Source organism: Alnus glutinosa, chromosome 8 (assembly GCF_958979055.1).
Source record: "Alnus glutinosa chromosome 8, dhAlnGlut1.1, whole genome shotgun sequence".
Lineage (NCBI taxonomy): Eukaryota > Viridiplantae > Streptophyta > Magnoliopsida > Fagales > Betulaceae > Alnus > Alnus glutinosa.
Window position 1 is genome coordinate 10,582,240 of NC_084893.1, and position 72,089 is coordinate 10,654,328.

General features: G+C 37.1%; 2 protein-coding genes, 1 long non-coding RNA gene and 3 other non-coding genes across 6 annotated transcripts; 1 reads left to right on the plus strand and 5 right to left on the minus strand.

The window, feature by feature from the left end:
• The first annotated feature begins 12,087 nt into the window (after positions 1-12,087).
• On the plus strand, positions 12,088-13,314 carry LOC133876111 (heavy metal-associated isoprenylated plant protein 8). The gene is made up of 5 exons (XM_062314396.1): positions 12,088-12,096; positions 12,177-12,402; positions 12,540-12,721; positions 12,824-12,911; positions 13,022-13,314. The coding sequence occupies exons 1-5, from the start codon at positions 12,088-12,090 to the stop codon at positions 13,312-13,314; spliced, it is 798 nt and encodes a 265-aa protein (XP_062170380.1).
• A 3,082-nt stretch (positions 13,315-16,396) lies between these two features.
• LOC133876612 (small nucleolar RNA snoR69Y) lies at positions 16,397-16,493 on the minus strand. The gene has a single exon (XR_009901599.1). It is a non-coding gene; the product is annotated as a small nucleolar RNA snoR69Y (small nucleolar RNA).
• Positions 16,494-17,814: 1,321 nt separating this feature from the next.
• LOC133876616 (small nucleolar RNA snoR117) lies at positions 17,815-17,907 on the minus strand. Its single transcript, XR_009901603.1, has one exon. It is a non-coding gene; the product is annotated as a small nucleolar RNA snoR117 (small nucleolar RNA).
• A 206-nt stretch (positions 17,908-18,113) lies between these two features.
• Positions 18,114-19,113, minus strand: LOC133874761 (uncharacterized). The gene is made up of 2 exons (XR_009901371.1): positions 18,908-19,113; positions 18,114-18,601 (listed from the first exon to the last, which is right to left on the minus strand). It is a non-coding gene; the product is annotated as an uncharacterized LOC133874761 (long non-coding RNA).
• On the minus strand, positions 18,709-18,797 carry LOC133876615 (small nucleolar RNA snoR116). The gene has a single exon (XR_009901602.1). It is a non-coding gene; the product is annotated as a small nucleolar RNA snoR116 (small nucleolar RNA).
• A 38,981-nt stretch (positions 19,114-58,094) lies between the features above and the next one.
• LOC133875889 (metal tolerance protein 9-like) lies at positions 58,095-64,248 on the minus strand. The gene is made up of 6 exons (XM_062314153.1): positions 63,940-64,248; positions 61,633-61,745; positions 60,886-61,131; positions 60,243-60,323; positions 58,871-59,101; positions 58,095-58,607 (listed from the first exon to the last, which is right to left on the minus strand). The coding sequence occupies exons 1-6, from the start codon at positions 64,145-64,147 to the stop codon at positions 58,263-58,265; spliced, it is 1,224 nt and encodes a 407-aa protein (XP_062170137.1). The 5' UTR covers positions 64,148-64,248; the 3' UTR covers positions 58,095-58,262.
• Between the last annotated feature and the right edge of the window lie 7,841 nt (positions 64,249-72,089).

A 72,089-nucleotide genomic window follows, 5' to 3' on the forward strand; every position in this document is an offset into this window, starting at 1 on the left:
GTATGAAATATCCCGAGATCTCCTAGTCTTATCGGAGCGAACATATCTCGGATATTTATGCCTCGGAGATTTGATAGAAGCTACGAGACCATTCGGGAAGTTGAATCACAACCCGATATACAAAGATTGCCTTGGTATGATAACACCTCGGATAAGACGGACTCGGTATGATAACACCTCAGATAAGATGGCCTCGGTATGATAACACCTCGGATCTTCCACAACCCTGTTACGGTGTGGCAATATTCTGAGATCTCCTAATCCTTTCAGAGCGAACATATCTCGGATATTATCACCTCGGGGGTTGGTCGAAGTGTGTTACAATTGTCTTAGAATGAGATAAGGCCAGTATCCCAGAAGATCAGGGATAATCCAAGATCAGGGATAAGCCTCTACCCCATTATTAACGGGATAAGATGGCTAGTAACGTGGAAATTAAGATTAAAGAGGTGATTAAAGAGGTACGAATGCAATTCAATTTGGACTCTATGGTCTTATTCAAATTCCCTGAAGATAAAGTTAAGGTTCAACCAGACTAGGACTCAAACTCCTAGTTCAACTGGGTTTTAAGAATTCCGGTAGGACTGCGACTACCAGCCTATAAATAAGACCATCACACCAGGTATTACATAGATTATCTCTGAGCTTTTGAGATTACAGATACTTTCTAGGAAATTGATTTGCACTGACTTAGGCATCGGAGTGGGCGTAGTCGGCACCCGACTAGTTGTTTGTTGTTTTACAGGAATCAAGGTTGTGCGTTTGTGAGAAGTAGCGAATCAATTGGAGACACGTCACCATACCGGAAACTGTACCAACAAAACCCAACACTCTAAAAGTGGTAATGCTCTATAAAATTCTTTAACTTTGGGGAAACCAAATTACTTCTGAGGTCTTATATTCGAATTACCATTTTAGGATATTGTTAAGATCAATTGTTTCATTAACGAGTTAATTGGAATTATCAACTCTATAATTGGAATACATTAATTTTTCAAAGATTAATGTGCAATGTAAAATTAGGACCATGCAAATTAAGTTTCGGTATCGCATCTACTAATGCAATTATTATAATGAAAATAAAAAAGAGATAATGTGTAAATTAAAGCTGAGAATTTACTTTTCTTAAAGCTATATATGTTCTTGTAACTGAACATTTATTCCTTACCAAAGTTATTACAAATAAATCTAACGCACTAAGAGTGGTAATGCTCTCTAAATTTCTTTAACTTTGAGGAAGCCAAATTACTTCTAAGGTCTTATATTCGAATTACATTTTTAGGATATTGTTAAGATCAATTGTTTCATGAATGAGTTAATTGGAATTATCAACTCCATAGTTGGAATAAATTAATTTGTCGAAGATTAATGTCCAACGTAAAATTAGGACCCGGCAAATTAAGTTTCGGAATCACATTTACAAGTGCAATTATTACAATGAAAATAAAAAATAGATAATGTGTAAATTAAAGCTGAGAATTTACTTTTCTTAAAGCTATATAAGTTCTTGTAACTGAACATTTATTCCTTAAAAAAGTTATTACGAATAAATCCAACGCTCTAATAGTGGCAATGCTCTCTAAATTTCTTTAACTTTTGGAAAGCCAAATTACTTCTGAGGTCTTATATTCGAATTACCATTTTAGGAAATTGTTAAAATCAAGTGTTTCATGAACGAGTTAATTGGAATTATCAACTCCATAGTGGGAATACATTAATTTGTCAAAGATTAATGTGCAATGTAATATTAAGACTTGGTAAATTGAGTTTCAGTATCGCATTTACAAGTGCAATTATTGTAATGAAAATAAAAAAGATATAGTGTGTAAATTAAAGCTGACAATTTACCATTCTTAAAGGTATATATGTTCTTGTTACTGAACATATTCATTCCTTAACAAAGTTTTTACCAATAAATCTAACGCTTTAAAAGTGGAAATACTCTCTAAATTTCTTTAACTTTGGGGATTCCAAATTACTTCTGAGGTCTTATATTCGAATTTCCATTTTGGGATATTGTTAAGATCAATTGTTTCATGAACGAGTTAATTGGAACTATCAACTCCATAGTTGGAATACATTAATTTGTCAAAGATTAATGTGGAATGTAGTATTAGGACTTGGCAAATTAAGTTTCGGTATCGCATTTACACGTGCAATTAATATAATGAAAATAAAAAAGAGATAATGTGTAAATTAAAGATGAGAATTTACCATTCTTAAAGCTATATATGTTCTTCTAACTGAACATTTATTCCATAACAAAGTTATTACCAGTAAATCCAACACTCTAAAAGTGGTAATGCTCTCAAAATCTCTTGAACTTAGGGGAAGCCAAATTACTTATGAGGTCTTATATTCGAATTACCACTTTGGGATGTTGTTAAGATCAATTGTTTCTTGAACGAGTTAATTGGAATTATCAACTCCATAGTTGGAATACATTAATTTGTCAAAGATTAATGTGCAATGTAAAGTTAGGACCTGGCAAATTATGTTTCGGTGTCACATTTACTAGTGCAATTACTAATAAAAAAAAAATAGATAATGTGTAAATTAAAACTAAGAATTTACTTTCCTTAAACCTATATATGTTCTTGTAACTGAACATTTATTCCTTAAGAAAGTTATTATTAATAAATCCAACGTTCTAAAAGTGGTAATGCTCTCTAAATTTCTTTAACTTTGGGGAAGCCAAATTACTTCTGAGGTCTTATATTCGATTTACCATTTTAGGATATTGTTAAAATCAATTGTTTTATGAACGAGTTAATTAGAATTATCAACTCCATAGTTAGAATACATTAATTTGTCAAAGATTAATGTGCTATGTAAAATTAGGACCTAGCAAATTACGTTTTGGTATCGAATTTACAAGTTCAATTATTATAGTGAAAATAAAAAAGAGATCATGTGTAAATTAAAAATGAGAATTTACTTTTCTTAAAGCTATATATGCTCTTGTAACTGAACATTTATTCCTTAAGAAAGTTATTATCAATAAATCCAACGTTCTAAAAGTGGTGATGCTCTCTAAATTTCTTTAACTTTGGGGAAGCCAAATTACTTCTGAGCTCTTATATTCAAATTTCCATTTTAGGATATTGTTAAGATCAATTGTTTCATGAACGAATTAATTGGAATTATCAAAGCTATATAAGTTTTTGTAACTGAACATTTATTCCTTAATAAAATTATTACCGATAAATTCAACGCTCTAAAAGTGGTAATACTTTCTAAATATCTTTAACTTTGGGAAGCCAAATTACTTCTGAGGTCTTATATTCGAATTACCATTTTAGCATATTGCTAAGATCAATTATTTCATGAACGAGTTAATTGGAATTATCAACTCCGTAGTTGGAATACATTAATTTGTAAAAAAGATTAATGTGCTATGTAAAATTAGGACCAGGCAAATTAAGTTTACGTATCGCATTTACAGGTGCAATTTTTATATTGAAAATAAAAAAGATATAATTTTTAAATTAAAACTGAGAATTTTCTTTTCTTAAACCTATATATGTTCTTGTAACTGAACATTTATTCCTTAACAAAGTTATTATAAATAAATACAACGTTTTAAAAGTGGTAATGCTCTCTAAATTTCTTTAACTTTGGGGAAGCCAAATTACTTCTGAGGTCTTATATTCAAATTACCATTTTATGATATTGTTAAGATCAATTGTTTCATGTACGAGTTAATTGGAATTATCAACTCCGTAGTTAGAATACATTAATTTGTCAAAGATTAATGTGCTATGTAAAATTAGGACCTGGCAAATTAAGTTTCGGTATCGCATTTACAAGTGCAATTATTATCGTAAAAATAAAAATGATGTAATGCATGTGTAAATTAAAACTGAGAATTTACTTTTCTTAAAGCTATATATGCTCTTGTAATTGAACATTTATTCCTTAAGAAAGTTATTATCAATAAATCCAACATTCTAAAAGTGGTGATGCTCTCTAAATTTTTTTAACTTTGGGGAAGCCAAATTACTTCTGAGCTCTTATATTCAAATTTCTATATTCGGATATTGTTAAGATCAATTGTTTCATGAACGAATTAATTGGAATTATCATAGTTATATAAGTTCTTGTAACTGAACATTTATTCCTTGACAAAGTTATTATCAATAAATCCAACGTTCTAAACGTAGTAATGCTCTCTAAATTTCTTTAACTTTGGGGAAGCCAAATTACTTCTAATGTCTTATATTCGAATCACCATTTTAGGATATTGTTAAGATCAATTGTTTCATGAACGAGTTAATTGGAATTATCAACTCCATAGTTGGAATACATTAATTTGTCAAAAATTAATGTGCTATGTAAAATTTGGACCGAGCAAATTAAGTTTCGGTATCGCATTTACAGGTGTAATTATTATAGTGAATTTAAAAAAGATATAATGTGTAAATTAAAACTAAGAATTTAATTCGTTCATGAAACAATTGATCTTAAATTAAAACTGAGAATTTACTTTTCTTAAAGCTATATATGTTCTTGTAACTGAACATTTATTCCTTAAGAAAGTTATTATCAATATATCCAACGTTCTAAAAGTGGTGATGCTCTCTAAATTTCTTTAACTTTGGGGAAGCCAAATTACTTCTGAGGTCTTATATTCGAATTACCATTTCAGGATATTGTTAAGATCAATTGTTTTATTAACGAGTTAATTGGAATTATCAACTTCGTAGTTGGAATACATTAATTTGTAAAAAAGATTAATGTGCTATGTAAAATTAGGACAAGGCAAATTAAGTTTAGGTATCGCATTTACTGGTGCAATTTTTATAGTGAATATAAAAAAGATATAATTTGTAAATTAAAATTGAGAATTTACTTTTCTTAAAGCTATATATGTTCTTGTAACTGAACATTTATTCCTTAACAAAGTTATTATCAATAAATACAACGTTCTAAAAGTGGTAATGCTAACTAAATTTCTTTAACTTTGGGGAAGCCAAATTATTTCTAAGGACTTATATTCGAATTACCATTTTAGGATATTGTTAAGATCAATTGTTTTATGAACGAGTTAATTGGAATTATCAACTCCATAGTTGGAATACATTAATTTGTCAAAGATTAATGTGGAATGTAATATTAGGAGTCTGCAAATTAAGTTTCGGTATCACTTTTACAAGTGCAATTATTATAATGAAAATAAAAAAGAGATAATGTTTGAATATAAGCTGAAAATTTTCCTTTCTTAAAGCTATATATGTTCCTGTAACTGAACATTTATTCCTTAATAAAATTATTACCGATAAATCCAACGCTTTAAAAGTGGTATTGCTTTCCAAATTTGTTTAACTTTGGGGAAGCCAAATTACTTCTGAGGTCTTATATTTGAATTACCATTTTAGGATATTGTTAAGATCAATTGTTTCGTGAATGAATTAAATGGAATTATCACCTCCATAGTTGAAATACTTTAATTTGTCAAAGATTTATGTGCAATGAAAAATTAGGACCTGGTAAATTAAGTTACGGTAATGAATTTACATGTGCAATTATTATAATGAAAATAAAAAATAGATAATATGTAAATTAAAACTGCGAATTTACTTTTCTTAAAGTTATATATGTTCTTGTAACTAAACATTTATTCCTTAACAAAGTTATTACCAATAAATTCAACACTCTAAAAGTGGCAATGCTCTCCAAATTTCTTGAACTTTTTGGAAGCCAAATTACTTCTGAGGTCTTATATTCGAATTACCATTTTAGGATATTGCTAAGATCTTTTGTTTCATGAACGAGTTAATTGGAATTATCAACTCCGTAGTTGGAATACATTAATTTGCCAAAGATTAATGTGTTATGTAAAATTAGGACCTGGCAAATTAAGTTTCGGTATCGCATTTACAAGTGCCATTATTATAGTGAAAATAAAAAGAGATAATGTGTAAATTAAAACCGAGAATTTACTTTTCTTAAAGCAATATATGTTCTTGTAACTGAACATATATTCCTTAACAAAGTTTTTATCAATAAATACAACGTTCTAAATGTGGTAATGCTATCTAAATTTCTTTAACTTTGGGGAAGCCAAATTACTTCTGAGGTCTTATATTCGAATTACCATTTTAGAATATTGTAAAGTTCAATTGTTTCATTAACGAGTTAATTGGAATTATCAACTCCGTAGTTGGAATACATTAATTTGTCAAAGATTAATGTGCTATGTAAAATTAGGACCATGCAAATTAAGTTTCGGTATCGCATTTACTGGTGCAATTATTATAGTGAATATAAAAAAGATATAATTTGTAAATTAAAACTGAGAATTTACTTTTCTTAAAGTTATATATGTTATTGTAACTGAACATTTATTCCTTAACAAATTTATTATCAATAAATACAACGTTCTAAAAGTGGTAATGCTATCTAAATTTCTTTAACTTTGGGGAAGCCAAATTACTTCTGAGGACTTATATTTGAATTACCATTTTAGGATATTGTTAAGATCAATTGTTTCATGAGCGAGTTAATTGGAATTATCAACTCTATAATTGGAATACATTAATTTGTCAAAGATTAATGTGGAATGTAATATTAGGAGTTTGCAAATTAAGTTTCGGTATCGCATTTACAAGTGCAATTATTATAATGAAAATAAAAAAGAGATAATGTCTGAATTAAAGCTGAAAATTTACGTTTCTTAAAGCTATATATGTTCCTGTAACTAAACATTTATCAATTTCGTAGTTGGAATACATTAATTTGTCAAAGATTAATGTGGAGTTTAATATTAGGACTTGGCAAATTAAGTTTCGGTAACGCATTTACAAGTGCAATTATTATAATAAAATTGAAAAAGTGAAAATGTGTAAATTGAAGCTGAGAATTTACTTTTCTTTAAGTTATATATGTCCTTCTAATTGAACATTTATTCCATAACTGAACATTTATTCCATAACAAAGTCATTACCAATAAATACAATGCTCTAAAAGTGGTAATGATCTCTAAATTTCTTTAACTTTTGGGAAGCCAAATTACTTCTGATGTCTTATATTTGAAGTACCATTTTAGAATATTGTTAAAATCAATTGTTTCATGAACGAGTTAATTGGAACTATCAACTCCATAATTGGAATACATTAATTTGTCAAAGATTAATGTGGAATGTAATATTAGGGCTTGGCAAATTAAGTTTCGGTAACGCATTTACAAGTGCAATTTTTATAATGTAAATGAAAAAGAGATAATGTGTAAATCGAAGCTAAGAATTTACTTTTCTTAAAGTTATATATGTTCTTCTAACTGAACATTTATTCCTTAACAAACTATTTGCCAATAAATCCAACGCTCTAAAAGTGGTAAAGCTCTCTAAATTTCTTTAACTTTGGGGAAGCCAAATTACTTCTGGGGTCTTATATTCAAATTAACATTTTAGGATATTGTTAAGATCAACTGTTGCATGAACAAGTTAATTGGAATTATCAACTCCGTAGTTGGAATACATTAATTTGTCAAAGATTAAAGTGCTATGTAAAATTTGGACCGGGCAAATTAAGTTTCGGTATCGCATTTACAGGTACAATTATTATAGTGAATATAAAAAAGATATAATTTGTAAATTAAAACTGAGAATTTACTTTTCCTAAACCTATATATGTTCTTGAAACTGACATTTATTCCTTAACAAAGTTATTATCAATAAATACAACGTTTAAAAGTGGTAATGCTATCTAAATTTCTTTAACTTTGGGGAAGCCAAATTACTTCTGAGGTCTTATATTCGAATTACCATTTTAAGATATTGTTAAGATCAATTGTTTCATGAGCGAGTTAATTGGAATTATCAACTTCGTAGTTGGAATACATTAATTTGTCAAAGATTAATGTGCTATGTAAAATTAGGACCTGGCAAATTAAGTTTCGGTATCGCATTTACAGGTGCAATTATTATAGTGAAAATAAAAAAGAGATAATGTGTAAATTAAAACAGAGAATTTACTTTTCTTAAAGCTATATATGTTCTAGTAACTGAACATATATTCCTTGACAAAGTTTTTATCAATAAATCCACCATTCTAAAAGTGGTCATGCTCTCTAAATTTATTTAACTTTGGGGAAGCCAAATTACTTCTGAGGTCTTATAATCGAATTACCATTTTAGGATATTGTTAAGATCAATAGTTTCATGAACTAGTTAATTGGAACTATCAACTCCTTAGTTGGAATACATTAATTTGTCAAAGATTAATGTGTAAATGAATATTAGGACTTGGCAAATTAACTTTCGGTAACGCATTTATAAGTGCAATTATTATAATGGAAATGAAAAAGAGATAATGTGTAAATTTAAGCTGAGAATTTACTTATCTTAACCTATATATGTTCTTGTAACTGAACAAATATTCCTTAACAAAGTTATTATCAATAAATCTAACGTTCTAAAAGTGGTAATACTCTCTAAATTTCTTTAACTTTAGGGAAGCTAAATTACTTCTGAGGTCTTATATTCGAATTACCATTTTAGGATATTGTTAAGATCAATTGTTTCATGAACGAGTTAATTGGAATTATCAATTTCGTAGTTAGAATACATTAATTTGTCGAAGATTAATGTGCTATATAAAATTAGGACCTGGCAAATTAAGTTTCGGTATCGCATTTACAGGTGCAATTATTATAAGGAAAATAAAAAAGAGATAATGTGTAAATTAAAACTGAGAATTTACTTTTCTTAAAGCTATATATGTTCTTGTAACTGAACATTTATTCCTTAACAAAATTATTGTCAATAAATCCGACGTTCTAAACGTGATAATGCTCTCTAAATTTCTTTAACTTTGGGGAAGCCAAATTACTTCTGAGTTGTCATATTCGAATTACCATTTTAGGATTTTGTTAAGATCAATTATTTCATGAACGAGTTAATTGGAATTATCAACTCCATAGTTGGATTAAATTAATTTGTCAAAGATTAATGTGGAATGTAATATTAGTACTTGGCAAATTAAGTTTCGGTATCGCATTTACAAGTGTAATCATTATAATGAAAATAAAAAAGAGATATTGCGTAAATTAAAGATGAGAATTTACCTTTCTTAAAGTTATATATGTTCCTGTAACTGAACATTTATTCCTTAACAAAGTTATTATCATTAAATCTAACGTTCTAAGGGGAAGCCAAATTACTTCTTAGGTCTTATACTTGATTTACCGTTTTCGGATATTGTTAAGATCAATTGTTTCACGAACGAGCTAATTGGAACTATCAACTCTATAGTTGGAATACATTAATTTGTCAAAGATTAAAGTGGAATTTAATATTAGGACTTGGCAAATTAAGTTTCGGTAACGCATTTACAAGTGCAATTATTATAATGAAAATGAAAAGAGATAATGTGGAAATTGAAGCTGAAAATTTACTTTTCTTAAAGTTATATATGTTCTTCTAACTGAACATTCATTCCTTAACAAAGTCATTACCAATAAATCCAACGCTCTAAAGGTGGTAATGCTCTCTAAATTTCTTTAACTTTGGGGAAGCCAAATTACTTCTGAGGTCTTATATTCGAATTTCCATTTTAGGATATTGTTAAGATCAATTGTTTCATGAATGAGTTAGTTGGAATTATCAATTCCGTAGTTGGAATACTTTAATTTATCAAAGATTAATGTGGAATGTAATATTAGGACTTGGAAATAAAGTTTCGGTACCACATTTACAAGTGCAATTATTATAATGAAAATAAAAAAAGTGATAATGTGTAAATTAAAGATGAGAATTTACTTTTCTTAGAGCTATATATGTTCTTGTAACGGAACATTTATTCCTTAACAAAGCTATTACCAGTAAATCCAGCACTCTAAAAGGAGCAATGATCTTTAAATTTCTTTAACTCTGGGGAAGCCAAATTACTTCTGAGGTCTTATATTCGAATTACCATTTTAGGATATTGTTAAGATCAATTGTTTCATGGACGAGTTAATTGGAATTATCAACTTCGTAGTTGGAATACATTAATTTGTCAAGGATTAATGGGCTATGTAAAATTAGGACCTCGCATTTACAAGTGCAATTATTATAATGAAAATAAAAAAGAGATAATGTGTAAAGTAAAACTGAGAATTTACTTTTCTTAAAGCTATATATGTTCTTGTAACTGAACATTTATTCCTTAACAAAGTTATTATCAATAAATCCAACGTTCTAAAAGTGGTAATGCTCTCTAAATTTCTTTAACTTTGGGGAAGCCAAATTATTTCTGAGGTCTTATATTCGAATTACCATTTTAGGATATTGTTATAATCAATTGTTTTATGAACGAGTTAATTGGAATTATCAACTCCATAGTTGGAATACATTAATTTGTCAAAGATTAATGTGGAATGTAATATTAGGACTTGGCAAATTAAGTTTCGGTATCGCATTTACAAGTGCAATTATAATAATGAAAATAAAAAAGAGATAATGTGTAAATTAAATCTTAGAATTTACTTTTCGTCAAGCTATATATGTTCTTGTAACTGAACGTTTATTCCTTAACAAAGTTATTATCAATAAATCCAACGTTCTAAAAGTGGTAATACTCTCTAAATTTTTTTAACTTTGGGGAAGCCAAATTACTTCTGAGGTCTTATATTCGAATTACCATTTTAGGATATTGTTAAGATCAATTGTTTCATGAACGAGTTAATTGGAATTATCAATTTCGTAGTTAGAATACATTAATTTGTCGAAGATTAATGTGCTATATAAAATTAGGACCTGGCAAATTAAGTTTCGGTATCGCATTTACAGGTGCAATTATTATCGTAAAAATAAAAATGATGTAATGCATGTGTAAATTAAAACTAAGAATTTACTTTTCTTAAAGCTATATATGTTCTTGTAACTGAACATTTATTCCTTAACAAAGTTATTATCAATAAATCCAACGGTCTAAAAGTGGTAATGGTCTCTAAATTTCTATAACTTTGGGGAAGCTAAATTACTTCTAAGGTCTTATATTCGAATTACCATTTTAGGATATTGTTAAGATCAATTGCTTTATGAACGAGTTAATTGGAATTATCAACTCCATAGTTGGAATACATTAATTTGTCAAAGATTAATGTGGAATGTAATATTAGGACTTGCCAAATTAAGTTTCGGTATCGCATTTCCATGTGCAATTATTATAATGAAAATAAAAAAAGAGAATGTGTAAATTAAAGCTGAGAATTTACCTTTCTTAAAGCTATATGTGTTCATGTAACTGAACATATATTCCTTAATATAGTTATTACCGATAAATCCAATGCTCTAAAAGTGATAATGCTCTCTAAATTTCTTTAACTTTGTGAAAGCCAAATTACTTCTGAGGTCTTATATTCAAATTACCATTTTAGGTTATTATTAAGATCAATTGTTTCATGAACGAGTTAATTGGAATTATCAACTCCATAGTTGGAATACATTAATTTGTCAAAGATTATTGTGCAATGTAGTATTAGGACTTGGCAAATTAAGTTTCGGTATTGCATTTACAAGTGCAATTATTATAATGAAAGTAAAAAGAGATAATGTGTAAATTAAAGCTGAGAATTTACTTTTCTTAACGTTATTTATGTTTTTGTAACTGAACATTTATTTCTTAACAAAGTTATTTCCAATAAATCCAACGCTCTAAAAGTGGTAATGCTCTAGAAATTTCCTTAACTTTGGGCAAGCCAAATTACTTCTGATGTCTTATATTTTAGAGACCATTTTAGGATATTGTTAAAATTAATTGTTTCATGTACGAGTTAATTGGGATTATCAACTCTATAGTTTTTTTTTTTTTTTTTGACATGTCCACACAAGAGGTGAGATGATGATTCGAAATAGTGACTTATGTTTCTTGAAACGTGGTCCCCAGCCGACTGAGCTACCTTTTAGGGACCATCAAAGATTAATGAGAATTTAAAAACCACAACAATATGTATATATATAAACCATCTTGGTTAATTAAGTAACATAGTAGCCCCATCCAAATCCAATGCAATTATAGAGTTGATGAAAATAAATAGAACGAGAGAGAGAGAGCTCAGAGACCCAATTGTTCATCAACCCAACCTGACCTAGAAGAGAAGCCATGGGAAAGGTGCTGCAACCCCTTATCAATATTGCCTCAAACCATAATTATTTTATGGTATTAATTAAATCATTTATTCTTTTCGGTAGGGAAAAAACAAGCAAAATACACAAAATGGAGCACAAGAATTGCAAAATACACCAAATAACCAGCTGGGTGATGGAGAGAAGAAGCAAGAGAAGGCGGAGACAAAAAATGAGGAACAAAAGGAAGAGAAAAACACAGATAAGTCGAGCAAAGATATTGTGTTGAAAGCATACATGCATTGCCAAGGATGCTGTAAAACAGTTTCCAAATGCTTGAAAAGTCTTGACGGTAATGCTTGAAGATATCCTCTCTCTTTTTTTTTTTCTTTTTTGTAATAATAATTCTAATTATTTTCTGCTGTCTATATACATTTGTCAGTTTATTTGTTTTGATAAATAAAATATGTGCATACGAATTATGAGTAGGCGTTGAAGATGTCACCGTAGATATTGCAAATCACAGGGTGGTTGTGAAGGGCAAAAGAGCCGATCCAGTGAAAGCCTTGAAAAGGCTTCGGAACAAGTACAGTAGAAACGTTGAGCTTATCTCTCCGCTTCCAAAATCCGATAATGAAAAGAAAAAAGAACCCGAAAAGAAGAAAGAGGAGGTCAATTGCAAATAGCATCAAAATTTTGTTTCTTTTTTTTTTTTTTTTTTTTTTCTGAGTAAGACTAAAATCCTTATGTTGTTCTTGATTTTCTTTTTGCAGGTCCAAGTGAAAGTTGTGGCCCTCAAAATGTACATGCACTGTGAAGGTTGTGCAAATGATATAAAGAAAAATATAGAGAGAATGAAAGGTAAAAAAATCTATATTTGATTCAATTCTTCATTGGAATTAATATCATACAGTGAAAAGTAGTTTTTTAAAAAATTTCGATGAAGTATATATTAATTATTTGCAAATTAGGAATCCTAACCGTGGAACCAAACATGGAAGCCTCGCGAGTGACGGTGAGGGGAGTCTTCGACCCACCAAAACTCGTCGAAAACATCAAGAAGCGACTGGGAAAGCACGTAGAGATTGTGAAGCAAGAACATGCAGAGAAAGGACAAGACAAGAGCAACAAAAAAGATACAGAAGAGGAAAAAGGGGAAAAAGGGGGAAATATTTTCCAATATCCTCCCCAATACTCAACCCAACATATTTATCCCAACCAAATGTTTAGTGATGAAAACGTTTTTTCATGCTCAATAATGTAAAAAAAAAAAAAAAAAAAAAAAAAAAAAAAAAAAAAAAAACAGGGTGTGAAAGGCAAAAAAAACTTGTCTAGCTATCATTTCCTTTTCATTTGTTTTCGTGGATGAACTCACAATTTTTTCATTTATTATTTTATTCTACATATATTGAAAGAATTACAGAATTACTTTCCATTGCAAAGTTACAATTTTTGGAACAGAAAATGTTAGGCAATTAGTGGTTGATTTTTGCGAACAAAGTTTTTCTAAAATTGCTCAAATTCAATATATTAAACTGAGATATATTTTTAGAATACGGTAAAAATGCTCGTGAGAATTACATTAGAATAGATTGGAGGAACTCTCCTCCCCCCCATTTTGAAGAAAAATGTTATGTATTAATTTTCTCCTAACATGATGAATTAAACTTCATTTTCATGAACATTTCTTGGATAATTCTTTGAAAAAGAGAAGTCCAATAAAAAAAACCATTGCAATCACGTCCCATTAAACTAGACTTACACTTTCTATATATCACCAAATCCAAATCCATGAAGTGAGAGGGACATGGCAAGACTTTTTTTTTTTTTTTTTTACATGTCCACATAAGAGGGGATATGAGGGATTCGAACTAGTAACCTCCACTTTATGAGCAAGACTTGAATGTTATATTAACAACCAACTTTGGAGATTTTATGCGATCTTATATATATAGAGTAATTCTTTGGTAACGATAATTATGAATTTTTCCCCAAAAATATAAAAGTTTTTTCTCCCAATAAAAATAAAATAAACTTTTGACCCTTAAATAACTCAAATGAGACAATCATCTGAATAGAATAATGTCATAATTTTCCCGGGTTTCTATTCTCCAATAGCTACAATAATTAATCATTAATGAAACAAAAACAATACGACGTCGTCGCATGGGCTTACTAACACCTTCTTAAGTTAAGGTTTTATACACAAAATAACTATTTCATTAAAAAAAAAAAAAAAAAAAAATCTTTTATAAAGAATAAAAAATAAAATAAAACATCCTTGGTAGTAAAATATATAATAACGATCTAACACTTAAAATTATATTGCCCAAGAGAGAATGCCTATTTGGATCCAACTTCTTTAACTACAGTACAACTCCTGTAAAAATTAAGGGTTGAGATTTAAACACGTCACTCAATTTTATATTTTTCGCTTGTGTTAAAAACACATTGTATTCGTGAATGGTGTTTGGTAGGTGTCAATGGCGGAGCTGAATAGCCATTGCTCTTTCTCTCTCTGAAAGCTATGTGTAAGTGTTGTCAATGGCAGATTTGAATACCCATTTGAGAAAAAAAAAATTTATTAAACAATCAAATATACCCATTTATCCACAAAAAAAAAAAAAAAAAAAAAAAAAAAAAAAATTATTATGGAGCAGCCCAAAAACGTTGGATTCAGATCAAATGTTTAATAGACATTGGATTCCACCACTTCCATGAGAAAGTTTCTGTTAATAAAGAGAAGAAACTAGCTTTCGGAGAAAAATAAAGAAAATAAAACTCAATAAGGACAGAAGAGATATTATATAAAATCAAACACGACTACCCACCCATTTGAAAATGTTGAGTGGACCTGGCCAACACATTTTTTTGAGCTTTTTTCTGTCTGTTTGGTTCCTCAAAAACGGTGGGAAAAAGAAAGGAGAAATGCAGTTTCTGGCCGTGCGTTTGGCAAAGTGTTTTGAAACACAAATACAATTGAAAACAAAAATATTTGAAACCCGAAAAATGAAAACAACTCCAACCTGTTTCCAAAAACAAGCGGAAACAACCAAAGGCACGTTTCAGTATAAGTGCACGGTAACTAAACAGTGTATGAGGTCTCCAGTTCGATTCTTGGGAACAAAGGATGAGGTTAGTTTCCATATCTTTTCTCTAACATTATTTGTTTTTCTCCACCACTTGATCGTTGCTCCAACCCTTTACCATGTGGCTCCGCCCCCTTAGTATCAGAACCCTAACACGGCCCGGCATTTCTGGTCAGAGAAGGAGGTCATCAGCCAATGCAATTTGTAGAGGATCAACGGTGGTTTCTTATTCAGTTAGAGTATTCGTTAGCAAAATCCTTTCGTTGCTACAATAGTTTTCTCCTCCTTATGAACCCAAAGAGAACCAGTAAGAGCATAAGCAGAAATTTTCCACGAATAGATGCATTTTGGGTTGCACGAGCTTTCATCTTGGGTTGAAAAAGGTGAATGCTTAGAACTTCTTTGTGTTATCGGGTAGCAAATATTCTCGGACTAGAGTTACAATGCATCTTATGTGTTTGTAAAAAGTCCTACAACACAACTAATAATTGATGTATTTATGGGCATTTAAATGCACGTGTTTATTAACCTTATTTATTCGTTATGTTTGGCGGGAACCTCTTCTTTTAAATACATTGGTAATGCCTTGCCTTCTCCGCCATCACCGCCTTTCTTCACTAAATTTTTTTTTTTTTTTTTTAAAGGTTTAGGGTTTAGACTGATCAGGAAGTTTTATGGTATATATATATATATATATATATATATATATATATATATACATATTGTGCAGTTCAACATTTTTCAAATGAGTATTCATCTTTTGATTGATTAATAAAGTTCTTTTTTTTTTTCTGAAATGGATATTCAGATCTGTCATTGAAATATTGAATACACCTGCTAATAGCTTTTCAGAGAGAGTTTAAGAATACAAGTGTCTTGAACTTGAACGAAAAATTGTAAAATAGGGCGAGTGTAGTTTAAATCTAGACCCTCGGTTTATTTTTACAGAAGAAATACAGTAGAAGCCAGATGCGCCAAAACCTCATACCTGAATCAAATCACCTGTTAATAATTAATTACAATAAATACATTCGAAAATACAGAAATTATAGACCAAATAATTACAACTAATTGCATTTATCCTTGCTACCACCATTTTCCGCCACAAATAATACACAAAAAATGGAAAATGGGAAAAGGGAAAACATTTTTCAAAAAACAATTTACACAAAAACAAACAAAATCTATAATAAATACTGTGGTAATAAAAACCTATAAACCTTTAAAAAAAATAAAAACTAAATTAGATAAATATAGTTTGTGAATCAGATACATGTTCATGGTTCCATTCCCAGACCTTGAAAAAGGTCTCATAATGAGCTGGGATTAAACATTTATCATCATCTCCTAAATAAGCACAATTAAATTACCATTAAATCTCTAAACTGTAACCAAACAATGACACTGATAATGATCACAATAATAACAATAGAATTATAATATAAAAGTCAATAAAATGCCAAAGAAGTTTTAATTATACAATCACAGAAGTTTTCATTGTTTGATATCATATACATGAAAATAAGATAAATAAAATCAAACGCATGTCTTCCCAGATATCAAAAGAACACAGACTACCATCAGCTATAGTAATGAGCCTCTTTACTCAAGCCCCGAGAAGCTCATTACAAACCTCTCACAAAGAGCACAACTTGCATAAGGATATATGAAATTTGATAATTAAAGATATCTACAAATGCCATTTGTATAAACGAATCGTAATCAATGACATCCATCACAATCAGAATCACAAAACTTAATATATTTCTCAATAAATATAAATAAGATTAAACAGCTGTAGGAACATCTGAAAGCATGAGCCTTATTGGAAAAAAAGAAGGCAAATGCAAGAATCTCAACTCCCAAATCACTATTGGCAACGTATAGCACTGAAAACACTATCAAAAAGCGCATCAGAGACTCTAATTTGTTGCCTTTCATATTTGGCCCCGTTTGAAATTTCCTTTCTCCTCCCCTCTCCTCCCCTCCCCTTATTTTTTCATTTCTCCCAAAAAATATCAACTTCAAGGCCCTGTTTAAAATCCCATTCCCCTCTCCTCCCCTTCTTTTCACTTCTTCCAAAAATACATCAATTTCAAAATATTCTTAATTTTTAACTTTTTATATTACATCAACACTTTTTTATTACTTTTTAAATAAAAAACTCACTACAATACAAACTTTTCTCACTTTTCCATATAAATTATTTCAATTTTATCACATCAATCTTATTTTTCAATCATTAAAAAAAATTTCAAAAGGGAGGGAAGGAGAAAGAAAATTTCAAACGGGGCCTTTAAACATTCTTTAATTTTTCACCTTTTATTTCACATGAACACTTTTTTATTACTTTTTAAACAAAAAATTCACTCCAATACAATTTTTTTTTTTTCACTTTTCTATATAAATTATTTCAATTTTACATCACATTAATCATGTTTTTCAATCTTTCAAAAATAAATTCCAAAAAAGGAGGTGAGGGAGAATTTCAAACGAGGTCAAATCACACATATCAGCCATCATAATACATTTGCTAACAAAGCAAAAAGCTAAAACAAAATACCAACGAAAAGAACTGAATCAAATTCATTTTAAGGGATAAAAATCAGATAGCAATAACTGAGACAAAAGAAAAAAAACAAACTCTCAAATAGAAGTCTTCAAAAAGAAGAGAAAGGCCTCAGAAAAGGCGAAAGATTGTCACATCAATGATGATCTCGTGAAAGAGTATCTCAGATGGTACGGACAAATTCAATGCATCATAGGCCACTAAAAAGAAAATTATACAAAAGAAAAATGATGAAACTGTCAAATATAAGAGGGAGCCAAAGTTACGAATTTCAAAAACAGAGCAAATGGAGCAACGTGAAAGTAACCACATGACACAAATAACAATGGGCTACAACCAATGCTTCATTTTCTTTAACCTCTAAATATTAATCAGAATAACCACTAATCAACCAATTACACTACATTTGTTTACCAATAAAGCAATTGCACTACTTTCATTCTTTTTTTTCGCACAAAACATGTTAGCATTGCAACGACCAAACAACTTCCTCGGATACTCCATTGCAACACGTTAAGCTCCATAAAATCTTTTGTTTGCAGAGGAATGCTGCAACCAAAAAGATCTACCATAAGAAATAACATGTGACGCAAAGAAACCAGTCCAACACAAATTCCAATGGATATACCATTGCAACCACCACCTCTAGTAACAACCCTACAACTGCTGTGAGTTGATTGGATTAAGCGTCACAAATAAAATTGACCCACTAACCTATAAATTGTGAAGGATAATACAAATGATTGTAGGAGCATCTGAATGCAAAAACCTTACGAAAAATGCGAGGCAAACGCCAGAATCTCAGCTCCCAGATTGATATCGGCAACGTACAGCACTGAAAACGCTACCAAAAGAGCGCATCAGAGACTCTAATTTGTTGCCTTTCACATTTTCTAATACCAAAAACAAAATAACCACATTAAAAAAAATCTCAAATCGAAATTCAACAATTAACACTAAAAACACTAAGATGCTAAAAATACTCCGTATAAGAGAAAACAGGCTCAGAGAGTAATGATTTATAGTGACATCAACAAGCTCAAGAGAGCTTTCATAGTTTGATGGTATAAAATTTAGTCATCACGGCCTCCATATCACAGAAAAATGACTTAAACATACAAGAAAAAAAAAAAAAAAAAAAAAAAAAAAAAAAAAAGAACAAGAAAAAAACTAGAACAAAGATCAGATAGAAAACTTACAAGAAAAAAAAAAGGGGGGGGTAAAACATCAAAGATCGAAGAAAGCGGATTGATACATTAAAGAGAAAATTCCCAGATACGACAGACAAAAAGTGCAACCAACGGAGAGAAAGAAGTCATAAACGTGAGACAGTGAAGACAGAGAGAGGCTGGAAACTTTGGATGGGTTGGAAGAGACTTCGGTTTTTGAGATGCGTTGGGAAGGGTTGGGGTTTTGAGGGGCTTAAATAGCAGAGTGACGGAGGTGAAACCCTAATCGTACTCGATCGTGATCGAAAGTTACAAAACTACCCTTAGACTATTATTCTTTCTCCTTTTAGGGGAAAAAAAAAATTTTCTTTTTTATGAAATAAAAAATTGGTTCATGTATTTTTACGAGCTCCACAATAATAGCACAAATAAAATTGTATTTAAGCGGAATCAAGTTTGGACTAAAAAAAATACTACATGTACTTAAATTTTTATAAAAAAAGTTTTATTAATATGATGTAGAGTTTATTCATTAGTTTTCTTTTTATTAATTATTTTAATCATCTTCGATAAATAAGCTTCACGTCACTTAGTAAAGTTCTTTTTGTAAAACTTGTTTGGGAGATCAAATTCAGCTCGAGCTGGTGACTAATTTTAAAAGGGTGTTGTAACTTGGGTCGTGAAGAGTCGAGCTTTCAATCGAGTTCAAGCTATTCGAGTTTGATTAGAATTTTGGTAAAATTATAAGTTTAAAATGAAAAAATAAAAAAAAAAAAAAGCTTGTGAAGTGGTGGACTAGTGACAAACAACATTTTTCCACTTAATGAAATTGTTCAGGAACGCCTCCAACCTGTATTGTGTACCATTGAAAGACAAACAACGTTGTTCCCTGTTTGTCTTTCAAAGCTTCTTCATTGGTGCTCGGCGTACTAACATAATTTCTTGTTTCGCAACTGCTAGAAGACGAATCAAGTTGCTTGAAAGAGAGCCGCAACATAGGAGGGGGAGTTCAACCTAGATTCCTTCTTCAATGTTACGGATCTGGTAAAATGAGAGTTGCGAAGGTGAAGAGTGATTCAAGCAGTGAAGTAAACATTAAAGAAGTCATCAAATAATGAATTAAACATTGAAGAGGTTATTAGTTGTATGAAGTGTATACTTCGTTTGTTTCGACGTAAAATGTTTTTCGTAAAATATTTTTAACTAAATTATTTTTCAAAAAAATAATTTTCCAAAAAATATTTTTTGATGTTTGGCTCTTACAAAAAAATCACCAACTGCGAAAAACTACCGGTGACGAGATTTCGTCATTGGCCGGTAGGATTCTAGCCACTTTCACTGGATTTGGGCTACTATTGCCGGATTTCGGCGATGGAGATCAGAATCCGGCAGCAATGGCCAGATTCCGGCCAGTTTTGCCAGAATTTGGCCTAGCATGGCTGAACTGGCCAGATTCCGACCAATTTGGCCGGAATCTGGTCCACTGTACTAGCTGAATTTCGGTCGGACCAAATTCCAGCGTAGGCAGTCAAAATCTGGCACAAATGGCCAGATTATGGTCCGCTAGAATATCAAAATTCAGGGACCTTTGGTAGTAGATTCGGGCTACCAACAAACTCCATTGCCTAGCAGTGGCAAATTCCTACAAACATTCGTGCAAGAATGAAGAGTTTAAATCCAGAAAACGATTTACAGTTTTTAGTAAATTGTTTTCCAAAAATTAAAGAGGCTTTTACAGTTAAACTGAAAATGATTTTCGTTGACCGTCATTTTCGGTTGTACCAAACACAAAAAAATACATAAAATATTTTGCGTGCAAACAAACGGAGCAGTTAAGAGGCGTAATGCAGTGTATTTATTAAATTGCTTTTAGAAGAGATGAGGAGTGATGGCGTCGAGAGATTAGCGTCAGAATTGCTTAACTAAAGAAAAAGGTTAGTGGAGAAGTCTCGAGAAAGAATGAGGTTTGTGTGTGTGATTTCAACATGAAAGACATCCGACAACAGCTAATAACAATTAAGACATTTGTAGAAAATGAGGAGAGCTATGTTTTACTTGTAAACTTGTGTTGGGTAATTATCCTGCCCCATCTGTAGATGGGGCCTCTAAAGTGGCCCAGCCAAGTCGTGCCCACCCATTTCTTTTAACCTCCTCAGAACGATGGGATTCTTGGTCGGACAAGGAAGCACCTCTCTGTATGAAAATAAATGTTAAGCATCCGCTTAACTCAGTGTTCAGAACCTCGTAGTTATGCCGAGCACGCCCAGTGAACAACCACGAATCATCTGAGGAAGGAGCTCCCCGTTGGGCATTTATTAGGCATGGGATCAGATGGTCAAATCAAGTCAGATCACAAGGTGAATAGCAGAGTCACGCGCCGCTCCATAGGTCGGCTCATCATGCCAAAGGGTCAGAATATCATAAATGGTCGTCGATTATGTCACATCCCACTACTATTCATTCACGCCGGTAGATTAGTAGGAAGGAGATTTGGGAAGTTCACACGTGCGAGCTTATAAAAGAGAGTAGTATAAATAGAGGCCATAAATTTGGTAACACCTAACTTCTCCAGTGGCATTTATTATCCTTTTTCACAAAACCCTCACTAACTTTATCATCAGAGGAGGCGTCCCCGGCCAAACCTCAGCAAGCCTTTATTGTTTTGCAAATTCTCTCTTGCAAGGACTGACAACATTGCTCGGGTACTCAATTAATAGAAGACTATTCGATTGTTGACACGTCACCATTCAGAAATTGTACAAACAGTTTGGCGCTGCCTGTGGGAATCTATTGTCTTCCGTTCTTGCAAACATATATCTGTGATGGTGACTACGTGATCAGGAACCCAGAGGGTTTCAAAAAATGATCATCGCCAAAGTAATCGAGATGATGAGGGAAACACGCCCCAACCCCCTGTTACAATGGCTCTCCTCCATGAGAGAATGGTTCAGATAAAGAAGGAGATGCGAGAGTTGGCGGGTAAACACACCGTCACACAACCACATGTATCCGAAGATTCTCTGCCAACAACGGCACCTTCAAAGTGCAAGGAAGAGAAGACACCTGAGAGGAATAAGGAGGGTTCGGGAGAAAATGAAGATGATCAAGATGCAGAGTCTCAGAAAGCCCCCCTTCCTGAAGAGGCAAAAGAGGGAGAAAAGAAGCTAAAAGACCAGATTGCAAAGTTGGAGCAGCGATACGATTTCTTGTCGGAAGCGGTCCAGTAGCAGAATAAGGGCAACACTTCTAGGGCGGCTAACTTGTTGCAGAAAATAACTTCCCCCTTCACGAAAGAGGTAGCAGCCTTTCGGCTCCCTGAAAGATTTAAAATTCCGGATATCCCGGTTTACACGGGACAGGAGATCTAGTTGAGCACTTGGACAACTTCCGGGCTCACTTGGATTTGCACGAAACACCCGATGAAGTAGCATGCCGAGCCTTTCCCCTCACAATGGCGGGGAACGCCCGAGACTGGTTTAGGAAACTTCCACCAAGGTCTATCAGTATTCTTGATGACCTCGGGAGGATGTTCCTAACGCAGTTTATGGAAGGAATCATGTGGAAGAAGCCTACAGGATCCTTGATGTCTATCCGAAAGGGTCCTAAAGAATCACTAAAAGACTATCTCGTGCGTTTCAACCAAGAGAAGCTGGCTATTGAGAGTTGTACCGAGGAATTTATTTTTTGTGCCCTATTTTAGGGCATCAGGAAAGATAGACCTTTGATGGCAGATCTAGCCCGAAGGCCCCCATTGAATCTCCAAGAATTCATGGATAAAGTCGACGAATTCGTGAATCAATAAGAGACGCTTCGAGGACTTTTGGGGTGGAAACTTCTCGAGCGTTAGGTTCGGGAGAGAAGAAGGATTAGAAGGGGACCTAGAAAGCGGTTGAACAAGAGCCGCGCAAGAAGTTCTAGGACTACGATTGGACCCCTCTCAATGCACCTGTTAAGGAAGTCCTTATGGAAATCGAGAAGGACCCAATGTACTAAAAGCCTTTCTCGATACTAGGAAAACTACCAGCCAAGAATACGCATAAGTACTGCGCTTATCATGATACTAATGGCCATGGCATATATACTTGTATAACTTTGAGAAAGCTGATTGAACAATTCATAGCCAAGGGAAAGTTGACCCGATTTCTTGATGGGCAAAGAGATCGACCAAATGTGCCCCTGACACATCAGCCTAGAGAGGAGCGAGATCGGATGATCCTCCCAAGTACCGATCGGACCATCGTCGCAAGGAGACAAGAGCTCGCTCTTGAGAAGATGACCGCCAAGAACGTGACCGAGATTGATGGGATAGGATTTAGAGCCGAGCCCGACCCATAAACAATAGAGGCTTTCTCGAAATCTGAAACATCGCTGGAGGTTTTGCAGGGAGAGGTGAATCCCGAACGACCAGGAAATCATATGCTAGGCAGATGAAGAGTTTGGAAGTCTTTGCAATACAAAAACCCTCCAAGATGAGGAGGTATGAGAAGATTGTCATAGGCTTCTCTAACAATGATTATGCGGGTGTCTTGCTCCCACATACTGATGCCTTGGTAGTAATGCTGGCTATAGCCAACCACAGGATACACCGCATCTTGGTTGACACAGGGAGTGCTGCTGACATTTTAAATAGATCAACTTTTGATTTAATGAAGATTGATCAGGGAAAGATGGTCCCCGCTAGATGCCCCTTGGTGGGATTTGCTGGAGAACAGGTTATGCTGATCGAATCTATCGAGCTCCAGGTTACAGCTGGAACTCCGCGGAAGCAGAAGATCATTATGGTAAAATTCTTGGTGGTAGATGGACAGTCAGCATACAATGCCATTCTCGGCAGAATAGCCCTAAACGAGCTAAAGGTCGTGACATCGATCCCTCACTTGTGCATGAAGTTTCTGACCAACGAAGGAGTTAGAATAGTGAAAGGCGATCAGAGGGTTGCAAGGGTGTGCTACAATCCCTCCCTAAAAGGTCTTCCGAAGAGATTGCTCTTGGCAAGAAGACCAAGTCAGATGGGAAATAGCAGTCACAATTGGAGGAGCCGACCGGAGATTTGAAGAGTTTGAAATCGAAGGACCGGAGCGAAAAATATGGGTTGGTTCGCAGCTCCCCCAGGTGGAGAAAGAGAAGTTGGTAGCCTTCCTACTCTAAAACAGAGATGTGTTTGCATGGAGCCATGAAGATATGCTAGGGATTGATCCCTCGGTAATAGTCCACAAGTTGAATGTAGATCTGAACCATCGACTAGTAAAGCAGCGGAGGAGGACTTTTGCCCCCGAGTGGAACAAGGCGATCGCTAAAGAAGTACAGAGGTTATTGGAGGCCAGATTCATCAGGGAAGTTGATTACCCCGAATGGTTAGCCAATGTTGTATTGGTTAAGAAGTCAAATGGTAAGTGGAAAATGTGTGTAGATTTCACCGACTTGAACAAGGTCTGTTCGAAGGATAACTTTCTCCTTCCTCAGATAAACCTGTTGGTCGACTCCACGTTTGGGCATGGGCTCTTAAGTTTCATGGATGCCTTTTTGGGGTATAACTAGATACACAGAGATGAGGCAGACCAGGAGAAGACCGCTTTCATTACTGATCATGGTCTTTATCAAAGGTTGGTGAACAAGATGTCCCGAGATCAAATCAGCAGGAATGTCGAAGTGTGTGTCAATGAGATGCTGGTGAAAAGCATGCAAGCTCCCGACCACGTATTGGACCTGAGATAGACGTTTGCCACTTTGCGGCGTTACAAGATGAAGTTGAATCCAGCCAAGTGTGTGTTCAGCGTTTCATCTGGAAAGTTTTTGGGTTTTATGGTTTCACAGAGGGGCATAGAGGCCAATCCAGAAAAAAGTGAGGGCGGTCTTAGAAATGCAACCACCTAAAACCATCAAGCAATTGCAGCAGCTGACTGGAAGGATAGCGGCGTTGAATCGATTCATCTCTCGCTCCATTGATAAGTGTCCCCCTTTCTTTAAAATTTTGAAGAAAGCTTTTATTTGGAGCAAAGAGTGTGAAGAGGCCTTTAATGGGCTCAAAGAATACTTGATGAATCCTTCGCTCTTAAGCCGGCCTATAGAAAGGGAGATATTATACCTCTACCTCGTGACATCCCCCTTAGCCGTAAGTTTAGTGTTGGTTAGAGAGGACTTGGGAACCCAGAAGCTCATGTATTTCACTAGCAGAGCGCTTCATGGGGTCGAGGAGCGATACCCTCATATCGAGAATTTAGCTTTCGCGCTAGTGGTGTCAGCTCAGAGGTTGAAACCTTATTTTCAGGCTCATGCGATACACGTATTGACCGAATACCTATTGAAGGTGGTGTTACAAAAGCCCAACCTCTCGGGAAGGCTCGTGAACTAGGCAGTGGAGCTTGGGCAGTTCGACATCGAGTTCCACTCTCGGACGGCGATCAAAGGGCAGGTCCTGACTGATTTTCTTGTGGAGATGAACAATGCTCCAGAGCTTGGAGAGCTTCCCAAAGAAACAACTTGGGTGGCCCATATGGATGGATCTTCCATGAGTAAAAGGAGTGGAGTCAGGGTTGTCCTTGTCAGCCTAGAAGGCTGAAAATTCTAATATGCGATCAAGTTGGTCTTTGTCACCACCAATAACGAGGTGGAATATGAAGCGGTTCATGCTGGACTCTCCATAGCTCGGGGGATGGGAATCACGCACTTGGAAAATAGGAGCAACTCCCAAGTAGTGGTCTGACAAGTGAATGGAAGCTTTGCCGTTCAAGGAGACAAATTGGCCAAATATTTGGAAAATGTACGCCAACTCCAATCTAGCTTTGATAGAGTAGTGCTGATAAAGATACCTTGAGAAGGAAATATGTGTACAGATGCATTGTCCCAACTAGGATCTGGGACCGATCAAGAAATCAAAGCGGCAAAAAGAAGGATCTTGTTTAGGGCTAAGCCGTCCATATCGCTGGAATCAGAGGTAATGCAGGTTGATAAAGAAGAACCAGAATGGGCGGCTGGGATCATTCCTTATTGAAACACGGGAATTTACCCGAAGATAAGGCCTAAGCCTGAAAAGTGAGGCTGTAATTAGCTCGTTATGCGGTGATTGGCAGAGCACTCTATCGAAGAGGATACACCCTGCCCCTGCTCAAATGCCTCTCGGCAACAGAGGCTGAATATGTTTTAAGAGAGATCCACGAAGGAGTGTGTGGGAATCACCCAGGGGGCCGGATGTTAGCCCACAAGGCAATGAGGGTAGGATACTATTGGCCCACTATGGGAAAAGATTCGGCTGAGTTCGTTAAGAGCTGCAACAAGTGCCAGAGATTTGCTTGGATCATGCGGAACCCCTCTGAGAACTTAAGTTCGGTTTCCTCACCTTGGCCATTCGCCAAGTGGGGTGTTGATATAGTGGGGCCTATGCCTTCTGGGAAAGGAAACAAAAAGTTCCTCGTTGTTGTGGTGGACTACTTCACTAAGTGGGCGAAGGCAGAAGCATTGGCAGGCGTTACCACCGAGAATGTGACTAATTTCTTTTGGAGATCGATCAAATGCCGGTTCGGAATACCTTATGCATTTGTAATCGACAACGGGAACCAATTTGATTGTGGACCGTTCCGCAAGTGGTGTGCTAACCTCCGAAACTGTAATTATTATTCCACTCCAGTACACCCTTCAGTGAATGGGCAAGTGGAAGCCACGAAAAAAACATTGGTAGGAACGTTGAAGAAAAAGCTTGACCGAAAGAAAGGGGCTTGGGTTGAGTATGTCCTAGAAGTATTGAGGTCCTATCGGACAACTACCTGGACTCTGGCTATTGAGACACCCTTCTATTTAACTTATGGTACAGAAGCGGTGATCCCGATCGAGGTGGGCTCCTCGAGTTTTAGGGTATCCCACTACAACCCAGGCCTGAACAATGAAGGAATTAAACTGCTTTTGGATTTGCTACATGAGCGAAGGGAAGAGGTACAGGTTACCTGAGCAGCCTATCAAGATCGAGTGGCCCATTACTATAACCGAACGGTGAATCCGAGAAAGTAAAGTTTCGAGTGGGAGATTTGGTCTTGCGAAAGGTGAACCTGATGACTAAAAACCCTACAGAAGGGAAGCTCAGAGCGAAAGGGGAACGGCCGTATCGAGTGGTCAAGTGCCATGAAAAGGGGGCGTATCACTTGATAACTGCTGAAGGGAAGCTGGTACCAAGAGCCTGGAATGCATAACACTTGAAGAAATATTATTTGTAACATGTGGAATTTGCGTGAAATCAATGAAAAGAAATGAATTTGTGTTTTCATTTTTTGATTACTGTGATGTGTCCGTGATGATCTAACAAATCTCTAGAAGCCACAACCAAGTGGGTCGCAAAGTGATCAAAAGAGGTGATATAACCCCTACAACAAATACGGGTGCCAGAAGGCCGCCCTCTTTCGGATAACAGGGGTGACCCGAAGGCCACTATCCTCCTTTGGATAAAGGGGGTAGCTTGGGAGTGCAGAGGTTATCCATCCTTGGATTGGGGGGTAACCCAGAAGCACAAAAGAGGGGACATAACCCCTACAACAAATACGGGCGTCGAAAGGTCGCCCTTCTTTGGACAAGGGGGTGACTCGAAGGCCTTTATCCTCCTTTGGAAAATGGCAGTAGCTTGGATTTACAAAGGATACTCTCCCTCGGATAGGGAGAGTAGCTCAGAAGCATGACTACAACTAATCCCCACGGTGACTCTGTGCGGGAAGAAAGCACTCCGAAAAATTGTTTATCGGGAGCACCCATCCTCCCCGGACGTATGCTTTCTCAGGTACAAAATCTCTATTATAATGATTTGACAAGTTTTTATCCTGGTAGATGAGCCACCCTTCCTCGGATATGGAGGGTCGCTTCGAAAGGTGTAAATTTTTTTCCTTACTCAGAAATCCTGACTAATTTATGAAAATTTGGTTACTAGGTCATGAGAATTGGCTACTTCTTTTGAAGAAGTTTGGGAAAATCCCTTATAATAAGTTCGAAAATTTATTTTCTAACTTATTAGGGGGGTAGAGGGTAGATCAGTATTATCATATTCAATAGTACCATGCTCTATTACAGAAATTGCAAAAAAAAAAAAAAAAAACTCAGATTGTGTTAGAGGATCTTGTATTATTTCAAATGACAAATGGTCGAAATACAAAGGTTCTCGGGCAAAAGTAAAAAAGAAAAGAGAGCGAAATAAATCTAGGAGCCTTGTCCTGCCTCGTCGCTCTGGTCCTGCTCGGATGAATGCTCATCTTCGGGACTCTTACCCGTTCCCTTGGGCTCACCAACATTCTCAAGAACTTTGGCATTACTGGCACTAGTTGGACTAAAAGCATTCTGGCTCCAGTCCATGACATCCAGAAACCTTTTGACACCCAGTTGACCGAGCGACTCTAAAGCTGCAGCTGGGATGCGCAGGAAGTTAACGCTCAAGGTCTTTAACGAGATGTCGAGTTGAGAAGTGTTAGTTTTTGATTGGCTGCATTCTGTTGACAAAATCACTATTATGTAATAACAGGGATATCTTACTTTTCAAAATCTTCAAAGTATTTAAAGTTTATTTCTCTAATACGGAAAAAGCCTTATTATGACAAGTTTCATTTTCATAAGCTTCAAGAAGGCTATTTCAGAAGTGTTAGTTTTTGATTGGCTGCATTATGATGACAAAATCACTATCTTGTAAAGTTGTTATTTTAATCAGGGATGCTGTATATTTCAGTCTTCAAAGTATTTCAGAAAAGCCATTTCAAGTGTTCAAGGAAGATTTTGTGCAGATTCCAACTTAGAGAAGTCGGATCCCATGTTTCCGTCCAGACGCCCATCAGTGTCGAGAAGCTTCAAATAGTTCAAGGTTGCATTCATCTGGATGTCATGGCAACACGTCCGGACACTCTTCAGAGTTCGAGAAGAATTAGGTTTTCCTTTTCAAACACGTATGGAAAGATAGCCTGCACCTGTCCGAACGTCAGGGAAACACCGTCCGAACGCCGAGATCCTTGATAAAGAAATTGCGTGCATAAATTTTGCATCCGTTCGGACGACAGGGCAACACCGTCCAGACACGGTCCTTATTATGGAAATGACATGCAGACAAAGTGCAACCGACTGGACGTTAGGGCAACACCGTCCGGATGCGGCCTTAATATAGAGAGCGTAAAGCGCTTTATGGAAAGGTGGATGCACAGTTGACCGTTCGAACGCGGCCTAGAGAAATCCAATTCTGACTCAATTTAGGTCTTCTATAGCCTATAAATAGAGGCCTCTAGGCATGTATTCTAGACAGAATTCAGTATTGAATTCTTTATAGCTTAGAGATGGTGTTTAGGGAGATATTGTGAAGATCTGCTATGAAAATTGAAATTTGACTTCTAAAAGAAAGTGTGTGCAATAAGTGTCAACAAAAATCAAGCACAGCGAAAAATAAAAGACACATAGTTTTTGTTGATGAAGTGGAAACTCAATTAAGAGAAAAACCACTCTGGGGCAGCCAAACCCAGGAATTTCACTATTCAGAAGACGAAGCTAGATACAAGATAGTAACACTCACATTAACCCGATGCAGTGGTCGTACCTTGCTCTCTGACGTGTAACCCAACACGAATGCTTCCCAACCAGGTCTCCTACCTGAAGGGGTCTTCAATGAAATTCCTTATCTTAGAGCCGACCTCTAAGATAGACTTCAGTTGTAGCGCAACACACTTTAAACGGCTTCAGAGGGATTTTGAACTTCTCTGAGCTCTTGTGGAATTCAATACCGAATTCTTGCAGTTCTCAATGCCCAGGGGCCTCTATTTATAGGCTGAGGTGCAGAATGGGTAACTGCTATAATCTGTACGGACGCCGTCAGGAAGGTGCTCTTGGGTCGTCCGGCCAGACAACTGTGTGACAGGATTTTCTGAAAATTTCGCTGAAAATCTTTCCTGTTTAAGACCTACGTCCAGACGGTGAGACACTGACGTCCGGACGGTCGCTTGTCCGCTGCAAGTAATTTCCATATAAGGCTCAGCATGTCTGGACCAAGGGGGATGAATGTCCGGATGGCAATTCTTCAACACGCAATTTCCATATCTACTATGCGTGCGTCCGGACCATGAGAGGTGTACGTCCGAACGTTTGAAGTCGAATCAGCAATTTCCTTAACTAATGAGTGCGCGTCCGGACCAAGGCTGACTGACGTCCGGACGGTGACATTTGAATTGCGATTCTTGCCTTAAGGAGACGCGTGTCCGGACGGGATACCACATTGTCCGGACGGTTTATCGATCTTCCCTTTATTGGAACTTGGAAAGAATCGGAGATTGTTCGAGTATTGATATGCGTCCGGACGGGCTGCTGAGATGTCCGGACGGGTGCAAGCTGGAACAGAAGCTTTTCGATACAGTGTAGGGGTCGAACGGAAAAGATACGTCGTCCAGACGGATGATGCTGGTCTGTTTGGCGTCCGATCGGGATGAACACGTCGTCCGGACGGATGGAACAGTGGACAGATGGGCGTCCGGACGGGAAGACACGTCATCCGAACGACTGACAAGGAAACTGAAATCTTCTATCCTTTTTGCAGTGCAGAGTCTTCTGAAAATGCTATGACAAGTGGAATCCCTGTTTACAGCATCTTTACACATAAGTGATTTTGTCAAAATATAGAATGAGGCCAAAATACTAACAAACTCCCCCTTTGGCCATTCTGGGACAAAAATCACTTGACCGGTTTGGAAATACATTCTCGGTCCAAAAATTAAAATTACTCCCCCATTTTTGTCACAAAGGGACAAAGGGTAAAGCGGAGTAATAAAAACCAACTGTCATAAAGATTACTCCCCCTAACGGTCTCAGAAGGACCCGGGAAACAGAGTAATATGAGTTTAAGTTTTAAACAAAATAACAAAAATAAATAAAATGTCTCAAAATAACAGAAAAACAATAAAATAAAGGGAAATCAAACATCTTCTGGCAAGTATACAGTCTGAGCTGCAGCATCCTCATCATCACTGCTGTCTGGATGATGGACTTGAAGGCACTCCTGAAGGTCCAAATGGGTCTGCTCCACCCGCTTGTTGATAGACCGCACTTCGAGATGCAAAGAGGAAATGGACTGCTGCATGGTGGACATTCCTCCCTGAATGGCAGCTAAGGCTTCCGTGATTTGAGAATAATTAGCCTTTGGCTCAGATGGCGGGACAGTATGAGAGGATGAGGCCACGTCTGGAAAAGCAATATGCATAGCAGCAGGCATGTCATCATCAGAATCCTCTCGTCGCAGCTGCGCATTCGACTTCATTAGTGTCTGTTTGCTGAGGGGCTGCTGGATCTTCATCCTAGGCTCTCCATTCACATTGATACCTGACTGAAGGATGATCTGAGTGATTAGGCAGCTGAAGGGGAGACCGGTATTGCTCTCATCACGAGCCTCGAGCATGACTCCCAAAATATGCTTGCATAGACAGAAAGGCAAGCGAAGATGAACAACATAAACAAACTGTGCCCTCTTCAGTATCAGATCGCTGCGCCTGGCAACTGGCCAGAGATTATGCTGAACAATTTTGGCCAACATACGATGAGCCGGAGCTAGTGCACCAGTCCTGATGTTGGAATAACGCCCTTCACCCTGTGGAACGGCATGGAAGAACTCTCAGAGATCGTCCATAGTGGGAGGAAGAACCACCTCATTGTAAGGACTGGCAAACAGATCAAGGACTGGTACCCCGAGGAACCGACTGATGGTCTGGGGATCTACAGTGATGATGTGGCCGTCAACAATGGACTGCAGTACCACCCCATGCTCATCATCCTGAGCCACCTCAAGGTTGGCATAGAACAGCCTGACTAGCCTGGTGAGGACGATGCAGGCACAAGTGTAGAGTTAGCCCCAGTGATAGGTCAGGATAGTCTCATAAATGCTATCCAATGGAGGCACCATGATGTCAGCACGGACCACGTTCCGCTCAGCGAGGACATTACGGTCCATGATCTTGGCTTGGAAGGCACTCTGCTCTTCCTCTGTCCTCTGGCGGACCCGGCGCTGAGAGCTGATGGCAGACACGATTTTGCAAAAAAACCAACAAGAATTTTGCCAAAAAAAATAATCCAAAAATATTCTTGTTAGTGTAATAAAAATTTTGGCTGAATAACAGCAGTAACAAGGACTTTTGTAAAAATAAAACCAGATAATATCACAATTATGTCCAAGGAATTTCAGCATGGCAAATATCCCAAAAACATTCCAAAATAAAATCTAACAGTTGTAAAATGAATTGAAAGAAATAAAAAAAAAAATACCTGGAATGAGAGTAGGAATGCACACAGAAAATGAGATCACTCCAAAAGCTAAAAACAATGTACTCACAAGGTGCCAAGGAGAAAATCTTGTGGGGAATGAAGGGAGAAAGCGACGATCTGGGCAATTTATAACCTCTGTGGGGTACCCGTCCGGACGGTGTTTTGATGACGTCCGGACGCGCGCTGCCTCGAAAAGGAGTAAAACGGTTACATACGTCCGGATGAATTAAATTACCCATTCGGACGTGGAACAGATTCCGTCCGGACTCCAAAACGCCGTCCGTTCGGATTCCAAAATGGGAACCGTCCGAACTGCTGAACTCCACCCGTCCGGACGCCAAGAGGGACCGTCCGGACGCTCCACACTGAAACACTAGAAAAACTGAAGAAAATTTTACAGAGATAAAATTTTCTCAAGTCAGTGTCAGAACATGCATGTATAATCAACTGATAACCCAATCAGAGAGCATCTCAAAACTAAACAGAGATATAAAAGAGAGTTGTTATTTTAATTAGCACAAGTATTTTTCCTAGTCATAGAAAAATTTCAAATAGACAACTCAACTCACTGAATGCACGTGTGTGTGTGTGTGTGTGTGTGAAGACTCTTTTCCCACAAGGTATGACTTTCAATATTTTGACCAATAGCAACCAGATTTTCTTAGATAGGAGAGAAAATAAATGGAAGATAAGCCAAAAGTCAAACCTTACTAGGGCCTAGCCACCCTCATCTGATACACTCCCCCTGCGATGCAGCACGTAAGTGATTAACTTGTACCATGAAGGACAACGTAAATGTTTTACTTGCACGTAAAGGGCAAGGCATAACGCAAATATAGCACATAAGCAGAGAATATATACTGTAAAACATAGATTTCATATGATTAACTGCTTGTTTCTTATGGTGCTGCAAACTATAGGGAGTGCCAGAGTTTATAGTCTCTAGGTTCAACTAGCATGAGGTCAATTTGGTCATCTTATCAAAAACTTCTTCTATTATCCATAATTTCTAGAAACAAATAGGCCAAAGAAGGAAAGATGTACCTTTAGGGGAGCCCGGGATAGTGCACTTTTTCATCACGTGAGGAAAATAAGCTATCCTACTTTTTGCATAAACAGGAAAAACATTTGGCCAATATAGTCATAAACTCTCAATTATATCTAAGCAGAGTAGATTAATGCTTACAAAATTGAGATATTAGGCAAAAAGACATGCAATATCTAAAACGCCAAGAGAAAATAAATCCTGCAAAATTCTCCGCATATATATTCTTTTTATTTAAAAAAAACAAGCAATATGGAAAAGACATCATATGCAAAGGCAAGATCAAACCTGTATACACTCAATGATGCCACTACAGAAAAACAGTCACTCGACCTACTTTTTCTGTCTTTCCCAAAAAGTACCTGCACAGTCCTCTCAAGAAACATAGGGGGTAAACACAACTAGTTCTTAGATTGCATATAACAATATGTCAAGTAAACTGAGCAATCAAAATGCCATAGGATTAGGAACTGAATCCTAGGCATAAACACCCGAAACTGCTAGGCGCGTCTGTACCCCCTCATGAGGTAGCTGTCCTTCTCGACCCAAGCCTGCCTTCCAGTGGGTGGTTGCTGGCAGGACTGCATCATCCACTCCATCATGTTCTGCATCCAGATAGGAGGCTCACTAGAGTATTGCTCTTCTTTCATCTTCTGAGGCCTTCTAAACTGCTTGGGTTTGCTCTTGTAGGTGCCACTGTGATTGGCTGGTACAAACCGCTGCTGAGGCCGCTGATGCTGAGGAGCATGAGACCAAGGGGCTTGATATTGATACTTTCGTACTTGGTGAGGTGCCTGATGCCATGGAGTCCGGTGCTGAGCCGCAGGTCTAGTGCCATAATGAGCTTGTCTGGGCACTTCTTGCTTGGCTTTGGCCTTTTGTGCTTTCAGGAGAGAGCACTGAGGGCGAACATGCCCACTGAGACCACAGTGATGGCAAATGGGAGGTCTTCTGATGGAATGAGGCTTCTGAATGCTTGGAACATCATCGTTGACCTTTTCCTTCTTTTTATCTTCAAAAATGGGAGGAGGCTCTGGGACTGTAGGTTTTACAAACACGGTCTTTGAGGAAGAAGGAACATCAGAAGAGGGAGCTACACACCCGAGGCCAGTTTTATCATTTGGGCTCTTCTGGATAGAGAGCATACGAGTCAGCTTCTCATCAGTGACTCTCTCTAGCTGGAGTTGCGTCTCTAGTAGCTTTTCCTCAAGCTCTTGTACTTTGAGCAGCAGTGAACTCTTCTCGGTCTGCAAACTGTTCAGATCATTAAGGTGCTGCTTTCGGCCTTCCCTCAGCTTCTCATACTCTATGTAGAGTGTCTTGTAGGCCTCTTTGATCTCTTCCTCATTCTCACTATGCTCCGAGTAATATGAGTCTTCTTCTTCAACATGTGGGGCATCAAAGGCCAGGAATTTTTCAGACTCTAGAGCTTCTTCTTCTGACTCATCACTGAGAGTTACATTGTATGCTTTCCCCTTGCCCTTTCTAAGATTCCCGCAATCGGCCCGGATGTGCCCAAAGCTTGAGCATTCAAAACATCGGGGTCCTCTGGGATCTTTCTTATCTTCTTCCTCAGGTTCAGCTTCTCTGGGAGATTTCTTTACTCTTTCAGAAAACCTCTTCTTGAATCGATCATCTTTCATCAGTCTTCTGAAATTTTTGGCTAACATAGCCACAACTTTTTCTTCATCCTCAGAGTCATCTTCAGATGATGCTTCTACCTTCTTCTTGGAAGCCTTTAGAGCAATGGTCTTCAACTTCTTGACCGGGGGCAAAGATAGCTCATATGTTTGAAGAGACCCACTAGCTCTTCAATCTTCATCTCCTCAAGATCCTTGCTTTCTTCAATGGTGGTCACCTTGATTCTTAAACGCTCAGGCAAAGATCTTAAAATCTTTCGGATGAGTTTTACATCAGAGATAGGTTTCACAAGACTCACCATGGAGTTCCTTAGGTCACTCATCTTGGAGTAAAACTCTCCAAAGGTCTCTTCTTCCAACATCTTAATTTCTTCAAATCTTGAAATCAACATTTGAAGTTTGGCAGATTTAACAAGTTTCGTGCCTTCATATGTTGTTTCCAAGATTTTCCATGCTTCTTTGGCTGATTCACATTTGAAATTTTGGCAAATTCAGAAGGAGAAAGTGCTTGGCATAGAGCATGGAGGGCTTTATCATTGGAAAGTCGGGCGTTTTTCAGAGGGACTGTCTCGAGTGTTATATCCTCTAGTTTAGTCCAACCAGTTTCAACAATATTCCAACAGGCAATAGATTTTAAAACGAATCGCATCCGAGCTTTCCAATAGCCATAGTTCGTACCATCGAAGGTAGGAACATAATTAAGAGTTTGAGACATAGTAGCAAATAGAAGTCAAAAATAAATGACACTCAAGAATTTAATCTTCTCAGAGTGTACCAAGCTCTGATACCAATTGAAAATTAAAATTTGACTTCTAAAAGAAAGTGTGTGCAATAAGTGTCAACAAAAATCAAGCACAGCGGAAAATAAAAGACACATAGTTTTTGTTGACGAAGTGGAAACTCAATTAAGAGAAAAACCACTCTGGGGCAGCCAAACCCAGGAATTTCACTATTCAGAAGACGAAGCTAGATACAAGATATTAACACTCACATTAACCCGATGCAGTGGTCATACCTTGCTCTCTGACATGTAACCCAACACGAACGCTTCCCAACCAGGTCTCCTACCTGAAGGGGTCTTCAATGGAATTCCTTATCTTAGAGCCGACCTCTAAGATAGACTTCAGTTGTAGCGCAACACACTTGAAACGGCTTCAGAGGGATTTTGAACTTCTCTGAGCTCTTGTGGAATTCAATACCGAATTCTTGCAGTTCTCAATGCCCAGGGGCCTCTATTAATAGGCTGAGGTGCAGAATGGGTGACTACTGTAATCTGTACGGACGCCGTCCGGACAGTGCACTTGGCTGTCCGGACAGACAACTGTGCGACAGGATTTTCCGAAAATTTTGCTAAAAATCTTTCCTGTTTAAGACCTATGTCCGGACGGTGAGACATTGACGTCCGGACGGTCGCACGTCTGCTGCAAGTAATTTCCATATAAGGCTTAGCGCGTCCGGACCAAGGGGGACGAACGTCCGAACGGCAATTCTTCAAAACGTAATTTCCATATCTGCTATACGTGCATCCGGACCATGAGAGGCGTACGTCCGGACGGTTGAAGTCGAATCGGCAATTTCCTTAACTGATGAGTGCTCGTCTAGACGGTGACATTTGAATTGCGATTCTTACCTTAAGGAGACGCGTGTCTGGACGGGACACTACATCGTCCGGACCGTTTATTGATCTTCCCTTTATTGAAACTTGGAAAGAATCGGAGACTGTTCGAGTACTAATATGCGTCCGGACGGGCTGCTGAGATGTCCGGACGGGTGCAAGTTGGAACAGAAGCTTCTCGATACAGTGTAGGGGTTCGGACGGAAAAGTTACGCTGTCCAGATGGATGATGTTGGTCTGTCTGGCTTCCGGTCGGGATGAACACGTCGTCCGAACGGATGGAACAGTGGACAGATGGGCGTCCGGACGGGAAGACACGTCGTCCGGACGGTTGACAGGAAAACTGAAATCTTCTATCTTTTTCGTAGTGTAGAGTCTTTTGGAATCCCTGTTTACAGCATCTTTACACATAAGTGATTTTGTCCAAACACAGAATGAGGCCAAAATACTAACATGCTAGCTTCCAAGCTGTTGCTGGTGTGCTATTGCTGTGCTCGTATTGAAGTCTATCTTAGGGATGAGTCCTAAGATAAAGGAATCCATTAAGACCTCTTCAAGTAGGTAACTTGGTTGGGAGGCGTTCAAGTTGGGTTATGTGTCAGAGTGCAAGATACGATTGTTGCATATGGGTATGTGAGTGTTACTGTCTTTATACTAGCTTTGTCTTCTGATTAGTGGATTTCTTGGGTTTGGCTGCCTCGAAGTGGTTTTCCTCTTAATTGGTTTTACAGCATCTTTACACATAAGTGATTTTGTCCAAACACAGAATGAGGCCAAAATACTAACATGCTAGCTTCCAAGCTGTTGCTGGTGTGCTGTTGCTGTGCTCGTATTGAAGTCTATCTTAGGGATGAGTCCTAAGATAAAGGAATCCATTAAGACCTCTTCAAGTAGGTAACTTGGTTGGGAGGCGTTCAAGTTGGGTTATGTGTCAGAGTGCAAGATACGATTGTTGCATATGGGTATGTGAGTGTTACTGTCTTTATACTAGCTTTGTCTTCTGATTAGTGGATTTCTTGGGTTTGGCTGCCTCGAAGTGGTTTTCCTCTTAATTGAGTTTCTACTTCGTTAACAAAATATCTGTCTCTTTTAATTCCACACATTTGATGTTTTCTTACACATTGCACACACACACACAGTTAAATTAGAAGTCAATATATTTTTCAATTGGTATCAGAGCTTAGTACACTCTGTTTAAATTAAATTCTTGAATGTGATTCTTTTGACTTCTAATTATTTTTATAATGTCTCAATCTCTTAATTCTATTCCTGCCTTTGATGGCACAAACTATGGTTATTGGAAATCTCGTATGTGCTTCTTTTTAAAATCTATTGATGTTTGGCAAATTGTAGAAACTAGTTAGACTAAACTAGATGCTACAACTACTGAGCTATCTATTGTTCAAAACAGCGCATGACTTTCCAATGATAAAGCACTTCATGCTCTATGTCAAGCCCTTTCACCATAGGAATTTGCAAGAATTTTAAACTGTGAATCCGCTCAAGAAGCGTGGCAAATTCTGGAAACAATATATGAGGGCACTAAACTTGTTAAATCTGCCAACCTCCAAATGTTGATTTCAAAATTTGAAGAAATTAAGATGTTAGATGATGAGACATTCGGTGAGTTTTACACCAAGATCAACAACCTGAGAAACTCGATGGTGAGTCTCGGGAAGAGGGTCTTTAACGTAAAACTCATAAAAAAGATTCTAAGGTCTTTATTGGAGCGTTTCAGGATTAAAGTAACAACTATTGAAGAAAGCAAGGACCTGGATTTGATGAAGATTGAAGAGTTGGTGGGATCTCTTTAAACTTATGAGTATTCCTTGCCTCCAATTAGAAAAGCAAAGGCAATTGCCCTCAAGGTGGCTAAGAATAAAAGTAGATTCTCCTCTGATGAAGACTCAGACAATGAAGAAGAAGATGCAATTGCCATGCTCGCCAAAAATATTAGTAGATTGATGAAGAATGAAGACCCCTTCAAGTAGGTGACTTGGTTGGGAGGCGCTCATGTTGGGCTACGTATTAGAGTGCAAGATACGATCGGTGCATCGGGTATGTGAGTGTTACTGTCTTTGTACTAGTTTTGTCTTCTGAATAGTGAAATTCCTAAGTTTGGCTGCCCTAGAGTGATTTTCTCTTAATTAAGTTTCCACTTCGTAACAAAATATATGTCTCATTTAAATTCCGCACTTTTGATATTTTGTTACACGTTGTTCACACACACACACACACTGTAATTTAGAAGTTACTTTATTTTTCAATTGGTATCAGAGCGGGTACACTCGTGATTGGATTAATTTTCTGTGTGTGATTCATATTTTTGTTGACTTCTTTTATCATGAATTCTTCTATGTTATCTGAAGAGAATTTTGATAATGAGCTCCTTAAAGACTTTCTTAAATTGAGAAAGATTGAGAAAAATTCCAATAAAGAGCTCAAAAATGTTAAGCAAGAAAAATAGTCTTTAATCATTAAATTGTCTGAATCACATGCCTTGATTGACTCTTTAAAATCTGAGAATACCATGTTGTTTAACATTGTTGATTCAATTGAGATTAAATTAAAAGAATTTGAATAAATGAATAAGATATTAGTATGTATTAAAAATGGGGGAAAGACACGTAGGGTAACTTTGTTGACAAGTGGGCTTTTAGTTGACACTTATCCCCCCTGCATGGTGTACCCGTGGATTGTTTTCTTTTGGGTGAGTGTTCATCAGACTTCCTGCACGTGTCATGAGCCTCTAAACATTTGTCCCCCATGCATTTTCCACCTTGACACCTTGCAGCCATGCATATCTCTTTGCTGCCACGACAAGCTTGCTCTCTTTATTAAAAAAATGGTCTGCAACTTCTCCTTTCTCACCATTCCATTCGCCAACCCAGAAGATTGTACATTTTTTTATTTTACAAAAACTTAGCAACATGTTTTTTTTGTTCTCCTCTGCCTTCTTTTTATATTTCGTTTCTTTTTCACTTAATATGCTTCTGGAGGATTTATTTTCTCTCATTTTGTTGAAAACACCCACACACACACACCCTTTTCTTTCTTTTTCTTTTCTCTCCTATTTCTTTCTACTTCTTGTTTTGTCCTCTTTTCTGAGAGAAGTCGAGAGAGGGAGATTGAGAAATAGGGAGAGGAAGACCGAAGGAGAATCGGAGAGGGAAGAAAGGGGGAGATTTCGGTGAGTTTGCCGCAGCTGAAGAGGTACCGACACCAGTGGGTCAAGGCCCGCACCGGCGACGACAGGGGAGGGGCTTTTTTTGGCGATTTTCGGGTGCCCAAACAGTGGAAATGCAATTTTTGGGTAAATAGGATCCCCAGTATTGATTTTTAGTGATGGGTCTTTGAAAATTTTAGGTGTTTTTGATTCTCCCCAGCTATTGGCCGATTGGGCATTGTAGATTCTTGTGTTTGTTTAAATTGATTGGGTCTGAAATTTTGGGTTGATTTGTGGATCGTTGTGATTGTTGGAATTTAGTTTAGGTATTGACCGAATGGTGTGGAGAAATTTTGGGCTTGTGTTGAAAGATTTTTGTTTGTGGCCAAGTTTGATTTTCCCATATTGTAGTGTTTCAGTTGACAGTAGCTAAGAGTAATTTTTGTGTTGTGTTTCCAATTATGATGGTTCAGTATTCCCTGTTGATGGCTTTGAGATATACCCATTGGTTAGTTCTATAATCAATTGTCTATAATACCCACAGGATTTATGATAACTTTTGAGCATGCCATTTACGGTCTACTTGCTAAAAAGTTTGGATTTGAAGTCTATATTTTTGTTGTTTTCATTTTCTCTTCCAGTATGGTTTCACGTGTAACTTTTGTAGAATTTGAGTATTTTAATTTACTAAATTTTGGCTTGATACCCATATGATTTATGGCTCTCCTTTCACATGGGTCAGAATTTTATCCATATTATGTTGAGATCATGTTGTATAAACATTCTCTTAATATTTAGTTACTGGTTGTATACGGTGCTTGGTATAGTTATTTGACTTTTATCCAAGAAATATTATTTTAAGTAGGAATAAGTTTTAAAAATAATATAGATGCTAAAATTTTGATATTAGTAGAAATAAATTTAATGGGATTATTTTTGGATAGCATGAGATGTTAATTATATTTTTTTAACACATTCTAAATCCATTTTTTTATGGTTCAATTTAGGAGAATTCGCTTGGAGCTCAAGGTAAGGGAAACACAGCCTTAAAACCCTAGCAAAATTTTAATAAAACTTTTTCAAAAGAAAAAGTCGGGGATTTTCCTAAAACCCTTTTTACAGCTCCACATTATTTGCCCTTTAAATTTCGTCATTTCTTATATTATATCTTATAACATAATTACATATTGTGGTTGGAATTTCATGAGGTCGTGTATAGTTGTGCTTGTGCACCATATCATATATGTTGCATGTGCTCCATGTGAGCGAAAAATGATGGCATCATCGTATTTATATGTGCATATATTACACAAAGTTTTACCTCACAACATCATCGTGTTACGATCTGGACCCATGCGGGTAGCGTGGCAACCACACCAAAAAGTGTGGGCTATTGGTCGGGGGGACTTCACCTAGGTAAGTTCCTAACCCGTCGGCTCTGCCCTGTGACGACAGGATGAGCGTATAAGTCCTTCAGGATATGTCCTTTTGGACGTGCCAAACGTAATGTGCGCCGCTCACGGCTAAATAACGGAGGTGGGCCGGTGGAGGTTAAAATTTTTAGGCTGCATAAATGATTCATGCATCATCCCGCATTTGATCTAGTTGGATATAAATGTTACTTATTCATCTAATATTATTTTTGAGCTCTTTTTAGAGTTTCTGAAAAATATTATATTGTTTACTCGTTGTGCTTTCCTTACTGAGTTGTCAAACTAGCTCATTTTCCTTTAATATTTTTTAGATGGCCGTATATATCATAGTGATGAGAGGTGGGGCACCCGTGTGTTTAGTGGTTGTTAAAGACCCACACATTTGGCCATACGAGTGGGACATATGGACCCACTGCATTGTAGACTAGCAGAAGTAGCTGTCAATACATAATAGTAGTTAGCACCTGGGGACTTCATCATTATCTCGGACCGTAGAGCAAGTAGTTTGATGTAGTACAACTTTGTTTTTTTGTAATTGTACACCTTACAGTCCTATACATATTTAGGAGGATGTCTAGCAACTTTGGTTGTTAGCTTTTGTGTATACCTCCTCACTTTTGTTAAAAGAATTGTAATGAACAATAGTCCCTAGTGAAATATTTTTTTGTAGCTGCAAATGATATAATGAAAAATTCCTTTCACTTGTGTCTTGGACCTCTTTGTCTTTAATTATTTTCGTATTGATTTATTTAGTTCACGTTCTCCTTATTTCCCAAAATGGGGGCGTGGCAAGCGCTTTATCCCTTTCGGCCTGTGCCTGGTCCTTCCGGGACAATGCAACATCCCTGAGCTCTAAGGCCTTACTCCTCGCAGCCAAGGCTCCGTCCTTCTCAGATAAGGCCCAGTCCCTATCAGACAAGGCCTGTTCCCGGATGGTTACCTCCAAGTCTTTCTCGGACGAGATCCGGTCCCTTTTGGCAACAACTCGAGCTGTTTCACTCAAAGATGTGTCTCTTGTAGCTGGAGCCTCTTTCTCCCTAGCTTGTGCAGCCTGCAATTCGGCACGCAAAGTGTCCTGATCAGCTTTGGAAACCGCCAACTTCATTTGAGTAGAGCCGAGCTCAAAGGTAAGGCGCTCTACATCCCTCCTGAGTGCCTCCGAACCGTCAAGAGTATCATTCAGGGTTTTCTCGTACTCCTTTACAAGGTTTTCGTGTGCTTGGCGCCTCTTTCTTGCTTCGGCCAACTCAATACATCTAGAATTGATAACGGTCTCTCGTTCGGCTAATTTATTTTCCAGTTCGGCGATTTGGGATTATAACTGGACTTCGGGATCAGGGTTGGCCTCACAGTACTCCTCGAAGTTCATCCAAGAAGCGGCAAAGTTTACCACATGCTGAAACAACACAATGCAACAATTAGTGCGAATAAAATAAGCAAAGTGGTAACAAAGAAATGGGTTCGAAATCTAGTACCGCAAGTTCAGCTCTCATTAGAGACATGGTGTACTCCCTAGCGTTTGCGTGCCAGAACTGATTGGTGAAGTTCTCGGGGACGACTGTGCTCAGCGCCTCCAAAGGACACCCCAACAAGTTCTTCCATGTAAATCGAGTCCGAGGCTTCCTAGAGGGACCGTGTGACGACCCAATTCTTTTTTTTTTTTTTTGAAAACATAAAATAAGTCATCGCAGTGGCACGACAGCATGTCCAAGTCCATAAACAAAACTACCAAAAGGTGGACGTCCAAGTCCACACAGCTACGACTTCAGCGATGTGCCAAAGTTGCAGTACCCTAAAGCCAGAGCTACGAGGTCATCCTCTACATCCGCTAAACCTCCAGCCAAAGCATCAGTATCTGTACAGTAGTGGATTTAACCACAACCGTACAGGTGAAAGTATGAGTTCACCACCTTAGTGCCTCCAGAGGACACCCCAACAAGTTCTTCCACATAAATCAAGTCTAAGGCTTCCTGAAGGGACCGTGTGACGACCCAATTTTTTTTTTTTTTGAAAACATAAAATAAGTCATCACAGTGGCACGACTGCATGTCGCTCAACTAACATACGGTACACATTCCATAACATGTACCTGATAATCAGAGTTACATCTACGCAGCGGATAACACATAATAACATTATCAACATAACGGAAGGTACATCTATAAACAACACTTAATCACAACAAAAGAGCCATTAATATGTCTATCTGTTTAAGGCTTCTACATAGTTGTTAAATACATATAAAAACACTAGCTCATATATACAAGTGTCACAAGAAACACGAGCCATAAACAAAACTACCATAAGGTGGACGTCCAAGTCCACACAGCTACGACTCCAACGATGTGCCACAGTCGCAGTACCCCAAAGCCAGAGCTACGGGGTCATCCTCTACATCCGCTAAACCTGTAGCCAAAGCATCAGTATCTGTACAGTAGTGGATTTAACCACAACCGTACATGTGAAAGTATAAGTTCACCATCTCAGCAATAAATTACTGAGGTCTCAGCAGTATAGTACTCACTGGAGTAAACAAAGCACACAGACGTACGTACACATATATAAGGTTCAACAACATCACTCTCAAATCTTTATGTCCACAAGCCAACACATCATCGAATACTAGTCACTACTATAGATTGTCTTTAATTCCAACTCTGAAATTACCAACATCGCAGCTAGAAGCAACTACTCTAGACTCCAGTATAGAATATCACAATGACAACACACATTGCCCTTGAAGCCGCATACCCGCAGGGCAAACAACACACCAATGCTAGAAGCTACATACCATAGACTTGCCTTACATAAAACACTGCCCGCAAAGCAACATACCCGTAGGGCAAACAACACACAAGTGCTAGAAGCCCCATACCTTAGACTTGCCTTGCATAATACACCGTCAGTGAAGCAACATACCTGCAGGGCAAACAACTCACAAGTGCTAAAAGCCACATACCCTAGACTTGCCTTGCATAATACACTGTCCATGAAGCAACATACCCGCAGGGCAAACAACACACAAGTGGCCACATACCCTAGACTTGCCTTGCATAATACACCACCTGTGAAGCAACATACTTGCAGGGCAAACAACACACAAGTGTTAGAAGCCCCATACCCTAGACTTGCCTTGCATAATACATTGCCTGTGAAGTAACATACCCGCAGGGCAAACAACACACAACTGCTAGAAGCCACATACCCTAGACTTGCCTTACATAATACACTGCCCATGAAGCAACATACCTACAGTGCAAACAACATAAAAGTGCTAGAAGCCACATACCCTAGACTTGCCTTGTATGCCAAATGCTTATATACTATCTTTAGACACCCATGACACACAAGTGATAGAAGCCACATACCCTAGACTTACCTTGTATGCTAAGTACTCATATACTATCATTACCACAACATGTTCTAGTTCCAACAATCCACCACTCAATCACATTATTCTCATTCATCTGCTTTTCGACGTATACTACATTCATAATATAATTTCATGTTACTCAATCTCCAACAATTCCTAACATATCAATTTCAATAATCTCACACTAACTTATCATCATAATTCTCAACTCAACAATTCACAATTCAATTATATATATATATATATATATATATATATATATATATATATATATATATATATATATATATATATATATATATATATAGAAAACATTATGTTATCCCTTCACATGGAGCTTCATGCATATCTCTACATTAGCAATTCATCATCATAGAGTTAACATCCAATTAAACCAAACATAGCAATTCATATATCTAAATTCCTAAGGTCCCTTAGTGAGTAAAATACTCACCTGCCCGTGCGGATATCAAGCTTAACCAAGCTTCCTAATCAACTCTATGCAATGTGCCATTGTAAAAACAATACTTTGCACAATTTAATACTCTAAATAATTTAACATCCTGCTTAGCACTTGAATCGCTCAAGGCTAAACTGTTGGAAAACCCATTATATTTTAAGGGTCCCAATTACACACCTATAAACATTACTCACTAATTTTACCTACAACACCACTAACCCAAAACACTTATTTAGGACTGAACATTAAAATGACCACCTTTAAATAATTACCTATAACATTAAATGTTAACCCAAATTATATTCATTAATCAATAGATTATTTTCACTTACAATTTCTCAATATCATTAATCCTAAAATTATATTCACTAATCTTTTATAAAATCCATAGTTAATTTGGAATTAATCATCACAATAACCACAGTTAATCCATAAATTAGTAATCTAGGTTTTAAATACTAAAAACCCCCAAAATTAATTTAACCACACCAATTAGGGTTTCCAATCTTAAACCCATAATTTATTTTACTAACTCATAACATAATATTGCTATTTAGACACTAATAACACTAACCCATAAGGTTTCCCTAGGGTTAGGCACAAGAAATCACAATTAAAATACATAACCTAAAAGTTAGGGTTTAGGAAACTTATCAAAATTCACCCAAATGAAATCCAACACTTGGTAAACATTTAGGGAGCTCCAAACCGTGCAAATCCTAAAGATAAACGAAGATTAAACTCTAACATTTCAAGATTTAACCCAAAATCTCTAATAGTAAGAGTTTATGAAAATACCTCAAACCAATCGGTAGAAACGTGGACCTGAGAGCTAGGATCACGTTTCCGAAGACGGATTTGAGTTTGGACTGTTGGATCTTCGTGGATCACGGGTTTTGTATCAAAAACCCATAAAAATTTGAGAGAGGGAGGAGAGATTTCTGTGGGCAGTGCTAGCGCGGTAGTGCTGCATGGAGTTAACAACTCCATTGGAAACTCAAACTGAGGGGGAGAAAATACTTGTGCTAGCTCGAGGATGCGCCCACTTATAAAGTCGCTATCCCTTTCAACGTGTGCCCTCTTGGACACTTCATCCTCTGATCCCCCCTCGGAAGCATCCTTACTTTTACGACTAGCCAAAGACTTTCTTAACCAACGAAGGCAGAGGTCCAGCTGGTCGATAGGAGAAACATTCTCACTGACTTCTCGAGACGGCTTAATTCCTAGATTTTGGTTGTCTTGATGAGAGCTCGCCCTGCTCCGCTCGGTGTGACTGAGACCTTGACTCCTTTCGACCTTATTGCAGGATAACTGTGGAGACCTTAGGTTCTCCTTGGCTGTCGCCATCTCTTCTTTTAATAAGTGGAACTGAGAGGCCGAATCCTCGATAACCACTGCTTGGGTTGAGACATTGATGCTACAGAATCTTCTACCATATCACCTGCCAGGGTCTCCCTCGGCTCAAGGACTACCTTCTCAGAGGCGGTGAAGGTAGCAGACGGTGCGACTCTTGAAGGGAACCTCGGAACAAGTTCCCCCAAGCCTTTAGAGCGGGTCTCATCTTGTACAGTGGACTCCACTTCAAGGTGGACCTCTTCAGCTGCCACGTTTGCAGATTCCCCCACTTCTCTTACCGAAGAGGAAAGTGGTAGTGGAGCCCTTTTCTGGGTCATTTTCTTTTTCTTGGAGGGTCCCTAGGTCGGACCCCCAGGTTTACGCCTTTTGGAGCAGAAGACTTCGAAGACTTTTTCTTCGTTTGGGCAGTCTTCTTGGTGGGCCTATCGGTGCCACCTACCGTAGGTCCTTCGGAAGTGTTGGCCTTCTTTGAGGGGTTCCTGTTCTTATCGAGTGGGATCTTACCCACGAGGATGGAATACCTGAAGTGCCTCCTCAAGGCATCCTCGATAACAACTTGGTCGAGGTTGATCAAGGCGAACTCTTCATCCCTCCAATTATTTGGATCTTGGGAACGACACAATATCTCCTTGACCTCGTTCTTATGGACTTCGTTGAGGTTTGGCAGAGTTTTTCAGGTCGTCGGTTAATGGCCTCCATTCCCTTGGAACTCTTTGTTCCTCGGGAAGCTCTACACCTCGGGGACACTCCTACTCCCCGGACACACGGAAGATCTGTTGCTTCCATAATTTGTTGTTGGAGTACTTGACACCGTCTAGATGACTGAACACGGGTTCTTGACGAACCTGAACCTCTACAAGCTCGTCTTTGCTCAAGGATGGCCGATAAATGTTGAAGAACTGCTCAATACTCATTTTGGTTTTGAGCATGTTCCCCTAAGAAATGAAGGAGGAGAACAAATAGCTCCAAGTGTTGGGAATGATCTGACTCGGCGCCACCCCAGAAAGGTTGGAAGCTCCCGAGCAATGCCATGAAACGAAAGCCGAAGGTCCGCCATGAACATCCTCTGAAAAAGAGTGACGTCACCTTCTTCGATGGAGCGAGTATCTAGATTTTGAAAATGGAGTTGAATGGACAGTTGGATGTCATAGTTGAAGCGAAGAATGCGCTCATGATGCGCAGCAAGGTTAGTTTTCTCCCGATTCTCAAGCGGCCTCAGTCCTGAACCGCCCTTGACTCGGGGCCTTGCCGAAGTCGCTTCGGCAAAAGCTTGCTCACCTCTAACACTGGGTTGAGCGCCGACAGAAGTCCCAGAACTGATTATAAGGGCCATTTCAGAGTTAGATGAAGTTTAGGAAGGAAAAATCGAGAAGGAAAAGGACATACGCTCAAGAGGCAAGAATGAGGAACGAAACTTGTGAATGGACTATTTATAATGAGGGAGCGGGCATCGCATGTATGGGAATTCTAAACACCAACGATCACATCATCAGTCAGCACGTGTGGGCTGGCGTCTTTTTGGTATCATCATTAATTCGACATGCTGGAATACGGTATTGATAAGTGCTGAATGTTACACATTCAAGCCCCTTTATTTACATATGTTAAGCTCTTAGTTTTGTTATAGTTTTATGTTTTATGCTTTATGTTTTCTTATATTTTACAGGTTTTGGAAGAAAATCCATCAAATTCAAAGATTATAATGAACTCGGCAAACTCACTTTTGGATAGATTCAATTCCAAATCAATTTTAAATTTAAGGAAAGAGAAGTCGACAAAAATTCGTTATTTTTGGAAAGAATCCAGAATGAACACATTTCAATAATTTAATCATAACTTTCGGATCAAGTATTGGATTGCAACAAAATTGTTGGCGTTGGAAAGCTAATGAAAAATGAAAAAAATATGTCAGAAATAGATTTTTCCTAATTCGGATGTTTACAGTGCCAAAATCTCCCCGTAATAAAGAATCGCAGATCTGTACGAATTTTGGAATCATTTTCCTACTTGGATGGAAATTTCAGAAGAGGAAAAGACTTGTAATTATTCTATTTGGACTAAAAGACCTATTTATAATTGTTCTAGGATTTATAGAGCTTCTAGAGCTTCTCTAATCCCTATATATAGGCCTTTAACCTTTAAAGAAAAATACACACTAGCTTTGGGGAAGAATCAAAGGCTACATCAAGAAGGAGGTTCTTTCTAGTTTTTATTTTCCTTCTTCCTTTATTTTCTGTATGTATATAATTTTAGTTTATATTAGTTGTAACTAATATTTTAGTTAGGGCTCGATTGAAGCCCCAATCATGTCTCTTTAAGTTTTTCAATTTGCTTTGCTACAATTTATATATTGATGCTTAACTTGATTAATTCTAGTTTCTTGAATTCCTCGCATGCTTATGTTTGGCCATCATATGCACGTGGTATGAATTTGTTATTTATGTCAATTTGGATGACCGAGTCCTGGGCATAATAGAGTAATGAAAGAGCCCCAACACAAGTTCTTGGATTAATCAACATAAAGACAACTGGAATAGATACCATATTTCAATCTGAGTGTGTTTACCGATTTCTATAGATTTATGCTTCCTTGAAGAAGAACTTAGTAGATACCATGCTAAATCCTTCAAGGAAGAAAAGAGTTAAAGTAGATACAATGTTTAACTCTTTGTTTAGGGAAATCAATAGCTTTAGGAGAAGATACCATTCCCTTATGGCTGGTCAACATTAAGCATCATGTTATGATTGTAGTATTGTGCATATTACGAATCTTATTTGAGTATGATTAGTGGTGGATATTGAAGCCCTACCTTTTCTTATTATTATTTTTAATTCAATCTTTTATCCCGTCTTTTTAAACATATCTCTTTTAGGAATATCTTTTTAAGCATAATTTACCAATCCTCGTGGGAATATCTTTTTAAGCATAATTTACCAATCCTCGTGGATATCCTCGTGGGAATGATCTTGTGCACTTGCGAGTAAAACGTACAAGTATTTGCCTATTTATTTAAGTAGATATTTGTACAACAGGTGTGTACACTGGAAGCAACGCTCCAAATTCAAAAATGCGGAACTCAAAGCGTTTGTCATAATGAGCACAGCCGAAAAGGTGGGATTTGACAGGTTTGAAATTTTGAATATATCTTCCTTGGAAATTGATCCCTAAACCTAGTTCGATAGCTTAAGTTGTTGCTTTTGGAATTATGACAGCCGAAATCAGATCTTTGAATAGGATTTTTGACAGATTCTTGAATTTAACTTAAAAGACTTCAGATTTAAGCTTTTGTTTTGAACTTGATCTCGGGTACTTCAAGATATAAGTTTTTGTTTAGAACTTGATCTCAGGAATCTCAAGAGTTAACTTTCTGTTTGGAACTTGTCAAGTTGTTCTCAATACGACCAAAGATTAGCCCAGATCTCGTTTAAATTGGATTTATTTAGCTGCTCGGAATGTTTAATTAAAGCGGCTGAAAACGACAATATGGGAAACAGATATTTTATTGGATAATAATTCTATTAGAAAGAACTCAAAAATCACAACACTAGAAAGCCCAGAATTTGTAGAAGTACATAAATACGAAGCTCAAGAACAACTTACAGCATTGGCGGATCGAAGCTCAAGAACAGCTCACTTCATTGTTGTTGAAGCCTTATCTTCGCGCTCGGAAAGTCACCAAATGGGCATCAAGTGTGGGAGGAGTCCCACAAATAGAACATTCGAGGGTATTCCTGCATACCCAACGAAACCTCTTGGTACATCCGGTGTGGAAGTAGTGGTCATGAGGTAAAAGTCGAACTCCTCAGACCACCGTAAATCTCCCTACTGATTAGCCAGGCGTCAAGCAAGATGGAACGACAAAATGAGCATCTTTCCAAGCCCGACCTTCAATGGTTAAGACACGCTGCCTGACGAGGTGATGGCACATCACCGCTTCCGAGAACCAAGAGGAATCAGAAGGTGTAAAGCCGAAGATTATATGCTCTGATTTACTTAAAGCCGAAGATTATACGTCCAGAACTCACCGCCGTGAGGCAACAATAAAGAATGGAGATTCCTGGACCTGGAACTTTTGAACTGGCTCCCTCCTTAATGGGGACAAGGGACAAATCGATTCGAAAGGGCAAGTACGCAAAGGGGCAAGGCCCTAGGCCTGCTTTGACACAACGAATGGTGAAGCTCTCTGGGAAAGGCATTCTTCTGAAATAAAGTCCATTCGAAATGCTTGAAGGATGCTGGAAAGTAGTAAAGGAAAGAGGTATTTATAGAGGAAAGATCACTAATAGTATCCACAAATTAATTCTCTTGTTGATCTCTTAATAAATGAGACCATCGGTATTAGTCACGTCACCTGGAATGGAGCCCCTTCATTAAAGTGATATCACAAATTTTGGAACTCGAAATTTGAAACGTCATGGACCCTAAATGCGACGAAGACAACAGTTGGGAAAATTAAATTCTAGAGAAGACCCGTTTTTTAGCACTTAATTCTCTTTATCTCCCAAACACATGATTAAGAGAATTGGAGGGGTAACTGTTGGGTAATTATCCAACCCCATCTGTAGATGGGGCCTCCAGAGTGGCCCAGCCCAATCGGGCTCGCCCACTTCTTATAACCTCCTCAGAACGATGGGATTCTTGGTCGGACAAGGAAGCACCTCTCTGTACGAAAATAAACGTTAAGTGTCCTCTTAACTCAATGTTTGGAACCTCGTAGTTATGCTGAGCACGCCCAGTGAACAACCACGAATCATCCGAGGAAGGAGATCCCCGCATTTATTAGGATCTTTAGGCATGGGATTAGATGGTCAAATCAAGTCAGAACACATGATGAATAGCAGAGTCACGCGTTGCTCCACAGGTTGGCTCATCATGCCAAAGGGTTAGAATATCATAAATGGCCGTCGATTGTGTCACATCCCACTACTATTCATTCACGCCGATAGCTCAGTAGGTAGGAGATTTGGGAAGTTCACACGTGCGAGCTTACAAAAAAGAGCAGTATAAATAAAGGCCATAAATTGGTAACACCTAACTTCTCCAATGCCATTTATTCTCTTTTTCTCACAAAACCCTCACTGACTTTATCATTGGAGGAGAAGTCACTGACCAACTCCCGACAAGCCTTTATTGTTTTGCAGATTCTCTCTTGCAAGGACTGGCAACATTGCTCGGGTACTCAATTAATAGAAGACTATTCGCTTGTTGACACGTCACCATTTGGAAACTATACAAACAACTTGTATGTTTTTAGTAGTAGAATAAAGGGCTGGAGGTTTGTGTGTGTGATAAAAGACTAAAGCCTTACGGTTATATGAATTAATTAGATGGACCGAAGACAACCATCTAACTAATTAGACTAAACTTGTGCATTATGTGTTGTATAATAAAAGGCGAAAAGTCATTAGACTAATGCCTTGCGGCTGAAGTGTAAAGAGACATGATCCAATGTATTTGTTAAATGAATGTCAGAAAAGAACATGTGTCATGGCATGAGGAATATTAGCATTAGAATTGTGAGATTGAAGAAAATGATTAGTGGAAAAGTCTCAAGAAAGAGTGGGGTTAGTGTGTGTGATATTAGCATGAAAGACAACTGACACAACATGCAACAATTCAGATGTTTGTAGAAAAATAGGAGATTTGTGTTTTACTTGTGCATTTTGTGTATGAGAATAAAAGGCAAGAAGTTAGTAGATTGAAGCCTTACGGTTGTATGAATTACTTAGATGGACTAAAGACAACCATCTAGCTAATTATGCAAAAATTGTGCATGTTTTGTAGTAAAATCAAATGCTGAAAGTTAGTAGGCTAAAGTCTTACGGTTGAAGTGTAAAAAGGCATGATGCAGTATATTTTATTAAATGAGTTACAGAAAAGAAGAGGTTTGATGGCGTGGGGAAGATTAGCGTTAGTGTTGGTACAGTTTCTGAACGGTGACGTGTCAGGGTACGAATGGTTCTTTGTTTGAGTTCGAATTGAGCTTCTAAGCTTTATGTGTTGTGACTGGCAAAACAATAAAGGCTTGCTGGGGGTTGGCCGGCAACGCCTCCTCCGATGGTGAAGTCAGTGAAAGTTTTTTGAGAAGGAGAGTAAATGCTATCAAATAAGTTAGGTCATACTAGATTTATGGCTTTTATTTATACCATTCATCTTTCATTGATATGCACGTGTGAGCTTTCTCAATATCTAGTCTACTGTTCATTCAGCGTGGGCAAACAGTGATTTGAGCATGACATCAATGAAGACCATTTATGGCACTCTGACCTTTCGGCATGATGAACCGGCTTGATGGACGGCGCGTGATACTTCCATCCATCTTGTCTCCTGACCTGATTTGACCTTCTAATCTCTTATCTAATAAATGCTCAAAGATCTTCTTAAATGTGGGGATCTTCCATCTCGGACTCTCCATGACTATTAATGAGATACATACTTTTACGCAGTTCTATGCCGAGGTGCCCTCAGCATAATCTTGGAGTTCCGACCACTAAGACAATTCTAATCGTTTGGTGTCAACTTCTCCCCAAGGAGCCGGTTCACTATCCGAGCAAGATCACACCTTCCGAGAAGCATCTGATTAGTGGATTGAGCGAACTTGCTGGGCCTTGTTGGGCTGGACCACTAATCATTTCATCATACACCTTTAGTGCATTCTCAAGCTGCCCACATTTCACAAACCCATGAATCAAAATATTATACATCGTCACACTGGGCCTCTCTTCGATCATTTTCCTCATAGTTTCAAATGCAACCACAGCCTCATCCAATCTCCCAACTCTACAATACGCATTTGATCAAAAATCTAAAGATGGGTTTGGTGGAAGGACATGAGAAGATGCTGTCGGAGCAGGGAATGGGTAGGTGTGAGCTTTGATGAGGAGATCAAGGAAGGCTTGGTGATTGAAGAATGTGAGGTGAGGTGTGCTTCTTTCCCTCTATTTTTTCCCTTCCAAACCAACTCAAATCCCATCTGCTACGTACAACTACAAGCTAATCCCATCTCCATCTTTCCACCGCACCATCTCTACCTAACTCCTTCTCTTCCCAATCTATCTCTTCCCGTATTTATGACTATCATGCTTCCCCTTCTCTACCCCTCCATTCCGTTTCCTAAAATCTCTCTCAATTCTCTCTAGCCTTTCTTCATCACACACTTTGAAATAGGAATCAAATAGACATAATGATATCTGTAGCTTTTAATTCCATTGAACCTCAGAACCAAAAATTCTCTCCTAAAATCCCCCCCACACCACCTTCTCAGACTGCCTGCATCTTCAAATCAAAATTACTGGAGATACCAATCTCCAACCACCTCCCAACACCTACTACTTTAAACACCTCGCGGAGTTCTCCGACAGACCATGCTTGATCATCGGCTCCACTGGGAAATGTTCAGTTTCACCGAAACCCACCTAGTATCACGGAAAATCGCAGTCGGAGAGAGTTAGAGTGGGGAGCATGGTGGGAGGGGTTGGCAGTGGTGCTGGGAGAAAGGAGTTTGGGATTGGAAAGAGTGTTGGTGGTGGTGGTCGTTTCCATAATTGGAGAGGTTTGGGTTTTAGGAGCTTCTTGAAACCCATTTGCCTGTCATTGCAGACAGATATGTGAATAGTGGTAGTGTTGCACTATTCATGGAACTAAACAAAATCTTTTCTAGTTTTTGTTTACATAATTTAATGGAGTGTATTTTTAACCTTTTGTTTAGCTATTTTAGCCTAAAGTTGCAAATAGCTAATCCATTGAGAGTGCTCTTAGTAAAGAAGACCGCCTACATAAGTAAACATAACTACCTACCACCTATATAACTAAAGATAACTACCCCCTACAATGACATGCAAAACAAATGATAAAACCACCCATGCCCTTTGCTGCCCATTAACTTCATGTTTCGTTCTTGTGCAACTGAACGTGTAACCGGTTTATGAATTGGAAAATTACCAGGATCGTTCTTCCTTAACTTCCCCTATTTTGAGAGAAGATAATGGAAAAATAACTCTAGCAGTAGGATTTTCAAGGAATCCTATACCTCATTGGTTAAGCAATTAGAGGTGTTCAGAACTCACAAACATAAAGTTTGAATAATTTCTTTGTTACCTTCCTTATTCCATAGTAATGCCTTATATAGAAATTGTACTGCGCTATAGAAGTCCCACGAGAACAACTCTCAAGGTGAACTCCAACTCTACTACCAACAAAAGATATCTACTACCAACAGAAGATATTAAATAGAAAACAAACACTCACTCTTACTAGCAATTGATAACCACTACTAGACAATAGCTAACAACCACTCTAGCAATTGATAACTATATAAAGATGATAACTACTAAAAGATAATAACATATTGACTATATCTGCATTGCTGTTTTTGACTTCTAGCCTTCTAGCACTTCTAGCCACGTAACACTTCACGTGTGCCCTTAGAATCAGCTGCCTCCTATCGTGGATGAGGTGGATGTTGAGTCCTACTGGGACGCTATCACACAATTTTCCCATTATCCTTCCCCGAGTGTCTTCATGAGGTTTTCCAGAATAAAACAAAACAAGAGAGGAAAGTGAAAGTGAGCAGAGAAAATGGTTATTACCTTCTTTCTTTCCTTTTTTTTTTTTTTTTTTTTTTCTACAAAGGTATTTTTATTTTATTAAAAAAATTTAGGGTCATTTTAGGTTTTTTGTTGGCTTTGAGAGCATCGACAACTTTTTGATAATTTAGGAGGGATATTGAAAAGAACATTGTCAATTTAGTAGTGGTTTGAAAGGAGCATATTAACTTTTCCCAACAACATTCATTACATCAATTCCCCATTTACAACTCAAAGCAAAATCAAAACTACAGTCTTTCAATTTTCCCATCAAAATCCGAAGCCCACTACATTCAAGTTGTCAAATTGGTCAGTGGGGTCAGATGAATACTTAAGAATGGGGACATGCAAACTCTCCTACAAGGTGTATCGAACAATCTGACTTTTGCATGCACTTCGGCTGCCATTCCTTAAATTTATATAGTTTTTTTTTTTGAAGGGAAAGTGTAATGATTTCATTAATAACACCCAAAGGGTAACGAAGATACAGATTACAGAGACTCAACATAATACAAGTACCCCATTACAGTTACCCAGAACACAGATTATACCAACAGCTGCTACCAATAAGCCTAACCAACAGAAATGTGCCTCTACGTTGAGATATGAACCTCTACTTGCACTATGGAGTCGGTCACAAACCTGTGCTTAAAAGCAATGACCAGGCTAAATCAAACCCAAAGCAAACTGTTAAATACAATCTGTCAAAAGCAAAAAAACACTCAAAGCAGGAACTGTCGTCGGAGGAACCACCACCGGAGACGGCTCGTGTAACACACTCGCCGCCACAGGACAAACCCCTGCAACATCTTAAAACAAGAAAACCCCTGGGGCACCACCAGACACGGCAAAGATACGAAACGTGGCCATCACGCGCGGCCCAAAGTGTGTAGAATACCCTGGCGCGTGGATACCATGCACCGATCATCGCTGAGCTTTCCGGCCGCAAAAGGCAGCGTCTGAACCAAAGGACGACGATGAGCACGGCAAGGGGGCGCGTGTCGACTAGGGGGATATGAAACATCTCAGATCTGGCCTCAAAGAGTGATAAAAACTGAAACCCAACCAAGATCTTCCGCTAGTGGCACAATCGGCGGATTCTCCCCCTCCGACGCCTCTCTGAAATGTTTTCCTGCCAACCAAAGAAGACTAAAAAGAAAACTAAAAGACTACACAAACCTCCATAGTCCAAACGGACTAGAAGGACTAAAAACCACCACCGGAACAAGTCTAGGGGGACTCAAAACTCCAAACAGTCCTAGTGGCTGGGAGACTCTAGCCTCCGCTGGAAAAAACCAGGGAGGAACAAACCCTCTCTAGCCCGAAAAGGCTAAGAGAAGAAACAAAAACCGGGAGGAGGGTGGCTTGGAACCTCCCTCCCCCGGCAAGCAGCAAGAACCGATAGGGAGAAGTTTCTGGAGAAAGGGGGAGGTCTTTGAGAGAGAGAGAGAGAGAGAGAGAGAGAGAGAGAGATAAGTAATTTTAAATTTATACAGTTAGATATAAATATTTAAATTCTAATTATAAAATAATTATTTTTTATTTCAAATGAAATGAAGAGGATTTGTTGGTTGTGAATGCAAGTTTTTACTTGTAGCAATTATTGTTGGTGCTTTTGACCGGAAGAGCACTAACTATTTTTTTTCTATAATAAAAGAAACAGGGAAGAACCAACTGTTGAAACTATTGATATGGGCTTTGCCACACTAGTGAGTAGATCTATACAGACTTGCAATGCAAGAAATCTGTAAGCTTCTTTAAGATGGGTCGAGTCATAGTCTAACCCAATCTCACTAAGAACATAGTAATAGAAAGTCACATCACCAAAGATTAGTTTAATATGAATATATATAACCTTAACTTAGTATGTTAATATTGTAACTTAGTATTAACATTCTACTAACATACTAGAATAGGGCTAGTTCTTTTCCTGAGTCGTTACAGTTTTGGAATGTTTAACTTGCTAATATATCCCAAAATAATAATGTAAAATAAGAGATTCAACATGACTGAAGATTGTTAGTCCTCAAAAGTCATTTCAGATGATCATTTAGCAGAATAAATTAGACTTAACGGCCATAAGAGCACTCACACCGGCTTGTCTATTTCTCAATCTAAAATAACTAACCAAAATCCACTTTATCTAATTTAGCTAATGAGTTTTAAAAAACACCATACATCAGATTATCTATTCTTATCCCTATATTCTTTCCTTATTATTTTTTATTCATTTTTTTATTGACAAGTTCGCGCCATTCAATTTCATCAACCGTTCCAGAAAAACACTGAAATTTTCAGAAAACTCCTAATTCGGCCAATCCAAAAAACTCACCCACCGGAAATTTCCAACAATCAGCCCCGCGCTGAAGATCTCGCTCCCGAGCAAAAGCAAAACAAGTGGATCCAATTCGGGAACCCAAATGCCCAACCTCAACCTTCCCTATCCGTTCCGGAAAACCCAAGTGTAGAAGTGAAAAAGCACTACAGAGGGGTGCGACAACAGCCGTAGGGCAAGTACGCGGCGAAGATCCGAGATCCCAACCGTCGCGACTCACGAGCGTGGCTGGGGACCTTCGACACGGCTATAGAAGCCGCCAAGGCCTATGACCGAGCCGCGTTCAAGCTCCGTAGCGTGAGATCAACACAGAGAGGGGGGGGGGGGGTTACGATCGTGGCTCAGATGGGTCCACCGAAGACGACGACGAAGGCTGGGCGCACAATCTCACATGAGGCATTCAACAATCTGGTGAAGGAAAACATGGATGATCTCGGGATGGACCCCACCGAGGGTCTCCAGGACACCATCCAGACCCTAACTCTCCAGGGCGTCGATCTCTCCGCTCCAATCTCTCAAAATCCCCATTTTCACGCTACCCTCCATTTGACGAATCCGACAGAAAAAGCTTCAACAAAGATGATGGAGAGGTAGAGGCCGGCGTCGGTAGGGAAAGGAAAAGGGAAAAAAGAAGAAGGAGAAGAGTATGAGAGAGAAGCAGAGAAACAAGAGAAAGAGGAAGAAAGGTGAAATGAAAGTGAAAGAAATAATAAAATAAGCAGTAGATGTGTGTACAGTGCAACGCCTCATCTGGCGTTGCACTGTACATGAATCCATGCCAACGCTAGTTTGCATTTTGTTTACATAAGCCGATGGAAGAGGGTTTTACGAATTTTGCTATCTATTTTAGCTAAAAACGGGTTTTACATAACCCGGTGGGACTGCTCTTAGATAGCAGAGATGCATACTTTTCTGCAATTAACCTCAGCATCACTTATATAAATTGGTAGCCTCAACAAGTATAAGTAAATACTTCTACAGCTTTCATACATCAGAAGGTAATTGAATAAAATATTTTGTCTGGCACTATAAACAAACAGAGCATAACATGTCAACAAAACATTTTTTAAGGCCTTGATGCCGTGTAAAGCTGAACTCTGGTCATTGCTAGAACCATCATCATTGTCCTCATACCTTGGCCTTGTGTTCAGGCCTGTGAGTAAACTCAAAATCTATATGCACGAAAGCTCGTTCAACTTCAGGGAGTTGCTCAAGCTTCTCTTGAAGTGTCTCACCAATATTATGTGCTTTGTGCAGATACATGTCTTCTGGCAAGACTATGTCAACCTCCACAAAGTAATGAGAACCGAAGGTGTATGCTCTAACTGTGTCAATGTTCTTGATCTCTTCGTGGTGGTTCCATATCAGATATGTTAGCTTCGCCAAGAACTCGGGTGGTGCTGTTCTTCCAATTAGGGATCGTACATTCTCAATGACTGTCTTTGCCCATGTATTAATTGTATATAAGGCTATCTGCATTATATTTTCAAGAACTCATCAGTGGGTGGATAAACTAAAGTTAGCTCCCTGGAAGAATGGAAACTGACTTGTCAAGGCAAAGGGAAGCATTTGGGGCATAAAAACAGAAGTTTCCAACTATTCTTATGCAGGACATGATCGCTGATAAATGAGAAAATTGTACGAAAATGAAGGCCTCTATATATGCAGTATAGTGTAAATTTTGGAGTAAAGAAAGAGCAAAAAACATAGAAATTCAGGTCTTATTTTGAACTCACTATAATAGCTCCAGTAGGATCAATCCACCAGTAATATCTGACAGCTAGGACAGCTGCTGCTAAACCAATTGAATTTGTAATAACGTCAAAAAAATGATCTTGTGCATATGCTCTAACAATTTCGTTTGTAAACCTTCGACAGTAAACCATGAGCACAAACTTCACTACTGTGACAGAAACCATAATCCCAATTACCCATTTCTCCTCTTCAGAATCCATTTTAGTGTGGGACTGTAATAAAAAAAAAAAAGGTATAACAGATAAAAGAGTATTAGTAATGAAACATCAACTTATACAAAATTAGCTGCATCTAGGTAAAACGGTTTCCTACATCCAACAAATAAATGACAGAAGAGATAGCAATTCCCTGATATGGATGGAATTTAGAAAAAAAAAAATGTTCAAATTCTAAACCCTGTCGATTCCAGAGCAAATAGACTATATACTATCACTAAATAAGCATTATTTTCTAATTACTCTTTCATGGTTGAGGACTTCCACAACAGACAGCATGACTACAATATCAATGGGACTAGAGGCTACGTGTATCAGATGCATGTGTAAGTCACTCCACTAATGAGATATGTCTGAGTTGTTGAAATGTCTAAACACTTTCTATACCTTTGAGTTGTACTAAATTACCATATAACATAGCAGGCAAAATCATTAAAAAGTATCCATATAACATAGTAATAGACCAATAAACTATCCAATCTAAGCAAATTTCTACCAATCTAGTAATGAGTTTTTTCTTTCTTTTTTTTTTTTTTTTTTTTTTTTTTTTTTTTTTTTAGATGTGCACGGTGGTTATATATATTTTTTCTGACGAGGAACCCTCAAAGGCCTCACTTCGTGTACCCATTCTTGAAGGTTAAACCACGGACTTGTGCAACACGCCTCCACCACACGAATCAGGTAATTCACGGTTTCGTCGCGGGGCATGGCCCATAAGAATTGTTTGCACCTAAAGAGATTTGAACCCTAGACCTAATGGGGATAACCACCAAAGCCCAAGGCCTTTACCACTTAAACCAACCCCATGGGATTAATGGTGGTTATATGCCTAATCTATACAGGGAAAAATCTAATCATGCTCACATGTACTTGTATGAGGCTGAGGGAGAAAAAATCCCTGCTTGGACTATTACTAAGAAGTGATACATTTACTAGGTAACTGAGGCCGTTGTATACTTCTCTTGAATTATCTGTGGTAGAGGACAAAATTAATTAAGACCTCCAACAAGACCTTAGAAAGCGTGCATATCAGCCCAAAGCCTTCTTAAAGCCAATTTGGGTTAAAATCTGACTCCAAACCCAACTACTTGCTGTCTGGCCATCATTAACTGTAGACAGTTAAATTGAAGTTGCATACCTTATCCATGAGTTGTCGAGCAGACTCGAGCAATATTTGTAATCCGAGAGTTGCCATTACTGATGCAAAAACAATGATGCCCTGTATGCTCAAGCTTGGTTAGTACACGCTTGTTGTAAGTAAAAGAAAAGAACGAAAAAGCTGAATCTATGGACAAATTCAAAAGGTATTGGCATATGGTACTCGTTGTTCAAACACGGTTTTTGTCGATAACCTCTGACCAATCAATCGAATATTGATTAGTACGTACTCAATCGAACACTAGGCGAAAATGAAAACTGCTCTTCTATTCAAAATGAAATGTTCCAAATGTTCATGGAAATTCTTGCTCCAATTGGAATTGGACCAATCATGTTTGCTCTTGAACTTACAGTTCCAAATTAAGCTATCATCGATTTACCTTTGAGTGCTGATTTGACTGGCTTCCAGTCTTACCCTAAAACCTGATTCTTTTTTTCCATGGGTTGAAAGACAATAGATAAAAAACTCTTGTCCCTCCCATCTTCCTTTAATGAACATTGGTAACCAATACTTTCTAGCTGGTTGCGGGAAGTGAAAGCCTAAATTTTAGATTGACTTTAAAGTGTTTCTTACACTTGCAAAAAATTTTGGATTGGAAAACCTAGGAAGTTTGATTTCTTACCACTGGTTGCATCCGCTTCTTTCCAATTGGATAGTTATACTGGTTGGGGTACCTCATTGCATTTGACGTGAACCATAAAATAAACCCTGACAAGAGATCCAAGAGGGAATCCATGGTTGAGGCAATAACTGCTAATGATCTGCTCTCAATAGAAGCGAAAACCTTTGCTCCAAAAAGCACCAAGTTAGCTATGTTCGATGCATGAACTGCCATCCTCTCGCTCCTGGCAAGCTGCTTCATTTCATCCTGAGAAAGTATTGTGTTCAATGACACACAAGCCTTCAGTTGAGAAAAGAACTTATGCATTGGTGAAAATCTCATGAAGCTATTGACCTTTTTTCGTTGACCATCATCTTAATTAATTAAATGTAAGTAGGCACATATATGAAACACTCAAATATCCGAGTAGTTTTCATTCAAATATTATTGCCTTCTGCTTTGCATTACTATACCCTTAAAGAAAAAAGAAGCCTCCTTTTGTTGTTCCAGAATTTAAATCTAAATACAATAGCAAAACATAGATGGAACAGAAAATCAGAAAGAGCTAATGCAGATTCAAGTCTCTACATGGCCTACTTCTTGAATAAAACTATGCCTCTAATTAAACTCGAGGTAGTTTTGCACCATCTTGCCAAAAAATAAACACAACCATGTTTCGTTTCCTAACACTAATGCCAGAAAGTGTCAATAACCCATTCATCCAAACTAAATCAAAAGTTGGGGGAAAATGAGACCAAAACAACCGACCTCTGTGAGACTTCCAGGAAAACCACCTGCTTCATCCATGGCCTCCATCTCATTAAACCCTTCAATGAGCTTTTTCTGTTTCCTATAATATTCTGTAACCTTGGTTGGTTTCCCTGAGATCAAGAATCAATGAAGAATAAGTCGATCAAGAAGGTACTTTGACGAGGCTCACAAATAAAATGAAATGTTCCCAATTATATATTAGAGTAAATACGTCTGGCACATGTGGTTTAATGATTTTATTTTTTGTCCCATGTAGTTCATTTCGTATCGTAAATGGTACCTCGTCTATGGTTAATGGCAGAGATGATACCTCCGTCCAAAAATTGACGGAAGTCTACGGCATAGTCTTTAACTCTACACTTGTATAAAAAAAATAAAAAAAAAAAAAAAAAAAAAAAAACTTAAAAAAAGAAAGAAGAAAAAGCTCTCATTGCCCAAGGGGGTGGTTCAGCCCACCTTAGACCAATCGATTTGGGGTGGCTGAACACACCCTAGGCCAAACGGGAATGGCCAAGCCACCCCCAAGGCTCTTGGAGGTGGTTTTGGCCACACCCATTTTGCACTTTGGGGGTGGTCGATTCACTTCTATGACCCTTGGGAGTAATTCGGCCACCCTCTAACCAGTCATGGGGGTGGCTCGATACACCCTTTTTTTTTTTCTTTTTTTTTTTTGTCAAAAAGTTTTTTTATTTTTTTTAATTTTTTTTTTTTTAAGTTTTTCTTATTTTTAGCTTCTTGTTTTTAATTATGCATAGGGATACGTGTCAGTTTTTTAAGACATGTGATGTGGATTTCCGTCAATTTTTGAACGGAAGTTGTACGGATGTATCATCTCCATTTTTAATTATAAACAAGGTACTATCAATGATACGAAATAAACTACAAAGGACAAAAAATAAGTCATTATACCACAAAGAAAAAAATGTAACCAACCCTTATATTAAATATTTAGGAATAAATTGAACTTTAGGAAAGAAAAGCATAAGGAAAGGTTAAGAAATTAAATCTGACATCAATATTTCAAACATCAACAACCGATATCGTTTATGTGCTCACGTATGAGCTGTATCCTCAATACTCTTAACATGTCTTCGTTTTGTAATAAACTTTTGTGGGAGTTTCAACCCCAACCCAAAATTCTTTTCCTGAAATACAAAGGGAATTTTGCTAATGACCTCACCAACGAACATTTGAAACTCACCTTAGATAAGTAGGCAAAAATCCGTGGAAAAGTACAACAGTCAGATTTTCCTCTCAAAAAGAAGTCTTTTTTTTTTTTTTTGTTAAAAAAAAAAAAGTTTTGTTTATTTAAGTATATAATTATGGAAACAACTACAAGAGATGTCTTGACCCAGTAGCAAGTTTAGCTACTACCGTGCGACCTGATTGAGGCTTGAATTCAAATCCTATTATTTTTTATAATAATAATAAACTCCAGGAACATACTTGTCCATGTCAACTACGACCGGAAAGGGCCAAAAGAAAGATCATCCACAAGTTAATTAAAAGATGTGTAAGATCGATCTATCTAGCATCGTGTGCCTTGTTTAAATTTGCAAGAAAGAAAGACCTTACAGTTTACAAATTAAGACCTCAGAAAAAATTGGCACCATTTAATTAGGAAACTCTAAAGTATGTTTATTAACGTGTTTTGAGAAGTTTTTTTATTTTATTTTATTTTATTATTATTTATTAAAAAAGTTTTCAGATGTGATATAAGATGTAAAAATAATTTTAAGTATTTACGACTACATACAATTTAGATAATGGGCAATGAAAATCAACCTACGAGTGTTAATTTAAGAGCTGATTTTTACTGACACATCATCAAGTTGTATAGCAGTCGTATAACATTCTACTAAATAATATTACTCTTTAAATTTTTTGTTAATATTTTTATTTTGAGGAAAGAAAATAAAAACAAAAAGAACAAAGAAAATTTTAAGAACCCTAGCATTGTGGTAGAGATTGTTGATGGGACAACTTTTCTTTCGGAGGGGGCGGCCGGAGTTTTCAAGGGGAAACAACAATACAATACAATACAATACAATAGTAGCTATTGATACCGTCTACCCTTGATTTTTCATCTTCGATCAGTTCCTTGATATATATATATATGTCTTCCGGGTTCTGCTATTTATGAGTTTGACGGTGACGGCCGGCAACGGTTATAGTGATAGTCCAAGATAATGTAGAGTGAGTGAGTGAGTGACGATGTACAATATAATATGAGTTTCGTTCTTCTTCACATCTTTTTTATGAAGCGTACGCAGTGGGAGTGGGTGATGAAGAGAGAAGGCTTACTGGTAGAGCGAAGGAGGCGGCGGAAAGTGGAGGGAGCGTGATCGTCATCACGATTATCATCTGCGCTTTGCTGGAGCAGACGGAACTCGTTGACATTGAGTCTCCACGACGACGCTTTGGCCGTCTCGGCTTCCGGCGGCAGTAGAGGCTCCCTTCTGCAATATTCAGGCGTTGCATCGGATATAATCCCAGTACTCTCCTTTTCCATGATGTTTTCTTTTGCTTTCTTTCCAACTATCCAAGTTCTTTTTCAGTACTACACAGGTTGTAACCACCCTCCCCTCCAATATCGGGAGGGAGAAAGATTAATATATATAATAATGTTAATGTATGTTACGCATGTAACCTAACGGCGTGGTTTTGTCCTCTTAACCAATGGTAACCAAATAGTCCGGGCGCCGACCGATGAAAAGAAGCCACGCGTTTTGTTCCTTCACACCTTTTACTAGCATCGGATCCTCCAACAAATAGCTAGCGGTACAAGAAGGTGAGTTTTCAGTTTTCTTTTTCTTTTTTTAATTTATTTTTTTTAACCGTTGGTAGCAAGTAAGACTGATAATTTTTTATACGACTCACGAACTCGACACAAATTCAACATGAAATTAAGAATTTAAGATTTAAGAGTTTGATTATTTTAATTAAATATGGCGTACTTTGGATGACCTTTATAGTCTTATACTTTTGCTTCGACATGACCTGAACTTCACACTCGATATAATGGCGAGCAATTTTTTTACGTATCTTACGAATCTAACATAAACTCAATACAAAATTAGAGGGTTAGGATCGAGGAGTTTAACCAGTTTAATTAAATGAGTCGGATTAGAATTAACACAAACCCAACACTACCTGCAGGCTTACTAACAATTAACGGTCCTAAGGTAATTTCTAACTATTTGAAGTCGAGTAATGTTTCTCACACAACTCTACAAACTTTTTTTTAAGATCAACCATTGAATATTTAGGGCCCACATATAGGAAAACAAATCCGGTAATTGATCATTAAAAAAATTAATTAGAGTTGTGTAAGAATTGTGCAAGAATCATTACTCTTTAAAGTCAATGTAAATTGAACCTTTTTTTTGATAAGCAGTGCAATTCGATCCTTATTTTTAAAGAGATTCACACACAAATGGAGAAGAAATATATTCCAATTAGAAATGAAATTTTAACGCTAACAGCCTCCATGATTCTTGGGATTTAGATTAATTATTGGTCCCTATTTTTCTTATTTGAGTTGCTTGCATTCTGGAGTGTGGTAATTGGCTTAAGTACTTGCTTGAACTTGGGAGAGAATGTCTCCCTTCTCTCTAGAAAATCACATTAATTTTATGGGGATAAAAAAAAAAAAAAAAAAAAAAAAAAAAAAAAAAAAAAAAAAAAAATGGTTCCTAGAAAAAGCGTATGAGGTTAAATTATTTTTGACAACCATGTTTTTTTTTTATTTTTTTAAATATAAATCTATAAACATGTTCTACTTCCCCCCCCCCCCCCCCCCCCCCCCCCCCCCCCCCCCTTTTTTAAATGACGTGAATTGCCTGCTTTCTAGTAATTAAGTCACTTCTCTGGCATGTATATGCTTTTGTTGATTGTGTCGAATTTACGGCTGATTCCTTTTCTCTAGACTCCGACAAAAAGCACTATAGAAATTATCTATGTTTTCATAGTCATGTTTAGAAGATATCATTGATGTTGCCATCAAATAATGGCTACAGTTTTTTTGTATCGTTGCCCCTTAACTATATATATAGTAACAATGTTTCTGTGCAACAAATCTAAACACTTTGTATAGTAGGACTAACATGAAAATAATATATATATATATATATATATATATATATATATATATATATATATATATATATATATATTGTGCAGGTAACATTACTCTTTTTATATTGTGAAAATCATTTTCATGTTAGTATTGTTGTACAAAATGTGTATATTTGTTGTGGTAAGAAGAATCAGCCAGTAACAAAATTTCCATACGAGACGGTGAGTTTGAAGCCTAACCAAATCATCGGGTTTAGTTGAAGCACAAATCTGAATATAAGAAATCAAGAAAAAAAAAAAAAAAAAAATCAGCTCTTTGAACAAAAGACCAAAAACTAACCGTGTCAAACCAACCTAGTTGAACTAACTGCATCGGCAAGGAGGAGCGACTGCAAGGTAAATTAAGAGTAATGTTAGAAGTTTTTCTTGTATTCTTTTGGTGTCTTTCTAATAATGATGTGACTTTTCAAAATCAACATCATGTTTGTGATTGATCACTATTAAATTTTGATTAAATTATGATTTTAAATCCTACCTTATTATTGAATAAGGGATACAAAAGAAACTTATAAAATTACTAAACTAGTTCAAGAAGACTGGTGAAAAGTCAGGTGGAAACGGAGGAGGAAGAGAAAAGAATGGAGCTAGTATGAAAACTTGCTTGGGAAGGTTATCTCTCTTGGGGACTTGAGGTCCACGAAAGTTTTATTTTTTAATTTTTAAACGATCATTTTAATGCTAGCTTTTTGACCAGGAAGTTTTCATAAAATTAATCTTACATTAGTTTTAACGTTAGCTAGCAAAACATAAGCTTACGGTCTTTCACTTTGACATGCATAGAGTAGTACTAAGATTTTCCAACTGTCAGGAATAATGGTTGTAAGCAATAACAAGTGTTGCAATTCATTATTTAGCTCTTCACAAGTTTCCAAATAATAATAATAATAATAATAATAAAAGGTTTTATTAATTAGTTTCTCTCGAAGTGTCTTTTCTTTTCAATTTTTTTTATTTTTTTATTTTATTTTTTTTATTGATAAACTCTCAAAGTGTCTTTTAATTGGCAGTACTCTTACTGATCACAATGTGAGACTTTACTATTCATACTCACATGTATCACACGCACCAGTATATGTTCTGCATATTGAAATCACTGAGATACGCCCAAATAAACAAAATAAACAAGAAAGAAATCACCGAGATATCTAAAGGGTGCGTAGAATTAAATACAAAGATATGATAGATCTTTTAACAATTTTTATATATATTTCATGGACATTGATATCTCTTTTTTAAATCAATCATTGAATCTGTCAGATTTACATATGATCCTTACAGATCAAATGGTTAATTTAAAAAACAAATCTACACGAGATGTACAAAAAATGTATGTGTATTATGTCTTAGAAATATATGATAAGAAGAAAAATATAAAAGAGAGCAGAACCGAATAGAGACCGGTGTGCGGACTACATTTTGTATATTGAAGTATGTGAAATAATATAAAAATACAAAATTAAATAATAATATAAAATATCCTCACACAAAGAAATCTTGCTCTTGAAGAAAAGTAGGGATCGGGATTTAGTGAAGTGCAGCAAGTATATATTCATCCCGTTTGGCTATAAATTTCTTATAAATTGGTTTATAAGAAATTTTCTACAAACTAATTTCTAAAGGTAACATGTGCCCCCTTATGTGGACATAATTTTCTTACAAACCTTACGAACCAGTTTGTAAAAAATTTATGCCCATGTCACTATACGTCGGATAAATTAGAAAGAAATATATATATATATATATGTGATAAAGTTGGGTAACCAGATTGAGTGCTCACGCCTTGCTCAAATATATTCAACCCACTACTCACAATAATGATACTTGGTGGACGATACATAAAAATAAATAATAAGAGTAATTGCACGCATGCAAGCTAAGGCAACTAACAAAAGCAAATCTCTTTAATTCCCTTGGAATTATGGGATAAAGTTAGGTAACCAGATTGAGTGCTCACGCCTTTCTCAAATATATTAATTCAATCCACTACTCACATATATGCATGAACCGTGGTGGACGATGCATAGATATAAATAATAAGAGTAACTGCACGGATGCAAGGCAACTAACAAAAGCAAATCTCTTTAATTCCTTGGAATTATGGAGCTAATTAAACTCTGTAGCAACTTTCTCGTTCATAAACAGAAAGTGAGGAAGACCAAATATTATTCGATCCCTATCCACTCGAAGATGATTGCGTAAGGCAGTCAATTAGTCATTTTGTCTTGTTCTTCATTTTTCTTAGAAAGAATATAACATAAATAAATAGAAGCAAATAAGTTGTTTAGATATCCAAGTTATCGAAAAAGTCACTTTGAGGAGCTTTACAATGATAACTGACAAGTACATACCACCTCAAATATATGCAGATGTCTGGGATTAATATGCTGATCAAGTAGAAATCTATAGAAACTAAGAATAATCTAAAGAGAGAAAGACACGGAAATTAAGGTAGTTCACTGGCGGCTTACATCTACATAATAAAGCTTTATAGACTATATCTTTCCTTCATATTTGATTTGTGTACAATGCTATTTATTTATAGAGTTTTACAGATATTTGAATAATTTCAAATATAAACTGAATTACTTAATTTACGATAATCAAATCATCTAAATCCCTTGATTTAGGATAATCAAATCATCAAGAATTTCTATCCTTATCAGAATCCAACTACACTACAAAAAACTTTCACATTAGCAGCCAACATTTTAGTGGCGACCCAAAAGTCGCTACTAAAGCTCACTCATTAGCAGCTTTATTTACAAGTCGCCGCTAATAGTCAATCATTAGCAGCGACTTTGTCCTCACCGCTATTAGTGGACACAAATATAAGGTAGATAATTAGTAACGACATAAGGTCGCTGCTATTGACCAATGTCGTCGCTAATGCAAGATTATCAGTGGCGACATGTGAGATCCGCCACTGATAGTCTTTCATGGCGCGCGCTGCTAATGATCAAGAATAGTGGCGCCTTTATATCTGATCTAGCATTAGCGGCGACATGTGAATGCCGCCGCTATTGACCCTACACAATAAAAAAAAAAATCATACTATAGCCTATTAAGATTATATTAGCATATTAAAAGTTTTTAAAACAATTAAAACCTATAAAGATTTGTTTTCGTCACGATTGATCTTGGTGCATTTGATTCTAGACTTGGTCAAATGTATCATAAACAAAACACAATGATCTCATGTATCATTCTTCTAGTGTATTAGTCTAATCAATCGTGATATGATCATAGGATCGATAGAAGACCACATCGATATTAATGCATTACTCTGATCAATTGTGATAGAGTTCTATCAATCAAACTTGACACAGTGAAGGTTCAATCCAACGTACGATTGATCATAAGTACTAGTCCAATCGATCATGACAGGATCATAGGATCGATATAAGATCTGATCGATCCAAGTGTATTACTCCGATCTAACCTATTGCATTACTTTGATTAATCGTGATAGAGTTTGATCGATCAAACATGACACAATGAAGGTTCGATCGAACATCCGATCGATCCTAATGTAGTAGTTCGATCAATCATGATAGAATAATAGGATCGATAAACCATCCGATCAATCATAGTGCATTAGTCCGATCGATCGTTATAGAGTTCGATCAATCAAACTTGACATAGTGAATGTTTGATCTAATGTGTGATTGACCCTAAGTCCTATTCTAATCGATCATTATAGGATCATAGGATCGATAAAAGATCTGATCGATACAAGTGTATTACTCCCGATTGAATCTGATTGAACCTATTGCATCAGTTTGATTAATTATGATAGAGTTCAATCAATCAAACTTGACATAGTGAAGGTTCAATCGAACGTCCGATCAATCATGATAGAATAAAATGATCGATAGACCATTCGATCGATCATAGTACATTACTACGATAGATTGATCCTAGTGCATTAGTCCGATTGATCGTAATAGAGTTTGATCAATCAAACTTGACATAATGAATGTTCGATCTAACGTGTGATTGATCCTAAGTACTAGTCTGATCGATCATGATAGGATCATAGGAACAATAGAAGATATGATCAATCCAAGTGTATTACTCTAATCGATCGAACATCCAATCGATCCTAGTGCATTAGTCCAATCGATCGTGATAGAGTTTGATCAATCAAACTTGACAAATGAAAATTTGATCTAACGTGCGATTGATTTTAAGTACTAGTTCAAGTGATCATGATAACATCATAGGATCAATAGAATCATCTAATCAATCCTAGTGTATTACCACGATCGATCCTAGTGCATTAGTCTAATCGATCATTATTCGATCAAACGATCGATCAAACTTGACATAGCGAAAGTTTTAATTTTTTTTTGGGTAACTTCACTTAACCCCTTGAATTGTCACCACTTTTGTAATATTTTTCTCAATTTAGTTCAATATTTTTCTAACGAGGGTATTTTGATAATATTTATGGGATTTAACGAAAAATCCTAATGGATGGCTAACATTGTAAACAATTAAAATATGGATATACTAAATTGAGATAAATTGAACTTTAGGGGGAACATTACAAAAGTGGTAATAAGGGGCAATAAGTGAAATCTTTCCTAATTTTTTTTTTAATATAATTTTATCGAACCAGTTTATTATTTTTTTTATTCAAGGTGAATAGCGACGACCCAAAATGTCACCACTGATAATGTGTTATTAGCGGTGTCGTCGCTAATACTAAAACAATTGGGCACGCATAAGTCTAATATTGGCATGATCAAAAAATTTCAGCCCAATTTATTTTATTTTATATATTTTTTTTTTTTTATCTCCCGTCCCTCTTCCTTTACTCTCCTCAAAACCTTAAACTCCCTCCCCTTTTTTATTGTTTGTAACGAGCGCCCCCCCTCCTCTCCCCTCTTTTTAGTCTACAGTGAGAGAGAGAGAGAGAGAGAGAGAGCGAGAGAGGCTAAAGAAGAAGAAAATGGAGGTTGGGACCAAAGGATTTTTAGTCATTGAGAAGGTAAAATCTCAAGCTTTTACCTGTAGTTTTGTTATACCCATTTATTCTGCTATAATGGTAAAAATCTTCTCATATGATTTTAATTAATTTGTTAGATTGATGTGGAATTTTAGAGTTGGTTCAGATTGGGGATGGTTTGATTCTTGATAGATGTTTGGGTTTGAATTTTGTCGCAAACATAACATGTGAAAAACCTTCCACTGTTCCTTTATTGGTCTTCAAAGACAATGAACCATTAGCAGATTTAATGATAGCTCAAGGTGACTCCTCTGTGTGGAACTTGATTCCTCTTATTGAAATGGAGTCAATAGCAAACTCAAATAACCCGAATTCCATCAAAGAAGAAATAGTTTCACAGGTGCTAAAGGGCATTGCTCAGGACACGTTCAAGGAATGGGGGGTAGTGTTATACCTACACAATCAAGTTCCTCTCGTCCACACCACCCAGTCTTACAACCACGATGAGTGGAGGATCAAACAGCAAGAGTCAAAGAAAAAACAGCAAGAGACTGATAAAATATTAGAAGAATCACTATCCCATATTTCTAGGCTGGAGGCATCACATGCTACTATGCAGGCATCATATGCTACTATGCAAGCACAATTGGATAGTATACTACTACATATTTGAGGGTTAGAGAATCTTGGGCATCCCATTTATTCTTTCAGACACACACAAATATCAAATAATTGTTAGAAAGATCATTAATTTTGATATGAATTCTATTCATCCTAGGCATGGAGAGAGCTCTGAAATTTGTCTCCGTGCAATTCTAAATATGGAAATTTGGTTAGGTAACAATGTTACATGCTTAGAATGTTAATTATTAGGCTGAGACATATTGTTGGGCTACTTGTCACTAGTTTCTTGAAATCTGTCAAAGTTAGTTATTGACTTTCTTTTGAATTTAGTTTCATCTAGCTTAGATCTCCAGTTTGATTGTTGTGAGACTATTTGAATCAAGTTGTTCTTGATTAGATGTCATGCATGGTTCTGTTTAAATTCTTTTCCAAATTTGTAAATTTTGCTAGAGAAGTTTTTTTTTTTTTTTTTTTTTTTTTTTTTTTTTTTAATGAAGGCTCAAATTGGGATGTGTTATTTGAACTATGTTTGAAGAAAATGAAAGCACCTGATAAATAAAAATAAAAATAAAAAATAAAAAAAATAAATAAAAAAATAAAAAAAAAATTGAAAGCAAAAGGAATGCAGGCATTCTCAGGACTTTTGCATCTTTGAGTACAAGTAGTTCATGCTTATTTCAAAGAAAATTTTTCTTGATAGGGAAACATAGAGGGCTGATGGGAAAACCAAACTTGGGTGTTA

Excerpts from the sequence above, each read along its gene's own strand:
- LOC133876111 (XM_062314396.1), top strand. Across the intron at positions 12,722-12,823 it reads CCGAAAAGAAGAAAGAGGAG|GTCCAAGTGAAAGTTGTGGC; the intron begins GTCAATTGCAAA and ends TTCTTTTTGCAG. Across the intron at positions 12,912-13,021 it reads AAATATAGAGAGAATGAAAG|GAATCCTAACCGTGGAACCA; the intron begins GTAAAAAAATCT and ends TTTGCAAATTAG.
- LOC133875889 (XM_062314153.1), bottom strand. The coding sequence starts at position 64,147 with ATGGAAAAGGAGAGTACTGGGATTATATCCGATGCAACGCCTGAATAT. Across the intron at positions 61,132-61,632 it reads TTCCTGGAAGTCTCACAGAG|GATGAAATGAAGCAGCTTGC; the intron begins GTCGGTTGTTTT and ends ATACTTTCTCAG. Across the intron at positions 59,102-60,242 it reads CTCGACAACTCATGGATAAG|TCCCACACTAAAATGGATTC; the intron begins GTATGCAACTTC and ends TTTTTATTACAG.